Source organism: Macrotis lagotis, chromosome 2 (genome assembly GCF_037893015.1).
Source record: "Macrotis lagotis isolate mMagLag1 chromosome 2, bilby.v1.9.chrom.fasta, whole genome shotgun sequence".
In the NCBI taxonomy this organism is placed as follows: domain Eukaryota; kingdom Metazoa; phylum Chordata; class Mammalia; order Peramelemorphia; family Peramelidae; genus Macrotis; species Macrotis lagotis.
Window position 1 is genome coordinate 264,348,088 of NC_133659.1, and position 72,089 is coordinate 264,420,176.

The 72,089-nt window shown below is 35.6% G+C and overlaps 1 protein-coding gene across 6 annotated transcripts; it reads left to right on the plus strand.

The window, feature by feature from the left end:
• Window positions 1-2,004: 2,004 nt before the first annotated feature.
• On the plus strand, window positions 2,005-46,386 carry CPSF6 (cleavage and polyadenylation specific factor 6). 6 transcript variants are annotated; one of them, XM_074226108.1, is made up of 11 exons: window positions 2,005-2,143; window positions 10,685-10,894; window positions 16,151-16,254; window positions 21,801-21,946; window positions 23,136-23,309; window positions 23,438-23,548; window positions 23,974-24,478; window positions 26,210-26,325; window positions 26,569-26,722; window positions 30,233-30,428; window positions 30,513-46,386. In XM_074226108.1, the coding sequence occupies exons 1-10, from the start codon at window positions 2,084-2,086 to the stop codon at window positions 30,420-30,422; spliced, it is 1,770 nt and encodes a 589-aa protein (XP_074082209.1). In that variant the 5' UTR covers window positions 2,005-2,083; the 3' UTR covers window positions 30,423-30,428; window positions 30,513-46,386. The 6 variants fall into 6 exon arrangements, with proteins under 6 accessions (XP_074082209.1, XP_074082208.1, XP_074082212.1 ...); XM_074226107.1 differs by having other exon boundaries at window positions 2,006-2,143; window positions 37,942-46,386; XM_074226109.1 differs by having other exon boundaries at window positions 2,007-2,143; window positions 30,236-46,386.
• The last annotated feature ends 25,703 nt before the right edge of the window (window positions 46,387-72,089 follow it).

Here is a 72,089-nt window from a genome sequence, read left to right on the forward strand (position 1 = left end):
ATGTGTCACATAGAGAACATTAAACAGCACATGTCATGTGTAGAAAATTAAACAGCAATATGTCACATAGAGAACATTAAACAGCACATCATGTGTAGAAAATTAAACAGCACAGCACATAGAGAACATTAAACAGCACATGTCATGTGTAGAAAATTAAACAGCATGTGCCACATAGAGAATTAAACAGCACATATCACATATAGAAAATTAAGCAGCACATGTCACATAGAGAATAAACAGTACATGTCACATAGAGAACATTAAACAGCACGTATCATGTGTAGAAAGTTAAACAGCACATGTCACATAGAGAACATTAAACAGCACATGTCACGTGTAGAAAGTTAAAGAGCACATGTCACATAGAGAGCATTAAACAGCACATGTCATGTGTAGAAAATTAAACATCATGTCACATAAAGAACATTAAACAGCACATATCACATACAGAAAATCTAACAGCACATGCCACAGAGAATGAAACAGCACATATCACATACAGAAAATTAAACAGCACAGGTCACATGTAGAAGATCAAACAGCACATGTCACATAGAGAACATTAAACAGCATATGTCATGTGTATAAAATTAAACAGCACATGTCACATAGAGTGCATTAAACAGCACATGTCATGTGTAGAAAATCAAACAGCACATGTCATATAGAGTGCATTAAACAGCACATGTTACATACAGAAAATTAAACAGCATATGTCACATAAACACTAAACAGCACATATCACATAAAGAACATTAAACAGCACATATCACATAGAGAAAATCAAACAGCACATGCCACATAGAGAATGAAACAGCACATATCACATACAGAAAATTAAACAGCACAGGTCACATGTAGAAAATCAAACAGCCCACGCCACACAGAGAACATGAAGCAAACAAGTCTTTCCTCTGCAGGCTCCCTGTGGAGGACATACAGGTGATGGAGAAGGAGAAAGTCTCCCAAGGGGAGGGGACCGGGATGGGCTGCCCTGTGCGGGGAAGGAGAGCAGTGAGCCAGACTGAGCGAATTCTCTGTGCCCCAGTGAGGGATCCCCAGCCAGCACGACCGAAGTGGGACGGATTACGCGAGGCATTTGGAACTTCAATTTGGAAAAATTGGGGCTGCTGAAATTTAAATCAAACTCAGGCGCCTGCCTCGCGGGACTAAGACCATCTCGTCCATCCTTCCCTAGACCGTTTTTTGAAGATCTGGTGGATCTTAACCCATTCATACAGGTTGTTTTTTTTAATCATTCTTATTTTTTGCAAGAGAGAGAGAGAACACCATTTGGCCAGATTCATTTCTCCTTTTCGGAAACGGTCCCACGGGGGGCCCCCGCGGGGGGCGCAGCCCGTTTCCGTCCTTTCTCCTTCTCTCCATTTCTGGGCCGTATCGATGATCCTTTGGAAATCATCATTCACCCCCCCCCCCCCCCGCGGGGCTGGCGAGAGCAGCGGGTGGGGGTCCTGGGCCTGGGCACTCCTCTGAGCCCCGCCCCCGCTGCCCGCGCCGGGCACTAGCGGAGGCAGAAGAAAGGCGGCCCCTGGCCCGCGGGCGTGAGGAGATGCGGGCGCTGCTCGCGGACTCGCAGGCTTTTCTTTTCTTTTTTTTAACACTTTTACGTTTCCACCGACACTTTTTTCCTCTTTTCTCCCCGCCCCCCCCCCCCGAGGAAATGTCACAACAGCCCAGCTGTGCGTGGCGGGGGCCGCGGCGAGATTCCCCCAATATTTACGTCCACATGGGTGTTCTAATTGCGGACAATTAGGAGGCGCGGGCTGAGCCGCGTGCAGGGCGGCCGGCGGCTCGCGCCCGGGGGGGGGTTACCACGGACACGTCTCCCCCAGCTTAGGCCGGGGGCGGCCGCGGCCCGAGGCCCGCGCACGGCGCGCCTCCGCAGCCGCAGCTCCCGCCGCCCACGGCCGCCCCTCCCGCCTCGGAAGTGACGCAACGGGCCCCCTCCCCCTCCGCTAGATCCGCTGCTGGGGCCGCTGCTGCTGCTGCTGCTGCTGCTGCTGCGGACCGAGCTGCTGGAGGAGGCCGCGGCGGCGGCGGCAGCGGCAGCCCGAGGAAAATGGCGGACGGGGTGGATCACATAGACATTTACGCGGATGTGGGCGAAGAGTTCAACCAGGTAGGTGCGGCCCACCCCCTCCCGCGGAGGCCCGCGCGGCCGAGGCGGGCTGCGCGCAGGCCGGCGGGCCGGGCCGGGCCGGGGCTGCACCCTGGCCAGCTTCTCGGGCCGCCCGCTCCCGCTCTGCCCCCCCCACTTTCCCTTCACTTCTCCCCGCGTCGCCCTGTGGCTTGCTCGGCTCCGGCTCCGGCTCCTTCCCCGCCTTCCCATTGTGGGCGCCGCCCGGTCCCGGGGCTTCCCGCCTCTGCGTAGGCCCCGAGCGGCGGCGGCGGCGGCGGCGGCGGGCCTCGTGTGCGCCGGGGGCGGGGGCAGGGGCCGGCCGGCCGGGCCCGCCCTCTCCTCCGCCCTCGCCTCATGGAAGCCTCCGTTTCGCGGCCCTTTGTGCCCGGCTCGCGCCTCGCTCCCCCCGGAGCCCGCCTGCTCCTTGGGCCTCCCCAGGCCCGCCGCCGCCGCTCCGGGGCCTGGCCGGCGCGGGGATGCCTTCTTCCGCGCCCCCCGCCGGCAGCCCGGGCTCGGATCGTCTCCGGGCGCCGCGTCCATTGGCGCCGCCCGGCCCTGCCGGGCTTTGTAGTCGCACCCCCACGCCCACCTCCCCGCTCCGCACCCCGTCTCCTCCAGCTTGCGGTGCCCCCCGTGCGGGGAGCCCGGAATGTGCCGAAAAAGTCATTTCATTGTGTTTTATTTTCACGCATTTCCCCGGCGCTGCTCGGGATCCCGGGCTTTGTAGGCTCAGCGCCGGGAGGGGGGGAGGGGAGCGGGCAAGAGCTTCCCGGCCTCGAGGAGGCCCCCAATGCCCCCGGCCCGGAAGGAGCCGGGTTCTGGTTCTGAAGGATGGGCATTCGCTTCCAAAACGTCTGCCCTTGCTGTTGGAGCCCCCCGAGGGAGGGCCGCCCGGGGCTTTGCACGGGCTTTTTTGCCCGCCTAGGCCCAGGGCTCCCAGGAGGAGGCGGGGTCGGGCTGCGGCCTCCGGTGCCCGCTTCCTTTAGCAGCTTATTGAAGGGAATCCCCCCCAAAGGGGCCAGAAACCCAGCCCCTGCGCCCCCCACCCCCAGGAGTTACGGGCTAAACGGCAGAGAGCCTGCCGGGCAGCCTGTGCCCCAAGATAAAAGCGGGGGGGTGTAGGCGGGAAGCACCCAGAGAGGACGGGGCCTCCTGTACCTGGAAGGGCCGCTTTGGCACTGTGTTTTGCTCACCTACACATATTGGGTGAAAATTTTTTGTTTGTTTTTAAAAAGGGTTTCTTTTTATTTTGGTAGAGATGAGATTTTTATGGGAACTTGGAAGAAGCCAGGAGACGGTAGATTAAGAGGTATTGGGGGGGCCGGTGGTGAGGTTTTTATTTTATTTTTTTAAAGAAAGGCTTCTTTCTGAAGGTGGGATTTCATTAAAATCTTGAAGCTAGAGATAGATGTGATTTTTTTTTTTCACTAGTACATATGGGGAAAGATTGCTTTGGGAGTGGAAGGGGGGGGTGGGATTGAGTTTTTTTCCTTCTTTTTTGTACTTTTATAAAGGACTTCTTGTAGAAGGTAGGGTTTCAGTGGAAATTTGGAAGAAGCCAGGAGGTGGAAAATGTATATTATGCTCGAGATAACACATATTGGGGAGGTAGGTGGTGGTGGTGTTACTTGTTGTTTTTAATCCCAAACACCACAGAAATTTCGTGAGTTTTATTTTTTCCTGTCCCTGGGAACTTTAGAAATTTATACAAATAAATCCCTGTTTGATAAATTTTATCTGAATGAAGATTGTATTTGACACAAACCAGATTTGTTTTCCCCCTGAAAATTTCCTTAACTTTTCGTGTACCCTATAGGAGTGTTCTAGGGAAGACAAAATCACCATGGTTGTCAATATTGTTACGTTTTCAAAAATGTTTTAAAAATTAAGCTGTATGAATGGATAGAACATCTTAAGATGGAAAATATTTTAAATATTTGTGGTTTGTATTTCAAGCCCATCTTGCTTAAAAGTTTATACTAGTTACTGTGTCTTTAAATTATTAATACGAGTGCAATTAATACCACCAAAAAACGGAAAACAAAGCTTTTTTTGGGGTCCTCTAATAAGTATGCACACAATACATGTAATGATTTTTAGAATGCATGTAATGTTAATATGGCAAGTCCTCAAAGTTTATGCCAACTAAATGTCTTTAAGCTAATAATAAAAATGTAATATTTGAGTACAATTAAAAATTAGGATAGGAAACTTTTTTCAATACTGTAGGTCTTGGATTCTTAACCTTTTTTTGTGTCATGGACCCCACTAATATTTGTAGTGTTTCTATTGAAAGTTCATTGTAGGGGGCAGCTAGCTGGGGTAGTGGATAAAGCACCGGCCTTGGAGTCAGGAGTACCTGGGTTCAAATCCAGTCTCAGACACTTAATAATTACCTAGTTGTCTGGCCTTGGGCAAGCCACTTAACCCCGTTTGCCTTGGAAAAACCTAAAAAAAAAAGTTCATTGTACTCAAGGTTTTGCCACACAAGTGTTTTTAAACTTAGTGGGTTCACAACATTGGAGTACCAAATAAAAAAATAGAATTCCAAAGCTTATTTTTTTAGGATCTTCTAGTTCTTTTTACATGCATATTAAATACACGATCTCTTTTAAAAAAGTGCCACACAAAAATAATGTCAAATCTTTTCCTTTAGGATTTTAGATGCACAACCATTGTTAGTAAACAGTTCCTTCCAAAAGAGGGCAATGCCATGTATTTTCTGAGACTTGGATGCCTTAGGACTGGAGGCTAGTGAGAATATAATCCTTATTCACTTTTCCTTACAGGAGTTTCTATCCTTGGTTTTGAGCTCCCTCCCCACAGAGGAGGCATACTTGGGTCATCATTTTGTAGCCAAGTGTTTTTTCAATTTTCTTCACTTCTCAAATATTTCAAGGTTATTGCACACTTGATCGTGGAGGGATGTTTCCTTTGTTTGTAATGCCACTTGGTACTGTTCTTATATTTATTATCTTCCCGCAACCTGGTGAGAGATTTTTATGGGTTTCATTGACTACTACTTTTACAGTAAACTGTTTTGGGGATTCAGAATTTTTCTTTTCAAATGACTTTAGTAATGTCATCTTTAAATATTCAGGTTGATGAAATCGAATGGTACTAATTACTATTTGTGGATTGTTTAAATGATAGCTTTGATTTTATATTCTGGATATCACTGACTGATCTTTCCTATTTTTAATCCCCTCTCCCCCCCTTTCTCCTGTAATTCTTTTCATGAACCTATATTTTTAAAGTGTCTATTGAACTTTTACATATATTTAAAAAAATAAATGATCAAACATATGTTAGAAGTCATCACATGATTTCTTGAAATGGTATAAAGAGAATTCTTTCATTGACCTGATGAATATAAAAGTCGTGAGAATTCCAAAGCTTATTTTTTGGGGATCTTCTAGTTCTTTTTACATGCATATTAGTAAGAATACAAGGTCTCTTTTAAGTACCACACAAAAATAATGTCAAAGCTTTTTCTTTAGGATTTTAGATACACAGCCATTGTTAGTAAACAGTTAGCAAACCGGAAAAAAAAGGGCAAGGGACTTTGCTGTTTTGTGTGAGGGCATTCTTGGTATCTTTAATTGGAGGCCCTTGATTCCATCAAATTTGGAATAGTTACTCTTTTGAAGACAATCATTGGGGTTTTTATTTTTGCAATGCTGCTTGCCTCCTCTTCCTCCAGCCCCTCCACTGAACACTTGCTTTGTGTTTGTTTGGGAAGAGAATAGCCTTAGTAGAATCCTAGCTGCTAAAATGGTTTCAGTCCATTATGGAATTTTATTCATAGTTAATTTAAATTTTATAATTTAACATCTTGATTCCTTCAGCTACCTAAAAATCAACCCTGCTGGGTATGTCAAAAAATAGACAACTTAATGTTATATTATGAAGTATGTAGTCACAGAATCATAGACTTGGAGTTGAAAAAGACCATGGAGACCAGAGTCCATCTCCCTCATTTTACAGAATGAATATATACTGTGTTTGAAGTAGGATTTCAATCTGGAACTTCCTGACTTCAATAGACTGATGTGGAAATGAAACTTCTTTTTGTTTACATGGGACTATATGAGTTCTATGATTTTTAGGGACCCAGCTTATAGCTTTAAAAAGAAAATCACTATTTCACTAATGAATAGAGAAATTCTCTTCCTCACTTTTATTTCATAATCTGGGATTGCTTTGTATCTTTCATTTTCCCAACAGCATCATGTTATTTATTTGACTTAATGGAAGTTAAGCAAATTTTCCATTATATATTTAAACTATTATTGTTCTACAATTAAATCGCTTGTGTTCTTTTTTTTTTTTTGCATGAGATAGATTAGCTTATTTTTCCGAGATGACAAAATAAGGATTTCTGCTCAGTGTTACTTGGGCAAAGATCTATGTAATGAAAACTATTTGGGAGTTATTGTATACTGAAATTTTGTTGTTTACTTCTTATTTTCTTTCAAAGTATATCTCATAATATCATTGATTTGTCTAGATTTTTGTGGCAAGTTTTTACTTTTTGCCATTGAGTTGGTATTTTTACAAGAAATGAAAGTGAACTTTAGTCAGTATATAGTTGGGAATGTAAAAGTCATAAAGTGTTTCAAAGCTAAATACAAATGATTTCTTTTACTGGATATTTTTAAGTTATCATACTATCACATGTGTTTCATGGGATAAAGGACAGGTATACCATAGTGTAGGGGAAGAGCACTGTACTGTAAAGAAGACTCAGGTTCTAGTTGTCTGGCTTTATCCTTTATTAGAAGCTGTATGCCTTTGGACAAGTTACTGAATCTCTCTGAACCTGGTTTTCCCATGTCTAACCAAACTCAGAGGATTATTGTGATTAGATGAGAACTATGTAGAACTTGATTTTAATTATATAAAGTATCATACAAGTGAAAGATTTTCTTTTAAAAAAATTATTCTCTTAATCAAGTGACTACATTAAATTCTTTTAATTTAGAATTCCTTGATTTTTCTTTTCCTTATTAACTTAAAATTTTTTTTTAGCTGAAGGTCAATTGTATCAAACTGTTTGTATATCCTTGGGACAGTTGATCCTATTTTGCCTTTATGAGTGACTGAATGAATGCTCAGAGAATAATAGAAGGGTGAACATTAACCAGTGTCAAAACCACCATGAATAGTGTTGACTATTACAGAGAGCCCTTGAGAACTCTACCTTGGCTTTGTATGTATGTGATTATAAGTAAAATGATTTTTCTGTCTGTCATGGATGAAGTGTCCACAAAAACAATAGCTCATAGAAACTTGTCTGTGATATTTTGCGTTTTATTTTCTAAAGGCTTTTCCTGAACTGTGCCTTAGGTATAACCAATTCAAGAACAAATTTTCTTAGATCTTGTAGTGTATGCAAGTGTCTCGTCAGTGATTTGCACCAGTTTATTACATTTTCTAAGATCTGCACGTTAGATCAAGAATGAAAAAGTTAGAAAAATGGACTTGATTCTTGCTAGCAATGAAATAATAGCTTAAATTTAGTTTACTTTGATATCAGTTTCCATTTATACAAAAAGGCATTTAAGATGGGATAGCATTTCATTGTCTAAATGAACAGAACAGAAATGGTGATATTTGCTCATTTTTGAACGTCACAAAATATTCTTGAAGATAATTAGGAATAAGACCTTTTGAGTAGTAGAACTTGCCACTTGTTATTTGAAAAAATGTTTATAAAGTTTTAGGGCTCATTCTGTGTCCATGAATAAAGTTTACAATTTTTTTTTTTGAGTGTAAATGTAAACTTCTGAAACAACATTCAAGATGGTAATTGAAAGGTGGGATACCTCAGATCTTTGGGCAGGTGGTATGGGCTGGCCTTAAGAGTGACACTATAGTAGGTCATATGCTTTGAGTTTTTTTTCCTGTAATGGTGATAAATTTGTTCATATTCATCCATATTTTCTCACTGAATCCAAGTGGCATACATTTGTGAAATGGCTTGCCATGGCTAGGAGTACAATCTATGACTTTGGAACAAAATGAAGCTCTAGCTACATGGAGGTCAAACCCAGGACCATGGTCTCATTAGCATCATGCTTCAACCAATTGGAAGCAGTACAACTACCAGACAAAATGGCTGATCCTAGTATTGGTAGAACCATATCAATATGGAAGGATGGGTTGGTGTCATCATAGAATTCAAGGATGGACAAAAATAGTAAGTGGCTTGTAAAATACCAGGTTAGTGTAGAATGTGGTTTTGTTTACAAATTGCTGTTAACTCATTGTTACTATTTTCATAGACAATGATTATTTATGCAAAAGAAGTGGCTTGGCATGTTAATCTATTTTTTGTAAGTGAAAGTGTTAACATAAATACCTTTATTTTTACCCCTGCTATTAACCTTTGCATTCTTTTTTACTCTCCCTTAGACCCTATGTTGTGGTTATACTTTCTGCAGAGGAGGATGGGGACACAACTTCTTTTGAATAATAATAATTCTACTTGCTGTTAAGAGCCGGATTGCAAGAGAGTTTAAAGTTGCCCTCAACCCCTTATGATCTGAAAATGAAGGTTCGAACTTGTGACCCCCTTTCCTGTTCCATGTGTGGAACCCTTGTGCTGCAACTTCAAAACAGGAAGCTTCAGCTCATGCTGAAACTTCAAAATTCCCACAAATTTTGTTATTACTATAGATTAAAAAATATGAGCATGTTGTTCTGTTTATTTACATATATCAGCATAGCAGAAGTCTAGATTTTTAAGGGGGTTGTCTGCTTTTTGTTATATTACTGTACAAATAAAATTATGGCATCAATCCATGATTTGTGGTCTTAGTTCCTGCCATTATTCTCTGGATGCCATTGAGCTCAGAAGATCCATATTAGGGATTTATAGGTATGCCCCATAAATAAACTTTTTGTAAAATTCCCATTTATATAAGTTAACTGATTCAGTACATTTATATAAAGACTAACTTGAAATTTTGTTGTGCATATATATATATATATTTTTTTTTTTCCCATAGTTTCTATTAGAGAAAGTTCTTTTATGATGACCATACAATGACATTTCCGAATAACATTTCCATGTTTTGGGGGACCCATATTAGCAATGTTTTGTTGATCTGTTGAACCTAAAGTTTTTCTCTGGGCGTTTTTCATGTAGCTGCATAGTCTAGAAATTGTTACTATATCTTTATGTACTTTACTCAAGAGTAATTTTCAGTATAGGAGAGTAGTGAGAATGTTAGCTGTGTCTTCAGATTTTTTACAGTCCTCTTGTTCAGCATTTGTCTTGAATCTCTTCTAATTTCTTCTCATATCAGTTGCATCTGACTGCCACAAAACCAAAAACACATAGTCTCTAGCATCTTAGAGGAGGAAAAGGATGAGGAAAAATGTGTGTTTTTTATGGTACTTTGTTTTTCAGTGAGGTAGGCTTCTTATAGTGAGTGCTAGAGAGCCCCTAATGCAAGTCCCTTTCAAATGCAGAATTATAGGTGGCATTTTTCCCCTTTTATTTTCCCCCTTCATGAACATGCTCTCCCTTCCCCCATGATTTTTCAGTACTAAAAAAAATTTTTTTCTGTCTTCATTCACTTGAAAAAATGTGAAGGAACAAGACTATATGGTTTTTTTTCTAGTTCTGAATCTTTTTCTTTTTTCTGTTCTATGGTAGCTAAAACTACAAGTACTCTTTAAACAGTGGTCTTAATATCACTACTATAATTTATGTTCAAAACTCCTCTTTTGCCACTTCAGAGAGAGAGAGAGAGAGAGAGAGAGAGAGAGAGAGAGAGAGAGAGAGAGAGATGATTCCCTATTGACTGGGGAATGAAATTTATAGTAATTATAATGTTATATTGATACATAACCATTTGTTTAATCTGTGGCAGTTGGAACAGAATTTTACTTCTATTTTCATCTTTTGTTTATTTTTCTCATTTCTTTCATTTACTACTTACATTTTAAATCATTTCCTTTCCTATTTTTCCATATTTCTTCCCTTTGACCCAGATTGATATGTTCATTTATAAAAGCCAACAACTTTCATAAAGAGCTAAGAGACTGAATTTGTGTAGCTAAAAGAAATTATTTAGATTATTAGGGAGAGTAAAAAAAGCTGTGATTTCTTGGTCTTAGTACTGTATGAGGTTGTAATTTTGGGGTTTTCCTTTTCAATGTATTGTTTCAAATGTTAAGATAACTTAGCTGTTTTGTATTCATATGTTGCGACTTTTTAGACTATGACTGTATCAAAATTTTCTTTTTGTATTTTATTGTCTTCATGTTAAATTCTTCCATTGTAACTTATCTCCAATTTTATAATAGAAGTCAATGGGAAAATAAGTTTCAGTATACAGAACTTTGTTTTACAGGCATCTTTCATGAATGCATCTATTCCATAAAGTTGAGGTAACATTGGTATTGAGAAGTTTGGATCCTTGACTATCTTCTGTGAGATTAAAAAAAAATTCAATGACCTTTTATTTAAATCTTTTTTGGTAGTATGCTGAGTATTTTGTAATCTAGAACATTGTTTCTGTATCTCAGGAAGCTGAATATGGTGGGCATGATCAGATAGATTTGTATGATGATGTCATCTCTCCATCTGCAAATAATGGAGATGCCCCAGAGGATCGAGATTACATGGATGCTCTCCCACCATCTGTTGGCGATGATGTAGGTAAAGGATCAGCACCAAATGTTGTCTATACATATACTGGAAAGAGAATTGCCTTGTACATTGGAAATCTCACATGGGTAAGTGCCTTGATTTTGAATTTTGTCAAATTTTTTCGCAATTTCTTAATTGTTTAAAAATACAAATGTGAGTCCACTAATTGTGATAATTAAATCTGAGCCAGAGGAGACTTTAGCTAAGTGCAGGTCAAGGAGTTTTGAATATTGCGCTTTTTCCCCCCTTAAATTAAAAGAATTTAGTTTTTTTACTTTTTAACTACCTTCATATAACTACCTTCATATCTCCTTAATTTACCTCAAACACTTACTATTCTGAAAAATCCATGTCATTTTTAAACATGAATTTAGAAGGAAAAGAGTGATTTTTTTTTTACTTCTAATTTCAAAATATTTTTTGAATGGGAATATTGTAATTGCACACTGTAGTCTACCATAATTTTGCTGCTAAGTTTGGATGTTCTCGGGGATTCTAAAGCATTTAGAGGGAATGTGTTCAAGTAATAATCAACATATATTAATACAATTAATAATAAATATGTTACAATTGATTTTCTTAAGTGCAACTGTATTATAAAAGAACCTTAACTAAAGACAGTCTATTTAGGAAGTTTTAATTAGAAATCTTTTAGTGGGATGTGTTTCTATAAAACTGCATAGTCTTGTTAAAATATTCTTAGTTTTTATTTATTTTACTTAAAGGTAAAAAAGAGTTTCACAGTATAATTCATTTGCCTTTATAAGCTAAGTTGTTTGGTATGACTTTTAATGAGTTTTATAAATTTCATTTTGACATGTCTGAAAATGTATAATCATGGAACTTTTTAAGTCAATGGGAAAATAAGTCCCTTTTCATTATAATCTAGTCTAATCATCTTACTTAATTGATGATGAAACAAGTGCAGGCATGTTGGGGTGTTTTGTCCAAGGTTAATTAATAGAAGCATTGGAATTAGAATATAGGTCTGAATTTCCTGGTAGTTTTCTCTTTCCTCCCTCTCCCATTTCTTTTAAACCTTTATTTTAGAAATTCCATGTAGGCACAAATAAGCTATACCTCTAATTTTTTTTCCTTTTTGAAAGGAAAAAAAAAACATGTATCCTTCAGTGAATAGCTCTATTGATATCATTACTTTTTCTCCATTGGTGCAAATTGCAGCCCATTCTTGCTTTCTCATTTTCAGTAACTCCCATCGATGTCCTGTAAATTCCCCATAGAAGTCTGTCCAGTGCTCTGAACACTATTGTCTTGGTGCTTTATATTATATGGGTACAATTGCCTTTCTCAGATATTCAGTCTGTACTTTTCATTATATGACTGGCCTACATTTTTCCAGTTATTATTTTCTAATGACTTTTCTATTTTATTTATCACTGATTATTTGCTCTTGTGTCTCTCTTTACTCCTTTTGAATCTCTCAGTTGTGCTTTGGGTGATCGGCATCTTAGATTTGTCTGAAATTCATTATCCAATTTTCTTATTTTGTGTGGATGGTTAAGACTACGGATCTCATTTAGGAGTCTTTGAAATGTACTGATATATGTAATCTGTAAAATATCCAAATATTCTCCCTATCCAAAGGGAATTCTTCTTCCAAATAGATTCTTTGGTGGATGGGCTCCATGACATTACTAAATATCTGTGCTTTATATTTCTAATTAGATGATAACTCATCATTTTTTTAAGTCAGCAAAAAAAGAGGAATCTTAAGTTTTCCACTTTCACTCATTTGAATGTAAAGATGTGGTCTACTATGGAATATATTTTATAAAAGCCTTGTCTGTTCCCTTTCCTACTTTCTCTTGCCTTTTGATATATGCTTGGATTCTCAAAAAAAAAATGTTTAAGGCAAGGGGAATTGGTCGTTTTTAAGTCAGGAGTTAATGATGTTCCTCAGGGTTACCTTTTCTTGATGATAGTGGTAATGTCTTGGGGTTTTTTTCCCCCCTCAGCTGTTCAGCCTTCCAGTATTGAAGGTATTTTGAGATCATCCCTGTGTGTGATCATAATTGTGTCACTTGGTTTTGTACTTTCTCTGTGCATACTTCATCTGGTCCAGTTTCTTTTCTCATTTTTTAAAAATTTTCTTGAGTTTCATTTCCATTTCTCAAAGGATAATAATGCAATCCAAATATAGTATTGCCATTGTTATTCATATAATAAGAAATTTTTTTATAGAAATTGTGGTATATCACTTTTCATTTTTCATCACTTCCAGTTTTATCTTTAACTGCTTTTAGAATGATTGATTTGGCTTATTTGGGTCTCAAATCAAACTTTCTATAAATCCTTTTTCTTTCACCTCTTAGTGTTTTATGAAGTGTTACTGCTTATATTCTTGAATCATTTTCTTTCAAAACATTTGACAAGATGAGGTTGTTTTAAATTGATATTATCCTTGACTGCCATTCTCTCCTTGTCAAGGAGGTCATGTGTATGCTAAACTTTTATTGATGTCTTTTTATTCATTTTGAATATACTACATATCTTTTGAGTCTTGTAACAGAGATAAATGATTAAAATAAAAAAAAGTTCAATGAAACCAGTGGATAGTTCTGGTATATGACAATAGGTGCAGTGCTTTCTACCCATAGTTTTTTACTTTTCAGAAAGGGGGGGGAATATATTTAAGATCAACAATTAATGGACCAAATTACTTTGTAGGATTTGGGGTCTCATTGTTGGGGTTTTGATTTATCTTTGGTAGGAAATAGTGATAATCTGGGTCATTATCTGTTTCTTTATTTTTTAGTCTCAGCAGCTTAATTAAATATTAGTTTGGAATTTTTTTTTATTACTTGTCACATTCTCATTTTTATTTTAAGTTTTAATCTTAATAGTCTGCCTAGATCAGACAAGTGGCATAGTGGATACAGTCCTGGATCTGGAGTCAGGAATCTTCATCTTCCTGAGTTCAAGACTGGCCACTTGACACTTAATGGTTGTGTGCCTCAGTTTCCTCTTTTGTAAAATGATCTAGAAACGGAAATGACAAACCATTCTAGAGTCTCTTTCAAGAAAACATCAAATGTTGGCATGAAGAGTCTGACATGACTGAAACAACTGAACAACAAAATACCAGATAGTCAGTTTGGAATGACCTCCAGGTTGTTAATCATTTATTTCTTGTCTGTTAAGATAGAATCATTTATTTTTTGTGTTGTCACCATGTCATTCATTACCTCTTGACTATTGAAAGAGCACATATTAGTTTGCTATTGTTTGTTGTCCCTTGGTTCTATCTTTCACCATTTTTACCTTCTTTTCACTGTTTGCATTTGTATCAAAGTATGATTTTTTTACCCCCAGTTACACATAAAAATAATTTTAAACACATTTTTAAAAAAAGTTTTAAAGTTGTAAATTCTATCCCTCCTTTTTCTTCCTCCTCCCAGATGGTAGACAGTCTGATAAGGTTATTCATATAAAACCATTTCCTTATGAGTTATTTTGTTAAAGAAAACTCAAAAAGAAAGGAAGAAAGAAACAGGAAAATAGTATTCTTCATTTGTATTCTGATGCCATCAGTTCTTTCTCTGGAAGCAAATGGCATTTTTCATCATGAATCCTTTAGGATTGTGTTGGATTATTGTGTTGCTGAAAACAGCTAAGTCGTTCATGGTTATTCATCATACAGTATTGCTGTTTCTGGGTACAATATTCTACTGATTCTGCTCACTTCACTTTACATCAGTTCATCTAAGTCTTTCCTGGCTTTTCTAAGAGCTCATTATTTCTTATAGCACAATAGTATTCCATCACAATCATATACCACACCTTGTTCAGCCAAATCTCAACTGATATTCCTCCCCTCAATTTTTAGTTCTTAGCCACCAAAACAAAAGTTACTATAAATATTTATGTATATGGTCCTTTTTTTTTAAATCTCTGTGGAATACAGACCTAGTAGTGGTATGTTGTTGGATCAAAGGGTATGCACAGTTTTATATCCCTTTGGGCATAGTTCCAAATTGCTCTCTAGAATGATTTGATCACTCTACCAACAGAGCATTAGTTTCCTAATTTTCCCCCATCCCCTCCAACATTCATCATTTACCTTTATATTAGCCATTTTGATAGGTGTGAAGTGGTACCTCAGAATTATTTTAATTTTCATTTCTCAACAGTGATTTAAGTCATTTTTTCATGACTGTACAGCTTTGTTTTCTTTGTCTGAAAATTACCTGTTCATATCCTTTGACCTTTTATATTTGGAGAATGACTTGTATTATGAACTTGACTCAGTTCTCTATAAATTTGAAAAAGCATGTCTTTATCTGATACTAGCTGTAATTCCTTCTCCTGTCTCCTACCTCCTCTTTTCTGCTTTCTTTCCAATTTTGGTTGCATTTGTTTTGTTTGTGCAGATCCTTTTAAAAATGCTAAAATTATCCATTTTATATTTAATCATGCTTATATTCCATGTTTCTCTAATTTTCTTAGGGTAACACCTTTTATATCTAAATCATGAACCAATGTCAGTATAACTTCATAGTGGACTTTTTGCTTAGCACAGCAGCATGAAAAGATCTAGTATCTCATGAAATACACTTTGCCTAGAAGCTGTGAGCAGTGTCTTCATTCTATCTTTCGTGACTATTTTTAGCAATAATGTAAAAATTGATGTTCAGTTTTTCCAATTTTGCAGACATTTTTCTTATTTAGAGTCTTAATGTCAGTAGGCTGTTTGAAAACTAATTCTTTGCTTCTGCTTCCCTCTTTGCCACTTTCACTGCACAGGAATAAGGGACATTTTATATTTTTTTTTGTTTCATAGGTTGCTATGCACAAAGAATCTATTACTTGATTGCTTATTGGTTCAGAATCTCTGTTTTTAACTGAATGGTCCTTAGAATACAGATGGTGAATTTCTAGGATAGGATTCAGAAGTTTTGGGGCATGGGGAAATTTGTTTGATCTGTATTTTAATCAATGAGGGAGAAGGATTTTCATTATAGATTTAAAAATACTTGCAGTCATATCCTTCACGATTTGTACTACACACTTAATTTTATTTACATATATATATATATTTCTTTAAACAAACAACATTCTTAACAGTACCATTTTTGTCAGTCTTTAACATTGTAATCAAGAGCTTGTTATTCTACAAAATGATGTCCATAATTTCTAATTTTTTTCCTCTGGTCCCTAATTTTGTCGAATTTGGGAATATACGAAGAGAAACAATTTGTGGTAAAAGAATAGTGTTCGTGTAAATGTTTAGATTTTATTTTTACATAAAGTTTTAGAATACTTTTTACAATAAACTGTAAATATTAGGATATAGTTTTAGATTGAATTTTAATGTCTTTCAGTGGACAACTGATGAAGATTTAACTGAAGCAGTTCATTCTTTGGGAGTAAATGATATTTTGGAGATTAAGTTTTTTGAAAACCGTGCTAATGGCCAATCCAAGGGGTAAGAAGTTTTTTGTCTTAACTTTTTCCTACTTTAATATTAGTGATATTTCATTGAACTATTGATATCGGTAAAGAAGTGAAAGATTGTAAATCAGAAAACATCTTATTTTTTTCTTTTATCAGATAATCATTTAAAAGACACCACAAAAACCCTTATCCTCTTCTACTAATGCATTCATCATGGTAGGACAGTAGATCACACTCCTCCACTTTTATTTATTTTTAGATTTTTTTTTTATTCCAAGGCAATGGGGTTAAGTGGCTTGCCCAAGGTCACATGGCTAGGTAATTATTAAATGTCTGAGGTCGGATTTGAACCCAGGTACTCCTGACTCCAGGACCAGTGCTCTATTCACTGTGCCACCTAGCCACCCCACACTCCTCCACTTCAATAAGGTCCAAGATTTCTTGGTTGCCTTTGATTTGTTCCCCTTCAGGTAATTTGTATTTTGGCTTGTCAACACTTTAACATTTGTCATCTCTGGCAAGGATCTGAAATGGCTACTTTGGGAGCTTTTATGCTTTTGAGTGGCATTTTTAAAGCTGGGATGGGGAACTTGTGGCCCCCAGATTGCATTGGATTGACCAAGGCAACTTATGGTGGAGATTCAAAATTCATTAAATCTTGGAGGTTTTTTTTTTAGTTTTTTGCAAGGCAGTGGGTTAAGTGACTTGCCCAAGGCCACACAGCTAGGTCATTATTAAGTGACTGAGGCTGGATTTGAACTCAGGTACTCCTCACTCCAGGGTCGGTGCTCTATCCACTGTGCTACCTAGCTGCCCCTTGGAGGTTTTTTAAGGGTAGATTAATTAAATGTTAGACCAGATAAAACAGTGGAATGGTGTTATAAATATTCAAATGTCTCTTGACAGAAAAAAAAGGTTCTCCACACCCTGATCTAAGCAATCTCAAGGACTGTAATGTTAACAAGTTCTACTGTCCTTGAAGGAAGGAAAAACACCTTGTTGACATTTTTTTTTCTAGTCTATCTTGTGATATTTGAGTTATATGGGTTAAGTTTTTCTAGGAAATTATAAAACTATACCATTTTTGTGGAAACTCATGCATTTTCATTTTTATATTGGTGTATTCAATGTGAGTCATATGAAAAAAATTTCAAATATTGTGTCTGTCATATGCTTATGTAATCCTTTCATCATAGTATTTGTGGGCTTTCAATGAGCTGGTATCTTCCCCCCTCAGGTATCAGTCCCCTTCTCCCCATTTTATTCATTTATTAATTAATTTTTGATGTAGAATATTTTTTCCAAAATGCCCCTTCCACTATAAAAGTGTTAATTAGCCATTTGCTTAGCATGTATTAAACATTATGTACCTGGCATTCGGTGAAGAGTTGTAATATTTATATTTGACTTTAGCCAAAAAAATATAACAGCCCCTACTCTCAAGAAGCTTAATTTATTTTTTTTAATTTATTCCCTGAAAAAACTACATAGGCTTTTCCAAACAAGGTGTTCTTAATTAATTTTTTTTCCCCTTTTATTTGTTGGATTCTAACGGATGACTTGAACTTAAGAGTTGTATGGGATTTCAATCATTTATATTTAGATAATGATAACAAAAAAAGTCAAGACTTTGACTTGAAGCACTGGCCAATTTCAAAGATGCTAATACTGACACTGGAAGTTTAACAGTTGACTCTAGTTTCAGCTACTTAACAACACACTACTGCTTATATTATAACCTTCATATATATCTGGGGCTTGCTCTATTTGACTCTTGAGGATAGAAGTAAGCCTCATTGGATGAAAGTTGCCTAGAGACAGACTTAGACCTGTTTCATGATGTGGAATAATTTGTTAGCAGTTAATTTGGCCAAAAGTAAAATGGGCGACCTCCAGAGAATTTGCAGATGCCCATTCATTAGAACATTCCAAGCAAAGATGACTACTTATTGGGGCATTTTGAAGAAAGAATTCCTAAGAGAGATTGATTAGACTAAATTACCTCTGAGTTTGCTTCCAGCTCTTGAAATTTTGTAAAATTTTCTAATGTGATTTGTCATGTCAAAATAGCTTCCTGTAAGCCACATCAGGTGCTACCTTCTTAGCATCAGATCTTAATCTAGAGTAGACAGTTGAAGGACTATCTTTCTAATCTAACTTCCTGATTTTGCAAAAGAGGAAACTGTTGCTCATTATATGTTCATGGTCTTCTCTCAGACTTAACTATATTCCTCTTCCTGAGTATAAGCTTTCCTTGGAACTTTTACCGATAGCTTTTATGTCATCCCCACTCATAAAATCTTTAATCAGCTGCCTTCTCATCTCCTTTACTTATGTAGAGAAAGTTACATTCTTCCTACAGTTATTCCTTGTGCACATAGACACACACCTATACACATACACTATATATGTGTGTGTGTGTGTGTGTGTGTGTGTGTGTGTTTGTTTTATATATATATATATAAAATCTCATTTCTTGCATTTCTAATACTTTATAATCTGCTCTTTATAATGAACTGTGGGAAAGGAGAGATGATTTAAAACCAGCTTATTCAAAAACTTATTTGGTTAGCATATTCATTTTGCTCTTCAAGTACACTTTTTATCAAGATCAATTTTTAAAGTTTGTGTATGTTCATTTTCTGATTCAATCTTACCCAAAATGCTAAAGATTGGTACAAAATCTCCTTCACTGGGGAGCATCTGCAAGACTTTGAGGAAAAGAATGGCTGTCAATTAAATTCCTTCCAAATATTTATTGAGTATTAGGTTGTATAAAACCCAAGACTGTTCGTGAAGCTTATGTTGTAGTATAGGAGTGGGAAGATTGCGTATGTATGTGTGTGGTGTGTGTGTAACAAGAATACAAACTAGAACTTTGGTCCATAAGAGAAGACTTCCTTTTATTTTTCTAGCCCAGACAGCTACATTCCTATCTCTCCTTAACTTTTACAGTTCTCTGCTTTATCACTCCCTACTCTTAAACCCTTGTACTTTGACTTCTCTTCTAGTCTACTTTAATAAAAGTAGTTAACAATGACTTCATTGTCATGTCCTATGGTCTTTTTTAGTCCTTATCCTCCCTGACCTGTCTTGTACCTTTTGACACTGTTGACCATGTCTTGCTAGATGTTCTTTCCTTCTGACTATTGAGATAATATTCTCCTGTTCCTCCTCCTTTATTCAGACATTTGTTTCCTCTTCTTAACATTCTGTCCTTGTGTGTCTGTCTTCTCCCTCTCCATATTTCTTGACACTTTTGACACCTTTGATTTTTCCTCTTCACCTTTCTTATACAGTGAATCAAAACTACTTAAAATCTGTGTCACATCTATCTTCTCTCTTCTATTTGGTTATAGACTCTCATTGTCACCTGCCTTCTGACATCATGCCTCTATGATACCCTTCCCCTTTCCAATTCATCAAAAAAAAAACTCCATGAACCTTTATGAAACATCTACCATGTAACCAGTCACTGTAGTAGGTTTTAGGAACACAAATACAAAATCAAGAGCATTTGTATTAGTGCCTAATTTTCTCTTTCGATGTGCTTTTTGATATTTCATATAAAAATAATATAAGTAATAAAATTTTATTTTTAAGATCTCATTTCTATAAGGGAACATGTATGATGTATCTTCAGAAATCAAGAGAAATCAGGATTAATATATAAACTTTTACTTTATAGGCATCTTTTTTTTTGCAAAATGAGAATATAGCTTGATGGTAGTGGAAGAGAGCTGACTTTGCAACTGGGAAGACCTGGGTTTAAGTTCCTTCTCTTGATATATTGCTTCTATAAGCAACTTTCTAATAACATGAAGAGCAGGGGAGGTGGCTCATTGAGGTCTTCTGATCCTTATCACAAAGTACTAGAATTTCTTTTTTGCCATTAGAAAGTGAGTAATCTTATGTCTATGTTCTTGGCAACAGATTTTTGGCAACAGCCATTTACAATGAATGTAGCTAGAGAACTCTAATAAAAAGAGCATTTGATTTGGAGGTGGAAAACGTGGATTTGAATTTCAGACAGCTACTTTTGATTGATTATCTATTTAAATGGTGATGCCATCTGATAGAATGTATAGAACTTAGAAAACTATATAAATGGGCTACTGTTCTGTTGTGTGAGCAAACCTCAACTAAAGTTTTATTCAAATGTGTTATTGTGGTAGGGAGGTAAGCTTGGGTTCTTGAAGGTTATGTTAGAGAAGAATTTCCAGTAAGTTAAAAAGTATTATCCTTTAGAACCATTTAACTTCCTACTGAAGTAGGAGGAATAGTCTGGAAGTAAATACTATTTTTTTTTTAAATAAAGAGTCTCTAGAATAACAAATTCTTAAATGCTTAAATTCCTCTGTTTTATCTGAAAAATAGAATCTTGCTAGCATCTTTTAGTCCTTGTGTCTTCTGGGCAAATGTAGCTAAAAGACTATTCAAGTAATGCTTTAGAACAATCCCCCAAAATGAGATATACTATCTGCTTCCAGGAAAAGAACTGATATTGACTGCCTACAGCCTGAAGCATGTGATTTTTTTATTTTTTTTCCCTTTTGGTACAAAATGATTAATATGGAAATGTTTTACATAATTGCACACATATAACCTTTATCTGGTTGCTTACCATCTAAAGGAGGTAGTGGAAGGGATAGAATTTGGAACTCAAAACCTAAAAAGAGTAAGAGTAGAAATATCAAAGGTCATTCAATCTTAAACATAAAGCATGTATCCTTCATAAAAAAAAAAACAAAAGCAAATACTTAGAAAAATTGATACCTGGCAATTACAGGTAATGTCCACGCATTTCCATTCTTCACTAAAGAAGATTGATTTGTCTGACTTGTGAATGAATGGTTAAAATACACTTGAAGAGATGTTACTTATTCAAATAATTTCTGGGAAATCTAGAAATTAATAAAGAATCTTATTGATATTCTTTACTCTGTGGTAGATTGATCCCTAAAAAAGAGCAAAGAAATAGCCATTGATCTTGATAGCTCTCTTTCCTGCTTCATTGTTTGCGTTTGGAGCCCATAAGCATGCTATAATAGCCATAAGCCTATTTTTAGAAATATATTAGATATTAACCCTTTGTAAAGAATCATAGATCTAGAGCCAGAAGGGATCACCTGGGCCATCATCTTCATTTATACAGTGGAAGGTAAGGAACTTAACCAAGGGAATTATTATATATTATATAGGTAAAGAATAATGCTGCTAGTGATGATCAGAGGTTTTAGAACCCAGTATTCTTTCCATTACAGTGTGCTGGGAAGCAGGACCAGAGTCAGAGGACCTGGGTTGGGATCCCTACTTTGGGGAGCCTGCTTCACCTTTTTTTTTGGACTTTAGTTTTCTCATCTTGTAAATGGAGCATGTTGGACCAAATACATATTAAAATCCCATGTAGCTGTAACTCCATGAAACTGTCTAAGAAATATCTACAAGTGATCATTAAGTAATTAAAACATTCAAAAGAATTCTTCTAATGAATTCAAAGCTATTTTCTGATCCCATTCTCTGTTTTCTCTCTCTCCTTCCTGCTCCTGTTATTTTTATTTTTATTTTTTTTTTTAGGTTTGCCCTTGTTGGTGTTGGATCTGAAGCATCCTCAAAAAAATTAATGGATCTGTTGCCTAAAAGAGAACTACATGGTCAGAATCCTGTTGTGACTCCTTGTAATAAGCAGTTCCTGAGTCAATTTGAAATGCAATCCAGGAAAAGTAAGCACAACTGTCCCCCCCCTAATTCTTTCTCCCCCAATCCTTTTTTAAGAAAATGTATATTTTGTAAACCCTTAAGATTGTGTGATTATTAGTGGGAAATCTGAAAGCAAAGTTTATATATTCTTCAGGATGATTTTAGCCAATTAATGATCCCCTAATTCTTTCATAGTGCTGATAATTATTACCATGATCTTTTCTTTATTCTTCAGGTTGATTTTAGCCAATTAATGACACCCTAATTCTTTCTTAGTGCTAATAATTATTACCATGATCTTTTCTTCTTCAGGATGATTTTAGCCAATTAATGACCCCCCTAATTCTTTCTTAGTGCTGATAATTATTACCATGATCTTTTCTTTATTCTTCAGGATGATTTTAGCCAGTTAATGATCCCTTAATTCTTTCTTAGTGCCGATAATTACCATGATCTTTTCTTCTTGAAGTCTTGTTATTATTACCCCTTATCAGAGGAAGTGATGTTAACTGCACCTTTAGATAGACATTGTGCAGTTAGAAATTCTGTCATGCCCACTGTTTTTTAAAATGGTAGAAAAGAGTGTTTTTGTGTGCTTTATCTTTAGAAGGAGTTAACTTTGAAACAATCAAGTATTTGAAGCATTAACAACAGTATAGTCAGTTTAATACTTTAATCATTTAAGTTAAATTTTTTAGTCATTTATTGATCTTTCAATACAGCTGTTACACATAGTAAAATGATTTGGCATATTCTATACCCTCAATGTACCTGATCTAATTGGGGCGACATGACAGCTATATTTATAAAGAGCCAACAGAAATAGAAAAAATTTAAATGCCTTTCACTTTTGAGAAACTCTTATGTTGTAGAACTTTTATAAAATTGAGTGGTATGTACAACTGAAATTCTTGGCTGCCGCAGAATACTTGGTATTTTGAAAGTAGGTTTTGCATTTCCTCATTGGATGTCCCTTAAAACCTGGATTCTGAGACTTTAAGAAATCACATGGATATGAACACCTACTAAACCAACACTTCCACGCAATTTGCACAGGCCCAAGGCATCTACAAGTTTAAGTATATTATGAATGAAGTTGGGGAGGGGGAGAATTTACCCCTGATAACAGTGGTTTGTTTCCCCTGATAACAGTGGTTTGTTTCAGTGAATTGATTTAATAAATGCTATTTATGAGTATTTGGATGTTTGCAGCTACACAGTCAGGACAAATGTCTGGGGAAGGTAAAGCTGGCCCTCCAGGAGGCAGTTCACGTGCAGCATTTCCACAAGGTGGTAGAGGACGGGGCCGTTTTCCAGGGGCTGTTCCAGGTGGGGACAGGTTTCCTGGACCAGCTGGACCAGGAGGGCCACCCCCACCCTTCCCAGGTAAAAATCTTCTCAAATTACCATGGATAAACTTGACTTCCCAATACCTCTTTTCCTTTTCTCTCTTTTTCAAGTTATGCATTATTAATGTGACTTACTCTCCTTGTTATGCTATTTTTGGAATCCAGGAAATTTGATCAAGCATCTTGTTAAAGGAACTCGGCCTTTGTTCCTGGAAACTAGGATTCCATGGCATATGGGGCACAGCATAGAGGAAATACCCATTTTTGGCCTAAAAGGTCTTTATTTTTCTCCAAACTTGCTTGACTTTATATATAGAATATTTACATCCGTCTTATTTTCTTACCTCTTTAAAAAAATCCTTTCAAGACCATTTTTCCTCGTTTCACTTTCTAGCTTGGCATCAGAATAGAATTTAAGGTGGGTGATTTCACTGTAAGAAGTGTTTATACACTGAAAGGTAGACATTTAAAAAAACACTCTTGAGTATTGTAATCCTTTTTACTAAAGTTTTCGTATGTTTGAATAACATCTCTTGAGAACTAAATGTTTTAAAAAAATTAAGTTTATGCAAATATGCTTTGCCTTCATAGTTAATATAGGATTTAAGTTGTGGGTTATAAATTAAGAGGGTTAATCTTGGCATGGTAATGGGAAGTATCTTATTATTGAATTTTCTCTCTCTCTCTCCTTTATCCTGTAGCTGGACAAACTCCACCACGTCCACCCCTAGGTCCTCCAGGCCCTCCCGGCCCACCAGGTCCTCCACCTCCTGGTCAGGTTCTTCCTCCTCCATTAGCTGGGCCTCCTAATCGAGGTGATCGCCCTCCACCACCAGTTCTTTTTCCAGGACAGCCTTTTGGGCAGCCTCCATTGGGTCCACTTCCTCCTGGTCCTCCACCTCCAGTGCCAGGCTATGGCCCCCCTCCTGGTCCTCCACCTCCACAGCAGGGACCACCTCCGCCTCCAGGCCCTTTTCCACCTCGCCCACCTGGCCCACTTGGGCCTCCCCTCACACTTGCTCCTCCTCCACATCTTCCTGGACCACCTCCAGGTGCCCCCCCACCAGCTCCACACGTGAACCCAGCTTTCTTTCCCCCACCAACTAACAGCGGCATGCCAACATCAGACAGCCGGGGTCCACCACCCACCGACCCATATGGCCGACCTCCCCCTTATGATAGAGGTGACTATGGGCCCCCTGGAAGGTAAGTTAGAATGTGAGTGCGTAAAAGAACGACATGTTTTGTTCTGTGGGAGAAAAGAGATGTTAGTGGACATATTTGTGCCTTTTCATCTAATTTTAAGTAGAACCTACTTCATAAATCTTTTCTATAAAAACATCTTTAATAACCTTTTGCCTTAAATACTTCATTTCCTTCCATTTTTGTATTTCTGCTACCCCAACTGTTAGGAGGTAACAAAGCATGGGGAGTGGAGAGCACCTTAGCCAGGAATGTAGGGCTTGGTGCTAGCTGTCATTGACTGGTAGTGCAGTGTTAGACCAGATGGTCTTAAAAGAGGTACCTTTCTATCTTGAGACTGTGACCATATCACTTATTCCATTCAAAATTTTGAGAGTTGACTTCATTACTTTGATATTTCTAAATCTCTTGTTCATGCATTTATTTCCTTTTAAGTCAGCTGATGTTAAATTATCTTTTTAAGCACATTGATTTCTTTTCCTTGTTTCATACACTAGCAAAATATTCTGTATAACCTTCCAGTTAGCATATAGTCTTCACTTCAAATTAGCATCTATCTTTGGAGTGCTTCTATGTCTCTTCACAGCATGAAAAGTGACTTGGTTTGATAACTGCCTTAGACGACTTTATTTGCTTGTTATTTCTTTACTACTTCTGTAACATATTAGGCATCTTGAAATGTACAGATTACTTTGCTGGAGATTGTCATTATCATGTAGAAGCATGATTATATAACCAGATTATTGGAAAACATATCTATTTGTATTTTAAAAGCTTTAAGGAAAAGAATCCAGTGAGGCTCAGAAATCTGTAGGATCTTTGTTCAAGGTACACCTTTAACCTAATGTACTCTACATAGCCTTGAACAAGTTGTTGAAGCTCTCAACCCAGGGTTCTCTTAAGGACTAGGCAACAATCAGTCTTTATTAGGGTCTTTCCTTGCCAGCCTCCTCCTCTTCCCATTTGTTCATCTGGTTAGACTATGCTTTTTTAGTGTGGTTAAGGAATGCTGGCTATTCAATACTGGGACCTCTTAATAAATGGTACTATCACTAGTTTAATTCCCCCCCCCCCCCCCCCCCCATCATGTTTAATGACAGAACTAGAATGAGTTGTTTATGTTCCTTTCTGCCCATCTTCTGCTCCTCGCAGTCATGTCTGAGTAAATGCTACCTTCAGAACATTATACATTACTCATATGAAGAAAGCTGAATACCCTGGCAAGTTTCTGTCAGATTCCCAGGGCAAATTTTTTTTTAAACCTCTCTAAAGGTTTCCCAATCTCAATTTAATACTGTTGTTAGATTAGCTGACTTTGGAGGTCCCTTCCAGTTTTAAAAATCTATAAAATTGTCAAGTTATTTTGGGCTTTTATAATGTATTATATGGTTTCCTGTTTTGTAAATTTTTTAGGTCATAAAATACATCTAAGTGTCTATTTGAGCATAGCTGTGGTCATTTTGCTGTCTCAAAAAAATTGGAAGACAGCTAAGGTTTTCCTTATATTCAAAGTAGTGTTTCAATTGATGGAGGTAAAATCTAGGGAACTTAATTTGAGCTTTAAGGAAAAATAGAACTTTATGTTGCTGCCCTTCATAGAGTAGGTAAATCTCCATCCCTAAGATTGAAAAACAGTCGCTAAAGGTTATTTTTTGGGGAGGGGAGATTTTTTTAAAATGGAAAGGATTTCCCCAATTGAAAGGTGTAATTGAAGGTTTATTTTAATTACTGTAGAGAAATGGATGCTGCAAGAACGCCATTAAGTGAAGCAGAGTTTGAAGAAATCATGAATAGAAACAGAGCGATTTCGAGCAGTGCCATTTCAAGAGCTGTGTCTGATGCCAGTGCTGGTTAGTATTTCTTAGGATTTAGAATTATCCTGATGCTTAGCACTTAGATCATTCTGAAAAAATCAGAAAAATTAGGTCTAGTCAGCAAATTGTTTATCCAAAATGGTTTTTGCCATTTTGTGAATTTTTTTTATGTTGGTTGCTTTTGGAAAATAATATGCCATTCATACTCTTGCTATATGGATAAATGTTAATTAAAATTTTTTACTGAAATTTTATTGACTTCTAATGTGTTTGTTTTAGGTGATTATGGGAGTGCTATTGAGACATTGGTAACTGCTATTTCCTTAATTAAACAATCCAAAGTATCTGCTGATGATCGTTGCAAAGTGCTTATTAGTTCCTTGCAGGATTGCCTTCATGGAATTGAGTCCAAATCTTATGGTTCTGGATCAAGGTAAAACTTTCCTTTTTTATTTCTGTTTAAAACTGCTCATTTACAAATAGAAAATTACTGCAATCATTTTTAGGATTTAAAATAAAGCTTTTGATTTTACTTTAGATAAAGGAGTAGTGCATCTGAAGAAGTAGGGTCTGGTTGATCCTTTGGTGTAGCCCCAACCTTGGCTTCAGGGTCCTTGGTCCTGACTCACACTCTGTTCTTCACCCTCTGTGTGTGGGTAACCTCCTTTGAGTCTATGGAAGAGACTGGAGTCTTTAGATAAGTCAGTGCCCATTCATTGTCTGCACTGGGCCCCAGACTGGGCAGGCCCATTAACTTAGTTGTGTGCATAGCATCTGCTCTTGAAGAGCAGAATGGACGTTTTTGGTTGGTCTTTCTTTGGTTCCCACAGTGCACAATTCTGGCATGTAGCAGGCATCTAACAAATATATTTTTTAATTTTTAAGGAAAATAAGTTTTGTGACTAAAGTTTCTTACTCATCATGTAAACTAATAACAGATGAGGAGCGGTTATGCGTCCTACTTCACTTTTCATTTTCCAAGGAAGAATTTCTCTCTTGGTTAGAGTTCTTAAGAATTAAAAGTTTACTTACTGATAAACTTTGGTATCCTAGTATAGAAATGTTAGGGTTTTAGATATGCCTCTGGCATACAATGGTTCTTATTTTAGGTCAGCATTTTAACTGCAACTCACCTTAAGTTGATGGATTTTAATGAACAAGAGAATGTGCACTGCTAATTTGGTGTTCAATCCTTCAGATTGTCAGTCTGTTCTTGGTCACCAACTCTGATATTTATATAATAAATTTTGCCAGAGATAATTTTAATGTTATTTGATTTACAAATCTAGTGTAGAAGTATAGTATGTAGATTTAATTGTGAAATTGGTGGAAATTTTAATCCTTAATCTATAAAATATGTCTAGAAGTACTATTTACCTTACTATATTTGACAATGTAGTAGAAAAGCTCTAAACACTGTTAACTCTTGGAATAAGAAGTATTTTAATATTAAACTTGATTAATTACTAAATGGTACGTCCAGCATCCTTCAAAAGCTTTTAAATAGATCACATCCTGGATAACATGGAAACCACAAAGCTATAGCCACTGAGTTGCTCTCTCATCTTTTTAATAATTGTAGCATCTTGTTTAAGTTGGAGTCATGTTGTCCACTGTGTACAGGAATGACATAGTAGGAGGCAGTTTGACCTAATGACCCAAGTTTCATACTTGATTTGGAGTCTGAAACAGCTGGATTTAAATCTCTCACCTACTATTTATGGTGTGACCTTGGGCCAGTCACCTAAATGTTCAGATTCCTAATCTGTAAAGTGAGATTTAACCTTGGTCAAAGGAGAGTAATGAGGGTCCAGTGAGAGAACAAATGGAAAGCATTCTGTGCACCTACCTAGAATTTTAGGTCTGGAGTCAGAAAGACCCGAGTTTAAATTCAGCCTCAAACTCTTAAATAGTTATGTGATCCTAGACAACTAAACCTCTTCTGCCTCAGTTCTAAAACAAAGAGCGTAATAATAGCGCTACCTTAAAAGAGTTGTTGGGAGGATCAAATGAGATGGTCCTTGTAAAGTGCTTAGTATAATAGTGCCTGGCATGTAGAAGAAAGTGCTATGTAGTTTTTATTATTTTTTGTTTACTCAGACCAAAAATTTATTTTTTATTTTTCTGCCACTAACATTTTTACTACTATCCTTTGGTCTAGTGGGGTAAACTAATATCATTCACAGTAATGGGCAAAGAAAGAAAAAGGACTTCATATAAGCTCCTGAAATTGAGACTTTACAAAATCATGATAGCTGATCAATACTTTGAAAACTTTGCAGAATACTCTAGGATCTCACTTGCAACTACTTTGGGAAGTGGGACTAACAAGTATTAGCCCTTTAACAAGAGGGAACATTGAAGCTTGTTATAGGTTCATGGTCATCCCCAGGGTAAACTTGGATTGTTTCTTAAAAAATTCTGACTCCACAAGTCTAACATTTTATCTCTAGTAGTAGCATGTGGCATCTGCTGAAAATGGAAGAGGGACTAAATGGGAAAAAATAGTCACAGAGATGAAGGAAGGGGGAGATTAGAGATAACATTTTCAAAGATGTTTTCCTTTTATCTTTGGAACATAATTTAGCTTATAGTTATATGATCAGAAAACCATGGAATTTGAGAGATAGAAGGAATGGTCACTTTGGTTAGGGTTCTTAATTTATTGGAGGAAGAACATAATTTGGAGAATATGTTAGCAACCTAGTTTGTTATAACACTTGATGTAACTAAGCTCTTATATCTTAACATCCCTTCCTGCTGTAAGATTTTGTGCTGCTTTATCTAACTCTTGTAAGGGACAGCTAGATGGAACAGTAGATATTGGACTAAGAATCAAAAAGGTTCCTAAATTCCCATCTAGCCTCAGACACCTACTTGCAGTGTGACCCTGGGCTAGTCAGTTCACTCTGTTTGCCTCAGTTTCCTCATCTGTAAAATGAGTGGGAGAGGAACATGACAAACTCAAGTAATCTCTGTCAAGAAAACCCCAAATAGGGGTCACGAAGAGTCAGACATGACTGAAATGATTCCACCAGGACAATAGTAAAATCCAACTTGTATGAAAGATTATGCTGCTCTCTATTTTAGATCAATAAGAGAAAAGAAAAGACTGTCCCTTGGAAATCCTCTTCCCAGACTGCATACTTCATGACCCCCCCCATGATTGAGCATCCATTCATAAAATCTCTTGCAAGCAGTGCTAGAAGAAGAACAAGGAGAGAGGGAGGGAGGGAGAGAGGGGGGGAGAGAGAGAGAGAGAGAGAGAGAGAGAGAGAGAGAGAGAGAGAGAGAGAGAGAGAGAGAGAGAGAGAGCGCATGCATGCTGTTATGAACTGCTTTTGATTTCTTCCTGTATTATTCAATCTTGACTCAAAAAAGTCAACAACCAAAATATCATTTATAACTTCCCTTTTCTTCCATATCATTAATACACAAAAGGAATTTTGCTTGAAATTATAGTTAATTTTGGAATCTTTGGTTTGTTGTTTGCTTTTTCAAAGAAGGTTCAAATGGGATAAACCTAATTAATTGAATTCATTGTGGTCAGACTTTCATTATTGGGAATAGTTATCAGAAGAGCAAAATGCTCCAGTTTCTATCAGCTGCTGCTTATTCAAGTCATCTGTCTCTTTAAAATATAATCTGTACTTTGCTTCAGCCAAGTATAGTTTCTAATATTTGCTGAAATGATTTGTTAGTTTGTGTAACAGATTGTATAATGTTACTACCTTACTGTTTATATAGCTCAGTAGTTAGTAGTGTGACATTAATGAAAATATAAACTTAGGTTGCTCTTAATGACCCAGGACAAGTTCTACAGGGAAGGACAATGCAAAATAGAACTAAAAACTGTTAGAAAGGGTGCTTGCTCTGAGATTTATGAAATGTTGTTTTTTAGGGATTCAATTAAGAAGAGTATTAATCCAGTAATTTCTTTTAGAAGACGTGAACGATCAAGAGAGAGGGACCACAGTAGATCCAGAGAAAAGAGCAGACGTCACAAATCCCGTAGTAGAGATCGTCATGATGATTATTATAGAGAGAGAAGCAGAGAACGAGAAAGACATCGGGATCGTGACCGAGACCGTGATAGAGAGCGTGATAGGGAGCGAGAGTATCGTCACCGTTAAGAGAAGGTGGGTATTGCTGGTTCCTTCTGTATATCAGTGTCTGTAGTAGTATTAACATTAAATATAACTCCAAGGCTATTGTTTATACAGTAAATTCCTACATATTAAATGGTTCCCGCTACATGTGCAGGATTTGTTCTTCAGGAAACACACAAGACAATGTCAGGTAAGCAATTCCAGGTAAAAAAAAATATGTATTTCCTCTTCTCCCTCCTTTTAAATATTCTTAGTGAATGAATATGTTAATTTATATTATATGTGATTGATTCTTTTTTAGGGAAAAGAGGAAGATACCTTATTACTTTAATTTAATCAAGAGGGCTCATTCTCCACTACTAAAATATTGGAAATTTGTTTTTCCCCAATTATTTTCAATAAATTAAAAGAAATTGTTTGAAATTTTCCATAAGATATAAATACCTATATGCTAGACTTTCTTTAAAAAGGTTTAAAATTTCTTTTGAGTTTTGCCCCATAATTGTTATTGTTTATTGTGGGTAAGCATATCCTTTGGTATTATAATTGGTTTGAGGATCAGCAAATGGTTACCTTAAGATTAAATGCTTCTTGATAGAATATATGATTTCACAATACAAGCCTTGTTGGAATTATAAAAAATTACTTCCATAATGTAAAATAAATATAAAAATGACTCAATTCTGATTTGTTTAGGATGTCAGTAGATAATAAAACTTAAAAGTTGAAGGTCCTTATTTAGTAGTTTGAGAACAAAACTTTTGGCCAGAAATCAATTTGCTTCAATGTGTCATTCATAAGCCATAACCATTGCTTGTCTTATCTTTTTTTCTGTACTTTAAAACAATTTCTTCTGTATGTGTTAAGAATATTAATAGAAGAAATGTCTCTGTATAATTCATTTTCATGTATAATTTGATTTTATATTTGTAAATAGCTTTTATTCATAACATGAGAAGTGGGGGAAAGGGATTACATGGCTTATGCATGTGACATAAAGGTTACTTTTTTGTTATCAGTAGCACATTTGCCCTTATGTTGATGGTTGATCCATATTTAACTATGCTAAGCCCTTTCTTTTCTAGGGCTGCTCTCTAATAGTTTACTTTTAGTAGTGACTTGGTACACCTAGGAAACTTAATCACCATTGTCTTGATGCAGGTATCATTTTAAATGCTCAAGTTTCTAACTTGGTCTAGTATAGACAGCTAGAATAGATTTTTTTTCCCCCTAGTTCCTCAGATATGTTTTCACGTTGTGAAATAAGCAATGAATTAGACTACTGTAGAAAGTAATCCACTTAAAGTTGAATAGTGGTTACATATTTTTGTCAGCATATTAGTGGTTTTAAGGATTTTCCTTGACCTCTAATTTCATAATTACTGAACATTAGTTTTTTCTGAATTCATTATGTATGTTTAGATAATGGTCAAAAACAACCTCTTTAAGGGAAGGTAAAAACAAATTACCAAGGATTAAAAGAATTCCAAATCTCATATATGCATGTAGAAATTTTTAAAATCAATTTGCTTTTGGTGTGGATAGGAATTAAATGTTATCAACATCTTGTAAATCTATAACTTAAGGGGGAAGACATTTTTGCCCCAAATTTGAGAACTTGCCAGACTAACTGGGAAAAATTACTTTATTTACTGTGCCCATTAATTACTGAAGTAAATTGTGACCATCATATATGGCTTATTATCCTTAATAATTTGAGTTTTGTCAACCTCATTTCAAGAATCATATTAGTTAACCACATATTTCATTTATGTTAAGGTAGAGGTTCTGAATTTTAGTTTCTCACTTAGATTGGGTCAGTTAACATCAGCAAGCTTCTAGTTAATGAAAATATAGCAACAATAAAATTTGAATATCATTAGGATTTAATTCTTAAATTTGTTGATCCTCATATTAAAGGCCTTAGTGGCTGGTTATTTCTCTTTGTTAAAGATGTTTAATGACATTCTGAAAGGATACATTCTTTTGGGCAAAAATTCCTGGCATGTTAAGTCCATTGTAAATTTAATATTAAACTCCAACGTTAATCACCTAGGTATTTCATAATGAGTTAAATTACATTCAGTGATTTAATTATGAACTGGCAAGATGTTATTGAAATCTTTTCTTAAAATTATGATGTATCATACCAAAATTCCCTCATTTTATTTTTGTACATTAATCCAAACTGAGTTGTAATATGTGCCTTCATCTAAGGAAAAACTTGCTTATGAATTTCTGAAATATGTTGTGCTTTTTGCTGTACCAACATTATTGATTACGGTTGTAAAAGTCAATTAAAAGGTTGTGGAGCAGAATAAAATATTTCAGCCAAAAGGATCTTAAAAAGTAAAAATTTAAAGACCCCAAACCTTAGTGATAGAAAATATTACTAAGCCACTAAAATGAGGTCTGCTTTTGATCCACTTTGAAGCTTTTAAATTCATGAGGCCTCTTGAGTTTTCTTCTAAATCTTTAGATGTACTTAAAAGGGATCTATAGCAGCCTGAAAGCCAAATGAATGTCAGTGGAACTTATGTATGCAAATAAAATAGCAATGGGATTTTTATAAGTGGCACATTGATAGAAATCAGGCATGTTCTTTCTCAACTGTTAATTTGATGGATGTCAACAAGTTGTTATTTGTCTGTCCCATCTTAATTTTTTGTGTGTTCAAACTGTTGGAAACATGTTAAATACATTCACTCATTTCTCAAAATTGTGTAACTATTTTTATAAAACTTAATACTTTGAGGGGAAGACCTCTAATATTGTAAATTTTGGTATGTAACTGCATTGTGCTTCATTTTTTTTGTAACTTTCATCAATATTCTCAAACCACTCTAAGCAAAATATAAGTAGTATAGTGCTTGCTTTATATAGTTTTAAAAGAAATGAATTGTTATTAATCGTCTAAGCTTCCCTTTCTTTTCTGGATGTGAATTGCCTTTATCTTCATAAAAGAATGTATAATGGGTTGCTTAATTTTTTCTTTCATTCATTTCCCTGGAAATTTCAGAAGCAATTAGCTATCCCAGAGAGAGAGAGACTTTTGACATATATTTTCCTTTTGAAAGGTAATTAAAAACAGATTTGATGTGAAATCCTTGTTTTAAAAAGAGAATAAAACCTGAATGTTCTGTTATAGTGCAGTAATTAATTCACATTACATTAATTGGGAATCTGAGGTCATTTATTCTAAACTGGGCTGAAGTTTCTATATTTTATTTGTATTATCTATGAAAAACAAGCTAAAACAAGTTAAAAATATTTAACAAAATTATGGGGTGTTGCGTATTTCAGAGACACACTTCACAGGATTTAGCCATACTTTTTGCCTTTTAACAAAAATGTTGATGGCAAATTTCACTTAGTTTGGCAGAAACATTTTCTGGTAATAGCCCTGCTTTATAGAATATTAAATTTTAATTTGGGATTTATGTATTTGAGAGTAGTAAAAGTACAACTCTTCATTGACTTGTCAAATTCTAACTAATTTTTGCCCTTCCTCTCATTGCTTTGAATCAATCTGGTTTTATCTCCAGTCATCTCAGGAAGTTTTCACATAGTAAATATTACCTTACAAGCATGTTGTAGAGGACAGAGCATTGGATGTTGAGCCATGAAGGACCTACTAATGCAAGGCACTTTTAACTTTGTGGGAGTCTGTTTCCTTATCTGTAAAATGAGCATCATAGTCACTGATGTCTGAGGTGCCTTGTTCTAAATTTACAATCCTAAAGATTTTAGTTTTGGTTTCTAGTACTTAGACTAGATGATCTTTAAAGTTTCTCCCATTCTAATAATCTATACAGAGCAGGATTGTGCAAAATTGCCAAGAATAAAGCAGTATGGTAGAAAATATAATACTCAGAAAGCAGCTGCAGAACAAGAGTTTAAAAATAATTTTTTGAAAGATCTGGCTTATTGGGTGAGGAGAAAGAAGTAAACTTTTTGTATGCTTTGTCATAATTACATTGCAATTTAGATTGGACCTGACAAATCAGAAAGAGCTAGAAAAAGGGATCCCTCTTGCATGTTCTTATTTTGTATTTAAATATTGTTCTTATTTTGTATTTGAATATTTATTAAATATGTATTTAAATTTTATTCATTGAACAATTTTTAAGCATTTGCTGTTCATAGAGCATTTTGCTCAACAAGCTTTTTCAACTCTTAAAAGCATATTAATAGCTGCATAATTCTAGCCCTGTTTCTTTTGTCTTCCCAATGTTTTACTTTTTATTATATTTGCTTTTGGTTCCCCTGATAAAATAATGGATAAGAAGTATGTCTTTTTGTAATATTCCCTTAAATTTAAGGACTTTTATTGTCTTTGTACATTATATGTAAAATGATGGTTTGCATGAAATTGTTGTAAATATTTTGCTTATGGTGGTTTGAGAATAAGTATAATTTTATTTAAAAATTCATTAAGTTTCCTGTTTTTATACTATTTCTCAGTGACTGGGTTGCTACATCTCCTCACCTTCATTTCAATGTGAAACTAGCTTTCACTGTTTAGTTTGTAAACTAGACTGTAGTTTTGTTTGAATGAATGTTTCAAATTAATATATTGGATGGAAAATCGGTTAATACTATTCAGACAACCTAATATTCAGAACAAAAGTTTATGTTTTCATAATCTGAAAGCTTGCCTGAAGGGTAGCACATTTTAAATTTGCATAATACTTAAACTACTGGGTGAGGGAGATTACATTTCATGAGTTTTATTTGGGTTATTAGAACTCTGAATATGATTAGAATGCCAAATAATTAGCCTGTTGCCATTGTGAGACAATTTAGACTTATCACCTTGTAAATTTAAAGAAAAGGCTTTAGTTTAAAGGAGGTAAGTACTATTAAGGACCAAAAAGGAAACATCTTGAAATTTGTGTTTTAATATTGAGAATTTTTTTTATCTTATAATAAACAAAATTATTTGTATAATATTTTCTCATATATTACTACATCATCATGTAGGAATTTAGACCAACATTCCATTTTTATTTAGGGTGTTAATAACAAAATAGAAGTACTCATTGTTTGGTGCCTTTGTCCTTTTCTTCTGCTCCAGTACTTTTAAATTAGAGGGGAGAGGTTTAGTAATAAAGCGAGTTTTTGTTCCCCTGAGTTGAACAAAGTCCACTGCTAAAATGCTTTTCTTTTTGCCTTACCAAAATCTTATTAGCCATGTGAAATTGCCTTATTAGTTTAAAGAGATACTGAAATTGTTACATTGTTATGATTTTGCATTACCAAAAAATGTTAATGAATCTTGTTTCTTTGCACATGGACTTTATTACACTTATTCATTTCCATTTACAAATTTCTCTTCATTGATGAATTCCGAATTTTCCCCATAGTTTTTATATCATAACTGCTGTCATACTCCTAGTTTTTATAGGTCAGTGACACAGTTATTGTGCATGGCAGTGTCCTTATTCATAGGACAGAAACACATTCCTAAAAGCACAGACTTAGAAAACATTTGAAATTTCTGTGCTTTTTTTCTAATTCTTTGTTCATTTAGATGCCTACTTCTAAACTCTTTCTGAAAATGGTTAATGGAAAAATTGTATTTTGCCTTTAAATTTACTTATGAGTACTGTGAAATTTGTATAAATAAATGTGTGAAGTGTTTAGAAACAAGAATTAAAAAAATATTGGAATGTTCCCCTAATTTTTTATGTTCTGTATGATTTTTTTAAAGGGTTCAGGTTGTTTTTTTTCTTTTTATAAGATGATGAATCAGCCCTGTTTTACATATAGAAATTTGTACTACGCATTTAAAGACCATTCCAGAAAAGTTAGGAAATACATGTTTAAATAACAAATAATATAAAATGCCAATATATGTGGTAAAGTGTTGTGTGTGTGGAGGGGGTACTAAATCATTTCTCTTCCATGTTATATTCCCACTCCTCCCTAAATTATTTTTTGTTATATAACATGTTGTCATATCTAAACGTTTGCTTTACCTTTGTACTTTGCATTGCATCCCTCTAATTACTTGTTCTACTCAAGATTATGCAGTGTGAAGGATGAAAAAGTGTGAGATAAACTCAAACTTCAATTTTGGATTTAATTCATAGATTATAGTTTTCTCATGTTCCGTAAAGAAGCAATAAAATAAAATACTAGAAATGCTTTGATGTCTTTTTACAGAATGACTCTAGAACCTTCAAAAAGAACTGAGCACTTGGGAACTGTGTTTTAGAAAGGAAAGTAAAAACTAATTATCAAGTTCCAACCCCTCTACCCACAAACACATATAAACTTCCTTAGTCAAACTCATTATCATCATCATCATCATTATCATCAACTGTTTATTCAGTGATAGCTATAAGGAATTCACTCGGGAACCATAGATGAGCTAACAGTCCTTACTTGTAAAATCTTTCAAATTAATTGGGGAGACAAAAAAAAAACAACCCATTTATGAAACTTCTGAATGATTGGCAGGAATTCTTTGTCCATTTTGTGTATCCATAAACATAAATTTAAATTTTGACTTAGGGAAATCTATTAAAACAAAGACTGCCCTTTTACCATCAAATCCTTTCATTATTGAAGGAGTCCTTGCAAGAATTTTTGAATGGTCTTTTATGGCATTATTTCTTAAATATTTGGTGTTCAAACTACTACACATTGTGTTGTCATTTTAGTGCTTATGAAGTTGTTGAATGTTTATACTGTGGCTACCTGAAATATGCAAATTTATGTAATGGATTATTATTGACTTTTAAATTATCAAATTTATACCATTTACTTGTGAGCTTTTAAAGTCAATAATTTGAAGTCAACATTGTAGATTTTTTCAAAAAAATTAAATTATGTCTTATGCTTAGCCAATAAAGCTGGGTTAGAAATTTGTCTAGGTGGAATGGGGTGGGAATTTAAGTAAGTGTTTTCCATTTGTATTATGTCTAAAAATTTGTATTTAGATGTCATCATATTTAGTTATATTGCTCATTTTGATCTCAACTTATTTATATTTTTTGTAATATGGAGCAGCATATGATTTATAACGATTACAGATACTCTTTCTGTATGTTATTAAATAAATATAACTAATATGTAATGAATCACTTATTTTCAGCTCAGCTTTTTAATTGTTAAATGAATTAATTTAGAATTGGTATATAGGTGGATGAAAATACATAGTGAAATCATCTAAGCACGCATTCATTTCCTTTTGTAGTATGCCTTTAGGAAAAGACCTAAATGTTTCCATCATCACAAAGAGACAGTAGCTGCTTTGTTATTGGAGCATATGTGTTTTTTTAACTCACTAAAATTTTATTTTGGGGGGAAGGAGAAAGAATGTTGCGGGTGAAAAATAAAATTGATGAGACAATTTGTTGATTTGAGTTTCTCTGCCAATAGACAAACAGCTACTGTTTCCATATTGCTTATTTTGTGTTAGATTACATGATGGTGAAGTAGATGCACGACTTGTGTCTGTATAGTTAAGCCAACATTTTTTCTGTGTATTATGGGGAATAGCAAAATCTACATCACAAATTTTGACACATTACAGCTGAAGGAAGAGGAACACCTTGCAAGACAAGAAACATCTTCATGGGGGAAAATGACGCTTGTCCAGCAGTTTGCTTCTTGTGATTGAACTGAACCTGTAAGGATTCATGGATAAAATGAACAGGAATAGATCTGAATAAAGCAAATCTGCATAAATGGTAACCAGTAGCTCTACTTTTACTTTTTATGTTGCTTAACTGTTTTATTTGAAGGAAACCTGTGTGATTTAAAAGTTATAGCTTTTGCAACTTTATTACTGGTTATATACATTTGGCCACTATAATGTGCAAGCAATTGGAAAAAAAAAAGTCAAGCAAATGCTTGTTTTTATAGTAGTTTGTTCTTGTTAAAATGTTCATATGATAATGTCTGTAAACAGCACCACTTTGATTACAATAGATGTAGTGTTGTAATAAACTGTTTAATGGGGCTGATGTGTAAAGCTGTTCAAGTTATTTGATGTTTACACCTCAGGGAAAGTGTTGTGTTCAGCAATATTTGAAGATAATGTTACTTTGACACCATTTATACTGTCCTTTAAAAAAAAGCAGCGCAATAGTTTTTGGATATGCATCAACTTAATCTTGCGTTCAGTGGATTAAACATACTAATTAAGTGTCTCTTGCACTTGATTTTGATATTAGAATAGGTGATTACATGGAGTATTTAATATTTCTATATTCTGCTTTTCTAGCTATTTTTACCTAGATGGCTTGTGAATTTACTAAATGGTATGTAAAATTGTAAAAAACTGCAGTTTGACTAACATTGTGATCCGAGTAATCCAGTCAATGTTAGGGGTCAAAAATCTATGGGTTCAACATCTTAGTAAAAAGCTGTGTTATCTGCCATGGTATGCAACTTAATTATAACACGAATGTATAAAGGAACATATAATTGTAAACCATTAGCGTGGAAGAAACATTTTGGCAATTGAGGTGCTGCCATTGTTGGCAGATTTGTATCTGAAAAGGTGCTTTTGGTGTGTTTTGAAGCCATAGAGAGGTGTATTCACAATATAGCTGTGCACTAGATAATTTGAGTAAAGAGTCTTGGTTTTGATTTTTCAGATAATGTGGATTTTTCACAAGCATAATGTTTTCTTAAGATACTAGATTTTATTCTCACCTATTTCTGTTAATATGTACATCCTCCCTCCCGTTATAAGGGAATATATACATACATCTTTATATTCATGCAGCCTGTTGATTTATGCTTACAAAATTCAGCATCTGAGATTTTTTCAGGCCTACTTTAAAAGTTGTTAATAGGATTAACAAAGGTATGTTTCTAAAGCAACTGACTCACATGACCTATCAAATTTGGAAAAAAATGGCCAAAAAATGACCTTTGTTCTGCACCAGCAGAATGTTAACTTTAATTAGATTGTTTTTGTTTGTTTATGGAAGTCATTCACTAGAATATAGTATAAATCACTTAACAGTTAATCCAGAAGAGTGTCTTGTCTTTAAAAATCACCTAAAAGTGTTGACTTTTATCTTTAGCATAAATTTTTTTAAGGCCTCAGGGGCTTAATTTAAAGAGGGACCCTCTCCAATGACACAGATTCAAGTTAGTTTTTAACTGAGAATTTATGTAATGGGCAGCTGCAAACCACTGGCTTTGATCCTTTAACATCAGGTCATTTCCCTTTCAAATCTCTTTTTTATTTTGGGAATTGTCCATATATTCCTTCTCATTTTTATTTAAAACATTTTGTGACTGGAATGTTCATGCATGGGATCATTGATGTTTGTCAGAACTTTGCTATGAGAAGTAATTTTTATATGTTTTAATTTTGTTTAAAGTGATGCTTCCTTTTTAAAAAATGTAACTTGGAAGTTGTATTAAGGTTATGTGATTTTTATTTTCCTAGTTTGTGCATAGGGTTGTTTCTTATCTTTGTTAAAATATCAATCAAAATACACAATGGGAATCGATATTGAATATATACCTATTGCAAGGGAAGTAGTTGATATTAAAAGAACAACTGACAGGTAAGTTAAAGTGTCCATAAGAGTAGAATTTTGTCTTAATCTTAAAATGGAATCATAAAGATCAAAACATTTTGTGCAAGCATTTACATGGAAACTTTATCCATATTTTAGCTTTTATTACATATTCAGCAAGAGAACTTTGCTTAATACAGTTACAGTTTTCACCCCCACTTTTTCTTAATATGGCTTCTGTGTTGTGTGGGCAGAGTGTACCAAAATTGTTGGTTCAGAATGGCTAATTGATTATCTTAAGTAATTGTTGCTGGGAGGAAGTCCAGTTTGGTTTACTGTTGAACTGTGTCAAGTTGACCCTCATTTACTACCTAGTTTCTCATGAATGTATAGGATGAATTACACATCTTCTTTAATGTTCCCTTCATCTCTCTTAATTCTATTCATGAGCTAGTCAAATTATTTCATCAACTCTAATGTTATTAAAACTTGTTTTCTTTGTTTTTGCATATAAAAAGAATCCAAAGAGGTCAGCCCTTTTGTAAACACCAAAAAAGAAAAATTTTCCAGAGCCTTTCATTGTTTCTTAATTCATAATTGTAATGAATGTGGTTTCAAGCTTTAGTTTAATTCGAAAACAATAGTGCTTACTAGTATTAAACAATGCTATCTGCCAGTTTCATTACTATTGTAGCAACTGGATGATACCTTATTTGCTATTTGAGCATTATTTGATTAAGTGTGATATGATTTTTACAGTCCCTCCCCCCTTGTCATCAAATTGCAAATGCTTGTTGGCTTGTGGAATTTGGTTAGGTAAAATATGTGTCAAAGGGTAACATTTTTTATACTTGTATTCCATTCTACATCCCTTTACAGAGATGGTTCTTAATTAGTTCAGTTTCTGAGAACCATTCTAAAAAAAGGTATGTGTGAAATAGCTAAGATTATTATTTTTAATTAGTCTCCTGTGGAGAATGTTTTTTTAGTTGTCATTAAACATCAGTTATTTCTGAATAAATATGGAGGCTTTAATAGAAAGCTGTAGAATCTTTTATCATGAAGGGGTTTCAAAGAGGGAAGCTTCTTCCCTCTATCCCCCATGTATTTAAATGTGCCAATAACCTAAAATTACACATCATTTTACAAGAAGAGATGCTGCTGATAGGCCTTTCTGTTGAGAGAACTCCCAACGTTTTGGCTGTCATACCTGAATGATTATTACGTTTTCTGTGCTTTGTAAAGATAAAAGGTCTTTTTTTTCTGTTTAAGCTTCAGCTTAAGTTATTTAAAGAGGACATTTATGTTATGATTTCATTTTGAGAATACATTGTTGATGTTCTCACAGTTTAAAGAAGACTGTATTTTAAAAATTTGTTATGACTAGTTGCATCCCTACATTCTCTGTAAATGTTTTTCCCAGTTGTATGTGGATAACTACAGACTTATATGTTGTATATATTTGCCATTTATGGTAAAAGTATATGTAGTGTTTTTCAGAAAGAATTTCTGATTTCCTATTCCTATAATAATTAATGTATTTCCTTGTCACCTTTTCAAAAATAATGCCTTTAAAATTTTTTTTATACAAATTGACTCTTGGAAGCCTTAGACTAGTTTCTTATAATAGGAACATTATACAAAAGAATCATTTAAATAAAGATGTGGCCTTAAGTGTAGCATTTATGTTTCTGATATAAAATATTTGACATAGACCAATTGAAATGTTCATTATCAAAATTTCAAAATATCTTGAAGTGGTAGAAAGTATGGAAAAAAAAACTTTGTCTAGGCTTCTAGGAGGAAATTCTTAAACTTGTCTTTCCTAGCATTGGGAAGAAGCAACGTGGATTTTTATGAATATTCAAAATATTCAGGTAATTGTGTTATGCTTATCCTACTTGGATCGATTTAGTGTTTGTCTTAACCATTGTTTCTTAATTAGAACTTCGGGTGGTTGACATTGGTTTGCTATTTCAATATGCAGCAATTGAAACTGCTTATTTTTTCTATGTGGGAAATATATACTTGGTGTAGATAGAGATATAAAAAGTCTGTTGCTCTGATAATATTAGGAGAATTTCCTATTTCACTGAGTATTTGTGAATGGAAATCTTTAGACACTGACTTCAGATAGAACCAATTTGAATGAAGTCACAAAGTTCCAAAAAAAAAGCAATTTTAATGTATTAAGAAATATGACCAAGTTTTCTACATGGATACATCATACAATTTCACTTTGAATTAATGTCTTATTAAGTATTTTATAAATAGATAGATGCCTGCAGTTAGTGTAAAGGATGTCTTTGAACACTGGTTCTTATTGTCACACTCTTGCTGCTTAAAACTCCTTGGCGTTCCATGTTATTTGATTTGAAAATATAATGGTAATTTCATTTTGCTTGTTCTTGTGTTTCAAAGTAAAATTGTAGTACTCAGGTGGGAAATAAAGAAAGAGGATCCTTTGTAGAAAGTAATCATTTTAAGAGATACATCTAACATTGATGGACAGCCTTAAAGTTACCTATTTATCATATTGTCACCATGGCCCAGGTTGTATCACCAGCTGTTTGCAGTACTGTACAACCAAATCAAATTTTTGTGTGATTTCTGTTAGAAAGCCCCTAACAAAAAATTGTACCCCATGTAACCAGTGTCTATTTGAATTCCTGAGTAATAGTTTGTAAATAATAATAATACCAGCAGGCCAAAGAAAGTCATACATTTTTAGTTATTGAATATATGATGACTTCATAAGAAATATGTGCAAAGGTAAGGTGATCTTTGATCAAATGGACGCTATTTTAACATCCTGTCCAGGTGAACTAGACTTTCAGGTTAGCTTCTTTGAAATCTCATTCCATTTTTTAAAAGTGTTTGTAGTTGGAATTTTGTGTTAATGTCCACTTTCCATCTTTACTTTTCTTTCTTTTGCATTTAGGTGACTGTTGAGCAGTTTGCTATATGGCCTTTGTTGGCCTTAAACTGCAGTAGTAACAAGCATGGTATTTATCTTGTATTGAAAAAATAAAATACAGTTTTGATAAATACTTTGCAGTCTGTCCTTTTTAGTTTTTCTTGTAATATCATTTTATAAAGTCATAAATAATTCATACACTACTGGCATTACATAGTAAAACTAAGAAGTAAAATTAGTACTGTGTCAGAAATAAGATTATTTCATACTAGGAAGATGTAATTCTTTTGTGCTAGTATTGGAAGGTCATTTGATGAACTCACTGGATTAGAAATTGGGATACTTGGGGTGGCTAGGTGGCGCAGTGGATAAAGCACCAGCCCTGGAGTCAGGAGCACCTGGGTTCAAATACGGTCTCAGACACTTAATAATTACCTAGCTGTGTGGCTATGCATAAGCCACTTAACCCCATGTGCCTTGCAAAAAAAAAGCCTATTAAAAAAAAGAAATTGGGATACTTAAGTTTTAGTCCTTGATCTAGTACCAACCTAGTCTGTGACTGGGTAACTGTTCATAATACTCAAGTTTACTCACCTGTAAAGTTTTAGAGTAACTAAATTCACCAATAAGTTTCCTTCTAGCCTAGCTAGATTTTTCAAGAGTCACCTAAAAACATATTAAACATATTTGGAAGAAAGGAACGAACATGAAACATCAAAACACTATGTAGCATTAATTTGAACAAATTTTAGTTGCTTGAACTTTTACAGTAATATTGCATTAGTGAGCATTGCAAAATAGCGTTTGTTCCATGTTCACTGACTAGCCTAGCTGTGGTCACTGGGCAAGAAGATGTAGGTAATATTTAGGGACGTTTTAAGCTGCTATTTGTTGGCATGAGAAAAACCTTAAATAGTATGAGAGTTCTGATATCCATGCCCTAGCTGTCTTTCTATGTGCCTTGGTTTTTTTTTTAAGATAGTGAAAAGGACTAAATATTAGGCATAATGTACTTAGTACTACCAAGGCATCATTTTTTTTCCATATCTTAAAATTAGTATATAACAGTGAAGTTTTGAAGATCATAATACTCTGTACCATCTCAGGCTCCTAATAACATTTTGATGAAAGTAATTATTTGGGAGAGAAATTGTAAACTCAGTTATATTCTGCTTTAAGTAAATACTGCATTTTTAAAGAGGATATCTTTGGAAATCGATAAACAATTCAAATCATGGATTTGTGGTTTTCAGTGAAATTTTTGTCTTTGGGTAAATTTGCTATGAAAACTGGAATTAGATTCCCAAGACCTGAATCCTTAATAGCCCAGATTTATTTTCAATTGATCCTTTGTATATAATTTAAAATCCATAATGAATCCAGATGAATTTTTGTAAAGTCTTTTGGACCAAAGAATTAAAAATAATCTCCTGAACAAATAGCCATGTGTCGGACTTTGTGGCAAACCTTGCTGTTCCTTGGGTCCTTTAGTACTTTCTTTCCTTCCATTAACTCAATCTGCTTTTGTATTCTTTGTCCAGGTTCAAAGATAGTTAAGGGGTTTGTTTTTAATAAATCAGTTCAAACCCCTACCCCAGGAATACCGGGGAAATCTTTTGAGAACCTATCCCCACAAAGCCCAGTCCACAGATATAGACAAACATTGTAGCTGTTCATTTAACATTAACACTAATATTGACTCTGGATAAGAGCAAAGTCTGAATCGCTTCTATGACTTTCAAAAGTTAAGAAAGGGAAGTTGGCCCACTCATTATTCTCATCCAACAAATGCCACTTCTTCAAGACTTCAGAATCACAAATCCACCAATTCTGTTCTCAATGTTGACTAATGTCTCAATTCCTCTCAAAAATTCTCCAAAGACTTAGGTCTTTATTAGGAATAAATTTAGGTAAGCTTGCTCACAGTTTTTCCTTAGAAGGACAATATAAACTTGGTTCTGATGAACTGTTTCTCCAGAGATGACTCTTAATTTCTCTTGGAACCAGATAATTTGTCTTCAAAACCTCTTTTAATCATGCTGGCTAATTCTTATTCTCTCAGTGCTTATCTCAGTTACTTATCACTTCCCAAGATTATTTACTCTTAAAGTTGCAGTGACTATTCAAAGTTATTATGAGAGAATATTTAAACTAGCGTTATATTTGTGTGGTAGTGCTTTACAAACTTTAAAGTATTCTGTAATGTCAATCATTGTTATTCTGTTTTTATAGTGGACTCATTATTGATTATACAGTGCAGTAGATATTACGTGATGGGTACTAGCTGATTGGTTGCAAGTTATTGAAAGGAAGTGGTAAAATTTCTTGCTACTATATGTGCACAGGTATAGAAAGGAGAAAATTTGAAGATGGAAGCTAAATTTATGAACTTAAATTTTTGAAATATTTGAAAATAGCATCAAATGTTATAGCATAGGCGCTAGATTAGTCAAATTTTGCAGGCCTTATTTTGAAAGAATTTGGTGTTTATGATGTGATTCTTTAGTAAGTATAGTTGAACATAACTGAAGATAATTTTGAAGATCAGTTGTCTGTAGACATGTTGGGCTGAATTTGTATGGAAACTCATAGCCTTTTTAAAAAATCAGTTCTTAATAGTTTGTTTTCTTGATTTTAAGGCTGAATAAAGGATAAGAAAATTGACAACTAAGGATTCTAATTGGGTTCTCATTAAAATTTTATTGTGTGATATTTCAAATGATTAAAGTATCTTGAGTATTTGGAAGTAGTGTAGTGAGGGGAAAAAAGAAAATGGATTTGGGAGTCTTAGGTTAAAATTCCTATTTTCTTATTGTTTGTTCAACCTTGTGCAGTCAAAAGTTTGGAAAACATAATTTAAGATATTAAAAGGAGGTCTTTTTTCCTCACCAGTAAAATAAAGATGGTTATAGATTCAGTGATTTAAGATCTCTTTAAGGTACTATAGTAGTAATTTCAATATAGTACTTGTTATTAGGAGCAATTTTTGTTACTTAAAGATATATGGAATTTTTTAGTAATAGGAAAGGAGTGATGATGCTATCTTTGTATGTTTTCACTCCAGTAGCTTCTGCTCTAGGTAGTGGAACCAGGGAATATTATTTAAGCTATTGTTACAAAAGTATTTCTTCAAAACCTAAATTGTAAAATAAGTAAAATTATTTTTTTTTAAAAAAATTATTTTTTTAAAAAGAAATTTATTTTAAACATTGAAAATGAAAATAAAGTATTTAAATTTTTTTGCTTCTTCATATTTTCCCATCATATTTTGTATAATTGCCTGTTTTTTATTTGAGTTTTTTCTCTTACTGTGGCTTAATCCTCCTTGAATGAAGTTAGGTATTTATATCTCACTTTTCAAAAGGGAGTTTTTTCTTTCTAAAAACACAAGGGGGATTTTTTTTTTTTTACAACATAGAGCATATAGATTGGCTGCTGTCTTTATAGTGGTCAGCATTTTATTATTATAAGCAAAAATGCTTCAGTTTTATGTTGCATTGATTCCTAAATGTCTTTTAAATATATTTTAATAGGTTTTGCTCACTCAGTGCATCTAAAACCAAACAGTTTTCTTCCTAAATCTGAATCTTAAAATAAATATATATATATATATATATATATATATATATATATATATATATTATATTAAAATATATTTAAAAGACTTTTACAGGATTAAGAGGTTTCGAATCTTTACTCAATGTTAAACAACTACAACCTCTAATGTAGTATTTCTTTTCTAACCTCATTATTGTACAGATAGCTGATTTATGGTCATTTTAAATTGGAATTTTTGGTCAAGGGGACATTTTACCACAATCCTTGGAACTCCCATAAAAATAAGACCATAAATTAAGTTCCCAGAAGAAGAAATGGATTTTTAAATGACTTATTTAGTCTTTAATCTCTTTCTGGACCATCTAAATGAACATTTATATCTTTTAGCTCTTGGACTGCCAAATCATTGATCTTTAAACCTTGATGTTCCTGGTCTCCTCATTTTACTTAGGTTGGAAGTACAAGGGACACTCGGGCCTAATCATAATAATGGTTTTCTTGGGATCCTTGACCTGTTAAGTTTCTGACCAGGGCCAGTTAAGGCAGAAAAAGATAGAAAGATAGTACTCTGGGTATGAGAAAAGTAGGTTGTAAAAAGAAGACTGTAAAAATTGGTGCAGAGGATGATTAGAGAAAGGAATACTTAAAGTCAGTAGTCCATTGTGACCCTGGAGTACTGTGAGAATGAGGCTGGTTTTAGATTATTGGGTAGCAAAGAAGGCTGAATTTAGGAGACAAAACTGACAACTTTTGAATAATTTGAATAAAGTTATGATGTGAGATTTATGTGGGCTTTTGTTCTAGGAGTGGTTAAAAAGTTGATTTGGAAGAAAGAGTAGTGGAGGAAGACCTGTTAGGCTTTTGCATTAATGCATTTTTAAGAGGTGGGATTAAACTGGAAGGGATTTGAGTACAATATAAGAGAGACAGGATTTGTTATTTGACTAGGAAGGATCAAAGGTAAGATTACAAAAAAATAATGAATAGTGAGTGGCATCACAAGACAATTGAAGTAAGAATCATGTTTAGGTGGAAAGATATTTAGTTTTAGATGTGCTGAGTTAGCAAAATCTATTACAATTTATTTAAAAGACTTAAGTAATTACCAGTTTGTCATAGCATTGAAACATTCCTGGAGAAATGTTTCAATGCTATGACAATTATAAGCATAAGAGAAAAAATCAAGATATTGATAGACAAGGAAAATGTTTTGAAGCAATGTAATACTCCTATATGAAAGCCTTTCCATAAGCAAGTAAACTCTACAAGAGATTGGGGGAGATCAAGTTAGGTTAGCATCTACAATGAATTATTTACTACCTGCTAAAATTGCTAGATTCCTTTAATAAAATTAGAATTTATCCAAAGAAGATAAACATCGTTAATTTAATATAGTTTTTGAAATGTTAAAAAGCAGTAAGCCAGAAAGAACTTGAGAGAATAATCTTTTGCATTTGTGTTTTAAAAAAGTGAAGGAAAAGATTATTCAAAAAATTAAATTTAACAAAAGAGAACACAGCTTCCCCTTCCCAAAATAAATCAGTCGGCAGGAAGAGACGGGAAAAAAAGCTCATTCATACAACTTTAAAAGCAAAAATAAAGGCATGTGAAAAATTGTTGATGATTGAAGTGATAATATAATGAATAACAGTACTTACCTAAATGGCTTTACAAGTTAATGTACCAAATAGACAAGGTAAATTTATAGTTAGACAAAGTTCATCATAATGGGGGGAATGGAACCTAGCAAAACTACTAGGTAGTGGTTCAGACATAGGAAAATAAAACCGTTTGTTTACAGAATCCAGAAGCAACTGAATGTTTTGTGGTGTTTAATAAACCCAAATATACCTAAATATTGGATAAAAACTATTGGGAAAAATGACAAATTAGATTGACCAACCACTTACATCATATTTCAAACAAAGTTCCAATAACTTCATGACCTAGGTATAAAAGAATATCAAAGAGGAGATGACTCACAACTAGAAAGTAATTTTTGACCTTTAAGGTAGAGATGATTATTTTAAAAATATTATGAGGGCGGCTAGGTGGTACAGAGCACTGGCCTTGGAGTCAGGAGGACCTGAGTTCAAATGTGAACTCAAGACACTTAATTTCCTAGGTGTGTGAACTTGGGCAAGTCACTTAACACCATTGTCTTGCATAAACCTAAAAAAAGTGAACATTTTGATTATAGAACATGAAAATTAATGAGGATTAGAAAGGATAATTTGCTGGAGGAAACAACTTTTGCATAAGCCTCTGATAGGATCTGATGTCCAAACTACAGAAGGAAATGATTCAAGGATCTAATAACAAGAGGTAATTCTTAATAGCTTAATTGACTAAAAGATGTAAAAACAATTCTTGTCACATGGTTCCAAAGCAACACATACTCTGAACTATTCAAAAGCAAAATTGCCCCAAATTACTTAGAGCCACAAATGAAGGCAATTCTGAGATTCTATTTCACATCCATCTGATTGGTATAGAAAAGGAAGGTGTCAATTGTTGGACCTGTGTGAAGAAAAATACTGTAAGCTCATTATGCTAAGCTCAGTATATGAAGAAAACATCAAAGATGGTCTCTGCCCTCTGGGAGTTCACAGTCTAATGGGTAAAGCTGACAGGCAAGTGACTACAAATTGAATTAGAGGTACTTCAGAACTAGGATGAGAAGTTGGGAAAGGATATAATTGTAGAGGTGAGACTTAAAGGATGAGGGTTGACTGAGATGAGGAAACTTATTGAAGTGATAGGGAGGTAATGGAGTTGATGGAATGGGGCGGGGAGGAATGTAGATAAAAGGATTGGGGGTGGGGATGGGAGAGAGATGATTAGAGCTATGTGTGTTATAGAAAAGTTAATTTGAAAACTTGTATAATGGACTGGAAATGGGGAGAGCTGCACCAGGGATGGTGGCGGTGGCAGAGAGGGAGAAAAAAGGACTCAGGATGGAGTTCTGGTAGATACTTACAGATATAGCAGGTATGACTCGTATGGAGAGCTAGTGGATGCACCCATACAATCACTGAGGCAGGAGAATCAGGAGAGAATAGTGTTCAGGAAACCTAGAAGTATCAAGTAGAGGAAAGACTGCACAGAGAGGTCACATAGATTAGGGCTGAGGAAAGGCCATTAATTTTGACAATCAAAGGAGTATTAGTAACTTTGGAGAACAATTTGAGTTAAATGATAAGGTTAGAAGTGGAGAGTTTATACACAATTGTCAAGGAATTTAGTCATGAAAGAGAACTGTAGGACAATAGCAGGGAAGGATAGATGGAACAAAGGACTGATGAGGAGAGAGGCTTGTTTGTAGGTGGTAGGGCAAGATTGAGAATAAGAATAGTGATGAGATGAAAGAAGATAGGATGAAATTTGGGATCATTCAGCCAGAAGAGAAGGGTCATGTGAGATGGATGAAGGGGAGAGTGGTAGAAGGTGTCTGGATGGATGTTAGAAAGGGTGAAGATACTGTGCTCAGTGGAGTGAAGTGAGGCATGATTCTTGGATGAGAAACTGGGCAAATTAAAGGAATGGGAGCTTTTAAAAGATTTGGAAGAACTGTTGTCACATTGATGTGGTACAAAAGAATTTACTTTCAGTTTAATGATGGTTATGTAATCTGAGATAACCCCAGCCAGTGCATAGTTAGGATTTCCCCTAGCTCTGCTCAGCCATGTGGGTAGAAATGAAAACAGTAGATGGTGAGAGTTGCCAGACATAGGCCTGGCAGGGCAAGATTGGTAATATAATCTCAGGCAAAGCACTTAAAGATGTAGAGTTGAGCTGATTCATCGGAGTTAGCATGAGGGAATAATGTGGAAGTAATAGCCTTGAAAGGAAGAGGGTTGGGAGTTGAGGGCTTGAAGGTCAGTTTAGGGTTAGGAAGGCAAAGGGAACTGCAGAATAGATTATAAGTGGTGCGTTTGTGGAGGACAGCCCGATCATGAGTGTGCCATTAATGTTCTGTTGGTGAAGGTGTTCAGCCATCCTGTAAAGCCATTTTGAACTGTTCTTTAAAACCACCAGCCTGTACATTTTAAACCAAGGGATGCTTCTGATATATAGTGTGACATGCAGGAACACATTGATTGTAGACTTTGGAAGTTTTAACTTTCTTGTAAAATAGATTAGTCAAAATAAGACATTCAGATTTACAAATAAGATGGTAATCAAACCCCTGAATTTGAATGAGATTTCCAAGGGAAGAACCAGGCCTTGAAGAATGTCCTCAAAATGAAGATAAGCAGAGGAGCCACTGAAAAGGTAAGAAAATTTAGAAAAATATATGTAACTAAAGCCAAGGGAGGACATAGTATGATGATACAATATCAAATGCTACAGAGAGATTAAGGGAGAATGAGGTCTGAAATCTTGATTTGTCAGCTGAAAGGTTATTTGTAACATCATAGATCCATTTCAATAGAGTGATGGGGGCAGAAGGCAGGATGCAGCATTAAATGTGAATTGCTCAATAAAGGGTAGGATGGTGGGTGGGAGAAAAAAAGATTATTCGGGATTACGAGTATTTTTCTTGTTAAATGGGAAAGATCCAATAGGAGAGAAATGAAAGATGAAATAGGGATGAATGGAAGAGATGGAGGAAATAAAAATAATAATATAAAATTAGTCTCATGAATAACTTCCATTGCCAGTTAAGTAAATGGTTAATTATGCAGAGTTTTAATGGAGAGATTGAGATTGAACCAATCATTTTCAGTAAGGGTCAGAGATATAGAGGGTAAGGTTTGGAACAGAAACTGAATAATGAGAGGAGAATTCAAAAAAACAGTGGGGGCTTTGTGATTATAGTTCTCCATCCAACTATGTGGTGCAAACTTAATTTTGAAGATTGTAAAACCCAAGAGGCAGTGAGGTTGTGACTTGTTCAGAGTCTCATGCAGCAAAGCGCTAGAGTCCAAAATCCTGGGTCCAGTGATTCTGGGAGCCAGTGCAGTGTACTTCCCATTGTATCATGCTTCCTCTCCATAATCCTAGGAACTCTGAGAAGAAAAATAGCCAAGCATCTGCAGGTTAGGCAGAAGAACTCTAGGTTTGAATATTGTTTGCTTTCATTTTAAAATATCTCTTCCTTCTCTAATCATTCCTTGTAACAAAAGATAAAAATACAAAAGCAGTTTAAGATAAACTAACAGGTTGTTAATATGTTAATTCAGGCAAAATTTACTACCTGAAGTCCCTCTCCCACACAATCTCTTGAGTCTTTAAATTGTGGTGTATCAATAAATTATAGTTCCACTTGGCTGAAAAATTCTATAATTATAATCTTTGCGGTAGAAGCACTTTACTAGGAAAGTGATCAATTACAGAACCAGGAGTGTAGCTTATGAAGGGACCTTAAAGTCTTCTAATCAGTCCTTTGAGTTACAATCACTTTCTCAAAGTCACGTAAGTGCCAAGTAGAGCCAGAATTCAGCAAAATTACTTTCTGATTCTGGTAAATTCTGACTTAAAATCTCTGAAATCTTAAGAAACTTGCTGAACTTTTTATTTTTTAAAGTTTTTGAGAAGAGATAATAGGTAATTGGAGAAATGATTATAAATAGTAGGTGATAGGGTAATAAAGATAATAAACCAACATTCTATAGCCATCATTTCTCCATGATTTTCTGATAATAGGAAGTCCCTTTCAGGAATATTCAAAGTCACTATGATGATGCCAAAAGACTGTCTTCCAAAAACCTCAGGTTTCTCCTCAGCCTATATATAACTAAATTCAGCAAATATTTATTAAATGTGACTTTCCTTAAGGAGCTTCTACTTTAGTTGAAGACAACAATAATCTACTGGAATATACTTAGGGAATGACTATAAAAAATGGAGTGATCTGAGGAAGGAAGGAAATCATTTCTGAAGAGTTGAAAGATGGAAAGAGCAACAACTGAACTGAGTCCTAATGGAAAGGAAAGTTCAACAAGTAAACTGGGAACAGCTGGTAATGGTATCCACTTGAAGGCATGAGGTGTAAGATGCAGAATGAGAAAAGCACAGGTGTAAATGAAGTTAAGACAGGATTGAAGAAAAAAGTGTAGCATGGAAAGATGAATATGAGAGAATTCTAGGTCTGACTTGTTTTGAGTATAGGGACCTTGAATTTAAAGCAAATTAAATTTGTAGTGAATTAAAAGCAATGGCCACTTAAGTTTCTGAACAGGGATGTGATGAGATCAAAGCAGTATTTGGGCAGTGGTGAAGGTTGGATTGGATTGAGAAGATATTAGATATTGCAAGCATATTCAGGTTATATTTAAATCATGAGAGTTGATGAAAAGAACAAGTAGAATGGTATGCCATTCAAGGAAGAGAAGAGGAAGAAAGAGAAGATACAAGTGAGAGAAATTAAGTAAGTGCATACTTTGATTCAAATCATTTGGCAGATAATGAGATGACGTTTTTGTCCTTATTTCTTGAAGACCATGACATCAGGATGGTGATAACCATGACAAACACTTGAATTGAATCTGAGTGAGGGGGGTGCTGTGCTAAGTCACCAGAATCACTTTTTCCTCTGGAGTCAACTGGGTCCAGTGGCTAGGCAAGAATCAGGACCACTGGAGATAACTCCTGGATGTGAGGCTATCAAGGAGAGATAAGAAAAGTTAAAGAGAATTTAAGTTTTCATTCAGGGTATGATGGTAACCCATAAAAAATAAGGAGACCTGATTTTGCTAAAGACAAGTACAGGCTTGAAATTTAGAGCAGAAATATAGAGAGAGACAGAGAGATTTGATAAGGATGGAGGAAAAGAAGAAGATTCCTTGAGAAAAAGCAGAAATGGAAGAGATGAAATTGGGGAAGGTTAAGGCCATGTTAATAAAGGGAGTACTAAATCATGAGATAGATTAAAGGTTATGGATGGAACAAGATCCCAAAAAACAGGGGAACAAAGTAATCAATAAGAAAATCTTTGAAGTCAGAGGGAAGGAGGAAGAAACTAGTTGGGTTAGGTAGAGCAGAAGTATAGAATTAAAGAGGTGGGCATCAGGATCACTGTGTGTGTGTGTGTGTGTGTGTGTGTGATATATTTATATACGTGGATTGGTTTTTGCAAGCCAGTGAGGTTAAGTGACTTGTCTAATGTCACACAGCCAGCTGCCTGAGATCAGATTTGAATCCAGGTCCTTTTGACTCCAAGACCTGTGCTCTATCCACTGTGCCACCTAGCTGTCCCATGTACATATGCTTTTAAGAAGTTTCATTAAGAATTTGACAAATGTTAGCATAAACATTTCCATGTTTAAAAAACATTCCATATTGTTTGGATTTTGTTAAAGAATACATTAAATTTAGTACATTTTCAACACAACTTGTCTGTGTCCACTTCTAAACCCAAGCTATTCTTTATATTTAAATTTTTATTTTTTAATGTTTTTTTTAGGCTTTTTGCAAGGCAAATGGGGTTAAGTGGCTTGCCCAAGGTCACACAGCTAGGTAATTACTAAGTGTCTGAGACCGGATTTGAACCCAGGTATTCCTGACTCCAAAGCCAGTGCTTTATCCACTACGCCACCTAGCCACCCTTTTTAATGTTTCTTTTTGTCATCACCAGCACTGTACTAACTGCTTTGTAATTCCATGGGTAGAACAGCAGACCTGGTGTCAAAAAGACAAGTTCAAATCTGGCCTCAGGCACTTAATATCTGTATGACCCTGACCAAATCACGGAATCCCATTTCCCTCAGTTTTGATCTGTAAAATGAGCTCTACAAGGAAATGTCAAACCACTTTAATATTTTCCAGGAAAATCCCAAATGGAGTCACAAAGTCAGACACGACTGAAACAATTGAACAAAAATCACTATCCTCTTGTCCTCAACATGCACAAAGACCTCTTTAATAACAAAAATATTTAAGCAAATTGACTGATATACCAATGATGTTTTATTGCTTTATGTGATATTCCTTACAAATTAGTTCACCTCTGTTTTGGGAGAGGAAAATGTGCTCCATCATCTATCTCTGGAACTAAGATGAATTGTATTTATTATGGGCTAAGCTACCTTTTAGTAGTATATTCATTTTCATTATTTTCATGGTATATCTCTTTTCCTAATTTTACTTCCCTCACTACATCATCAGTTCTCACACGACTTTTCATATTTCTTCAAATTTTCTCATTTGTGATTTCATAATGGTTTGCTGATATTTCATTATAACCATTATACCTCAGTATTTTTTTGGTCTTTCTCAGTGGGTACACATTGGTTTTTTTTGTGGTTACTCTAGAAAGTATGCCACCACTATTTTGGAAACTACAAAATATATGATGTATTTGAGAGAACCTATCAAGATATATTCAGGACTTGCATAAATATGCCTTCAAAAATCTTTACAGAAATAAATGATTTGCGACCTCAGACACATAATAATTCGGCCTCAGACACTTAATAATTACCTAGCAGTGTGGCTTTGGGGAAGCCACTTAGCCCCATTGCCTTGCAAAAACAAAAAAAAAAAAGAAAAGAAAAAAATGATTTTGAGAAATTCATTTTTCACAATTGGGCTACACCAATATAATTAAAATGATATTGGGTTAATTTCATTACCATATCTCTTAGATGAGTAAAGCTGGAATTTATTAAAAAGAAAAGTATCAGTGGAACTGGTTTAGAAAAAGCAAGGCCCAAAAAGCAAACCAGAACCCAAACCAAAAAAAAGTGTTTTTTGATAAACTTCAGAACAGAAACAACATGGGGAAAGAATTTTTCTTCCACAAGTCCATAACTGCAAAACGGCTAGCAAACTAGCAATTTAGAAATTAGATTAGGGAAAGGAGTACCCTTCAGATCTGTGTTTTGAAAGAAAAATTTATGAACAAGGGATACAGATGTCACACAAGAGCTTTGGTTTACGAATAACCTGGTTTACATATGATTCACTTGAATGGGGAAAAAGTTTTTGCAAAATGTGTCTTGCAGGAAGAACATCCCTTGCAGTATGAACATCATGTCAAGTTAGATTAAGGTTTATTAGATATGGGGAACAGTGCAAAATTTTGTTGAAAAACATGAACCAAATAATACTCGAAGTGACAGCCATTAATATTTTTAATGATGTCACATTTCTGTGACATTCTGAAAAAAATGTCAAAAACAAGTGTAGTTATAAAATGATTCTAAAAAATGGATAATAAGTGAAAGCAGTAGGGGTTAGTCTTATGTTTAGGGAAAGTAGCTCAGGAGAATACTCCCAACATTGAAGTTCTTGATGTTACCATGGTAGAAGATTCTTCTAAGCAATAACCCATCCTCCTCCCTCTCATCTCCCTTATGCCAGCCACGACTCTTCTCAAAGGTAAAGTCCAAGTTAATTTGTTTTATTTTTTGTTTATATTATGCTAATCATTGCTAATGCTATTTTTTTAGGGACAAAAAATTACTTAAAATTATAAATAATTATTTTGGGGATGTGGAACTGATTATTTGACTTTATTTCCTGAGGGAAAATTCACTTTGCAGTATGAACAAATTGCATGAAAAACAGAATCTCAGAATGAACTTAATTTGTAAACTGATGTTCTGCTGTACATATATGTGTGTGTGTGTGTGTGTGTGTGTGTGTGTGTGTGTGTATGCACATATATACAAAAATATGGAATTCAATGCAACCAAAATAAGAACAATTTTGGTGGGGTTGGACAGAAATCTTCCATCTAAAATCTGATAAATCCTTGATATCCAAGATAGCTGTTCTTACAATAGATAGTCCAGGGATGTAAGCAAATTTTTAGTGAAGAATTCTGAAATTATGCTCCAATCAGTGCCTTTATAGGAGAGGAAGATAGGATTAATATCTTAGGAGAACAGGGGAGGATAGAAGGACCACAGGTCTCAGTAAAAAGCCAACAGAGAAGTTGAGACATGCATGGAAGATTGTAAACACTGAAATGAACTTTCAAGAAAGGATAAAATACTGGAAGAAAAAATTTTCCCCCTCTTATTTACACCAGTTAGATGGAAAAATAGATTATACGTGTGTAGTCATGCAAAATATTTCCATAACAGTCATGTTGCAAAAGAAAATACGGACCAAAAAACCCCCTCAAGAAAAATAAAGTTTAAAAAATCATGTTTCCATTGTATTCTGATATTATCAACAGTTCTTTCTCTGGAGATGGACAGCCTTTTCATTGTAAGTTCTTCAGAGTTGTCTTGGATCATTGCTGAGGAAATAGGTATATCATTCAAGTTGATCGTATAATATTGTTAATTTGTTACATAATACTATTTACCTTGATTTAGTTCATGCAAATTCAGGTTTTTTCTGAGTGTCTTGCTTAATTGTTTTTTTCCAAGGCAATGTGGTTAAATGTCTCGTCCAAGGCCACACAGCTAAGTAATTATTAAGTGTCTGAGTCTGGATTTGAACTCAGATTCTCCTGACTCCAGGGCTGGTGCTCTATCCACTGCTCCACCTAGCTTCCCCATGCTCATCATTTTTTAGAACAGAAACGTATTCCAATGTAATTGCATACTTCAGTTTACTGAGTTTATGGAGGTCTCAATTTCCAATTCTTTGCCACCAGAACAGAGCTGCTATAAATAGCAATAATAATAATAATAATAAGAGGTTGGGGATAGGGGAGAAGTTGAGGAAATTTTTCCAAAGTGCTGTGGAAAATCTTAATGAGGTTAAATGAGCAGGAGGAGGTAGGGAAGGGGAAGGAAATAAGCATATTGAAAGCTTCTACTATGTCTCAGGAACAACTGTTTTCTTCACAGAAACCTAAAAGATAGTTGCTCTTATCCCCAATTTATAGATGAAGTGGAAATAAATTGATTTGCACAGGGTCAACAACTGGTAAGTGCCTGGGGTGGGAATTGACCTCAGGTTTTTTTGACTCCATACTGACTGCTCTATCCACTGTGTGCTGAGAGGACAGGGTCTGATGGAGGGATAGGGCTCAGCTTAATAAGGACAGTCTTGGAGAAAGACCAGCATGACATCATGGTGTCTGGCTCAAGATACACTGTGCCAAATTGAGCTATCAACCACAGAAGGCTTTACCACAAGTCAGGCACAAATAGTCCAATCTGTAGGAGTATTTGGAGTAAATTTGTACACTACCAAGTTTCTTATGAGTAGTTACAAATCTGCTTGCATCTTCTATGATGCAAGAAATAGCACATTTAAGGAATGACTGGCATGTGGGAATCAGAAGTACGATGTTAAGATGGAGAACCACACCAGCCATAAAATAAATTTCTACTGGAAAATGCTAGTTAAGTTAATGGAAGAGGTTGTAGAATTAATCCAACCCCAAAGATCCAATTAGTTTTAATAGCTGACATTTATATAGGGTCAAAGAATCGAGGGACAGTGGCTCTTAATGAGGATCTGTGAATGTCTTTTAATTCAATAATTTTTTTTCATTTATATTATTACAATAATCTTGTGAGAGTACTCATAAATCCCCTCCCCCCCAAAAAAAGATGAAAAATCTCAAGAATAGTGAGAGAAAAAAATACTTCAGACTGTGTTTAGATTCCAAAGACTCTGTCTCTGGGATGAGTTGCCTTCTTTATCATAAATCCCCCAGAGAAGTTGCTTCAATATTTTTCCCACAGTATTTCCTACACTCTATTCCTTCCCACTCTCATTTATTCCATTCTCTCTCCTTTCAGACTGTCCCTGTTCAGAAGTGTGTTGTATCTGAGTGCCCTCTCCAATAATCTTCCCTCTCTTCTATCACCTACTTCCCCTTCCCTCCCCCTCCCCCCCCATTTCCCCTTTCCTCTCATTTTTCTCTAGGGTAAGATAGATTTCTATATTCTATTAAGTGTATATGTTATTTCCATTCTGAGCCATTTTTGATGAGAATGAAGGCTCACTCATTCCCCCTTGCCTTCCCCATTCCACTCCATTGTAAAAGCTTTTTCTTGACTCTTATGTGAAATATCTTAGCCTCTTCCTCCCTTTCTCTTCCAGTACTTTTCTTTATTACCCATTGACTCCATCTTTTTACTCTATACCATTATATTCTGCTCCTTCCTGTGCATTGCCCATATATGCTTCTTCCAACTGCTCTTATAAATGAGAAAGTTCATATAAGTTATCAGTATCTTCTTCCCATGCAGGAATACAAACAATTCAGCATCATTAATTTTCTCATAGTCTTCCTTGTCTACCCCGGTTCACCAGAGCCCTCTACTTGGAGATCAAACTTTCTGTTCAGCTCTAATTGTTTCAATAGGAAAGTTTGAAAGTTCCCTGTTTCATTGCAAGTTCATCTTTTCCCCTGAAAGAGGATGTTCAGTTTTTCTGGGTCATTGATTTTTGGTTGTAAACCAAGATATTTTGCCTTCCAGAATGCCATATTCCAAGCCCTATGAGCCTTCAAAGTAGATGATGCCAGATCCTGTGTAATCCTGACTATGGAGCCTCAGTAGTTGAACTGCTTGTTTCTGGCAGCTTTTAGTATTTTCTCTTTGACTTAGGAGTTCTGGAGTTTGACTATAATATTCCTGGGAGCTTTTCTTTTGGGATCTCTTTTCAGGAGGTCATCAGTGATTTCCCTCAATTTCTATTTTATCCTCTGTTTCTAGGATCTCAGGGTAATTTTGCTATATTATTTCTTGAAAACTGAAGCCTAGGCTCTTTTTTCCTGGTTGTGACTTTCAGGGAGCCCAATAATTTTTTTAAGAAAAATTTTATTTTTTGAGTTTTACAATTTTTACCCTAATCTTGCTTCCTTCCCCCCACCCTCCATAGATAGCAGTCTGTTAGCCTTTACATTTTTCCATAGTATACATTGATCTAAGTTGAATGTGATAAGAGAGAAATCATATTGTTTAAGGAAGAAAAATAAAGTATAAGATAGCAAAATTACATTATAAGATTTTCCCCCCCAATTGATCTTTTGTCGTTCAAACTCCACAAATCTTTCTTTGAATACAGATGATATTCTCCATCACAGATAGCCCAAAATTGTCCCTGATTGTTACATTGATGGAATGAGCAAGTCCATCAAGGTTGATTATCACCCCCATGTTATTGTTAGGGTCTACAACGTTTTTCTGGTTTGCTCATCTTGCTCAGCAGCAATAATTTTTAAATTTTCTCTTCTGGATCTGTTTTCAAGGTCAGTTATTTTTCTTGTTTGTTTTTTTTGTAATAGTTTTATTTCATCCTGAATTCTTGCAAAGAGGCTTCCTTTAGTTCCATTCTGCATTTGAAGGAGCTGTTTTCTTCAGAGAGCTTTGTTATCTCCTTTTCCAGGTGGCCAATTCTACTTTTTTAAGGCATTCTCATTTGCCTTTTATGTTGCATTTTCCATTTGGCCTAAACTGATTTTAAATGTATTTTCTTCAGGTTTTTTTTTTTTTGCATTTCTTTCACCAAGCTGCCAAATAAGTTTTCATGATTTATCTGCATCACTCATTTCTCCTACTAATTTTTCCTCTACCTCCCTTAATTAATTTTCAAAGTGTTTTTTGAGCTCATCCCTAGCCTGAGCCCATTTTATATTTCTCTTGGAGGTTTTGGACACAGAAGCTTCAATTTTGTCATCATCTGAGTATGTATTTTGATCCTCCATGGGACCAGAGCAATTTTCTATGGTCAGATTCTTCTTTTTCTTTTGTTTGCTCATTTCCTCAGCTTGATTTGCCACAGTTACAAGACTTTGGGGATAACCCACAGGGATCTTAATTCCTCCAAGGTCTTATGAGAGGCTCTGACTGCTCTCTTGCCTGTGTTCAGGCCCTCTCCTCTGTCCTGGACCTGTAAGGAGGGTCCTTGCTTGGCTATAGTGGTTGGGACCCCAAACTGCAACCCTGAATCTGAGTGTGGGCAAACAGCTGAATCCTGTCCCAGGGAGAGCAGAGAGACCTCTGCAGTCTCCTCTGCTCCCCCCACCCCTTTACTGGTTGTTGGCCAAGAGCTCTGGAAGTGCTGGGTGGCTCTGCCAACTCCTGCTACAGGTTCTCACAGTAGGGCTGTTCTGAGACTGGAGCTCCACTCTACACTCTGGTTTGGCAGAGTTCTTTTACCACCTCTTACATCTGTCCCCGATGATCTCTGGGCCAAGAGGTTTGAAAAGCGCTCCCTCTGCCATGGAGCCTGGTGCCTGGCCCAGTTGTGTTGCCCTAAGACTGCAGCTGCACTGCGACTTTTTCCAACCCCCAGTCATGGTGGAACAGACCTTTCCTGTGGAACTTCTAAGTTGCCTTGAACTGGGAAATTGTTTCACTCAGTCTTTCTGTGGATTCTGCCCCTCTAGAGTCATAATTTGACGGCTTTTGTAGTTTTGTGGGGAACAAGTTTCCGGGAATTCTTGTCTTCATGCTGCCATCCTGGCTCTGCCCCAATAACTTTCAATATAATTTATTCTTTCATAATCTTATCTATTTTATTTTATGCAATTAATAGCACTGCTTTTTAGAGGAATTGAGAGGCTTCATGAACTACCAGAGAGCACCATGACACAAGGTTGAGAACCAATAGTGAGTGTACCAGTGACTAAAGGTCTTGTTTTGGATTTTGGGAGTCTTGAGTTCCAGTCAAATCTCTGACATACAAACTGTGTGGACAGAGAGATATATATGTTAATTTATTCCTAGACAACTCTAAGACTCTTTAAGTTATTGATGAGTTGCTGCTCTGTGTTGGTGGAGGGAATTTAACAATTAGAATGTGCTGTTATGGGGGTGCCTAGGTGGTGCAGTGGATAGAGCTCTTGCAGTGTCTGGATTCAGAAAGACTCATCTTCCTGAGTTCAAATTAGCCTCAGATCCTTCTTGTGACTCTGTGCAAGGGTCACTTAATCGTATTTTCCTTATTTTTCTTATCTGTAAAGTGAGCCAAAGAGGAAAATGTTAGGCCATACCAGTATCTTTGCTAAGAAAACCCTAGAATGGGGCATGGGGGGGTAGGACAGCTGAAATGACTAAAGTAATAACAAGGTTGAAATTACCTAGAATAGGTTTTATTTAAAGAAATGTTTGGAAGGTGAATATTTATAGTCTTCTCAATTTATTGATTGAACTGAAAACATTGATTGAAAAATTTGTTTGAAAACATTCAATCATCCATTGGCACTTTGAATGAAGTGAAGTCTTTTTTTTCTAGAATGAGTTATCTTGCATATCCTGAACTTTCATTGACTTCTTATTGCTCACCAAATAAAGTACAACTCTCCCTCATGGCATTTAAGATGTTTAAAATGTTTGACCCCAAGCTACTTTGATTGCCTTATTTCCTTCCAAATTCATTTATCCAGACTATGCTCCAGCCAGTCCTTAGTCTCATTTTGCTCTCTCAGCTCATGATTTTTCAATATCTAAAAAAAAAAAAAAGATTCCACAAAGGAATCTAAACAAACAAAAGTCATTTGGTTACAAATCAACTGAATAATATAACTTGGGTTCCAAAATGAGGTGCAACTCAAATTTGACTAGAAATAGAAGGAACATTAAGAACTATCTAGGTCATCTCTCATTTATAAGACAGTTTCCTTATCTAGAAAAGAGAGGAGCAACTCAATAGATTAGAAAAGAGCAAAGAATTTGGAGCGAGAGGGGTGAGGTTGGAACTTTTTAAAAGTAAGAAGTACTCCTTTGAATTGACAAGTCACCTCTCTGGTTCTTAGTTTTCCCTATCAAAATGAAAATGTTGGAATGAGATGTTGTCTTAATTCTCTTCTATCTGTGCATGCCATCATTTGGGTCTCAATTGACTCTAAATGTAACTTATCCACAATGCTAACAACCCCTTAGAAAGAGTTCTAAAAAAATAAAAGGGTCTGAGGCTAATTTGAACTCAGGAAGATGTGTCTTTCTGAATCCAGACACTGCAAAAGTGTTTGACTATTCTAGTTGAAGGACACCTGCATGGATTTCAAACTGGGAGGAAGGGACTTTAGAAATCATTTGGTCTAATTTTGCAGATGTGGAAATTGAGATCTAATAAGTGAATAATAAATGTTGATGGATTGAGCATGACTCATCAAAGGTTATCTAGGTAGTGACTGGCAGGGGAAGAGTTTAAAAGCCAGGTTCTCACACTCCAAACTAGTTCTCTCTCTTAATGGTCTGCACAGGCTAACACTACATTAGTTCTTCTATTTCACTCCTTGGTATTTGCTCAAACAGATTTGAAGCTTCCATCTCATAATATAAAATATTCACTAGGTGTTGTGAGAGTTGTAAAGATAACAGTCAGTTCACCTCTGCCTTTAGAAAGTTTACAACTTAGCCTAGGAATGATGAAATATACCAAAACCCTGGAGGACAGAATTCAGAGAGTAAAAACTTGGAAGAGAAAGTAGCAAATCTTAACCAAGAAATGGATTCCTTTATCACTCCAAAGAGGAAAGCAATGATTCTATGAGATAGCAAGAAATAAAAAAAGTGAAATAGGAAAGACAGAGAGATTGGTTCTCCTCCAAGGATTTTAAGAGGAGAAAAGAGAAAGGAGGATAAAAGGAAGAATATATTAGTAAGAGAAAAGAGAATGGATAGAACTTGATATTTCTCCTATTTGACTTCATGAGACTATGGAGGAAGGTATAGGAAAAGTGATCACCAAATGATCCTCATTTTTACCTGAAATGAACAAAGGTTGAGGTGGGCACAAGCCATGACATACATGCTTGCTCACATGCACATACAGAGTTTGTTGCAGATATACATCAAACCCAATGAAGGGAAAAAAATGGGAAAAGAGGGTTAAAGGAAGTAACTGGGGAGGAAATAGCTGTAAAACCAATTTTATGATTTTGAAGTGGGGATTAAAAAGGGAGAGGTAAGCAACTAGAATCTAAAAGATTTTAATAGATTTCTTAGTTGGGAAATGACTAAATCAACTGTGATGAATGTTATGTAAGAAATTATGAGATTATTAAAATACAGAGTAGCATAATTGATAATGAAGTGAAAACAAGAAAATATAAAAGAGCAACATTATGAAGAAAAATTCCTTTGAAAGACTTAAGAACTCTGATCACAATACAAAGATGATTCACATCTTCAGAGGTCCTATGAAGAAGCATGTTAACCTACATCCTGATGGAAAGATAATGAACTCTGTGAGAAAGTGTCATACATTGTTGAAAATGACCACTGTGTAGATTGATTTGTTTGACTATGATTATTATTACATTTATTTGTTACAAGGGTTTGTTTTAGGTTTTGTTTTCCTCTTTGTGTTTTTAATGGCAGGAGAGATAAGGTTAGAAGTAAAGCTAAAGGGGGCAGCTAGGTGGCACAAAGGATAGAGCACTGAACCTGGAGTCAGCAGGACCCTGAGTTCATATGAGGCCTCAAACACTTAATCCTTACCTAGCTGTGTGAACTTGGGCAAGTCACTTAACCCCATTGCCTTACAAAAAACAAATTGAAAAAAATCTTAAGTAAAGGTAAAAACAAAAAGAGGGCCATGGTTTTAAAATGCATAGAGAAGGGGCAGCTAGATGGCACCGTGTATAGAGCACCAGCTCTGGAATCTGGAAGTACCCGACTTCAAATCTGGCCTCAGATGCTTAATAATGACCTAGCTGTGTGGCCTTGGTCAAGCCACTTAACCCCATTGCCTTGCAAAAAAAAAAACAACACCAAAACCCTAAAATGTACAGAGAAGAGGACATTTGGAAGGAAGAGACAAGATGGTTTTGAAAATAGAAGTTAAAATTTTTTAAAAAAGCAAATGATATGAAACATAATTTTCATCAATGTATATGAGCCTCCCCTGTGGTACAAAATCATGTATGCTAAAAATTGTCTCCTGCATACAGAGCATTGTACTAGCTGCTGTTCTTGTTTTCCTTTCATTTTCAGAGGACCAATTATATACACGATGACATCAAAGTGTAATGTGTTCAGCTTTGACTGATCAGTCCCAGAAGTTTTTAACAGACCAAGCACAAGTAGTCTATTAGAGCATTTGCCCTTCCACATTTGCTTTGTGCTACTGTGATTCTGCTTTGCTTTTCAAGAACAGTACCTTCTTTGCCCTTCTGACTGCTAAGAGAAATGCAAATATTAAGTAACAAGTATTCTCATCAAACTAGGCTATTTATTGCCCAGAATCTGATAGAAACATTGCACAAATTAATATTTTAAAATATCAAAATGACAGGTTCAAAGTGCTTTATGAGATCATAAGGGAGAAAAATTAACACTTAAAAGGTCTTATGGGAATCTTCATGGAAGACTTAGCATTTGAGTCTGACTTTTAAATGATGGATGGAATTTCAGCCATGAAGGGATTGGAGGTGAGTGGGTAAGAGATTTGAGTGTTTTGTTGTATATGGACTCCTATCTCATCAAGGCTAGCTCTGTTTCTGTTGTAAAAGTTAATTATTTGTAAATAATTTATAAATAAATTTTTATTGTTTCTCAATTGCATGTAATAACAATTTTAAATACTTTTAAAATAATTTTTGATATCCAAACTCCCTCTCCCCTCCTTGAGAAGGCCAGTACTTTGAAGTATATTATACATGTGTAATTAGATGAAACATTTCCATATGAGTCATGTTTTGAAAGAAAATAGACCCCAAAAAAAGAAAATTAAAGTTTAAAAAAATGTTTTGAATTGTATTCAGATTCTACTAGTTCTTTCTCTGGAAGTAAATAGTGTCTTTTCTTAAAATTGTAAGTCCTTTGGAATTGTATTGGCATATCGTTTTCCTGAAAATAGCTAAGTCATTCATAATTGCTCATTGTAAAATATTGCTCTTACTGTGTAGTGTTCTGGTTCTACTCATTTCAGTTTTATCAGTTCATGTAAATCTTTCCATATTTTTCTGAATGCATACTGCTCTTCATTTCTTTTTAGGTTTTTGCAAGGCAAACGGGGTTAAGTGGCTTGCCCAAGGCCACACAGCTAGGTCATTATTAAGTGTCTGAGACCGAATTTGAATCCAGGTACTCCTGACTCCAGGGCTGGTGCTTTATCCACTACGCCACCTAGCTGCTGCTGCTCCTGCTCTTCATTTCTTATAGCACAATAGTATTCCATAACAATCTAAACATTCCTCAACTCTTCAATTTCCATTTCTTTGCTACTACAAAAGACCTGCTATAAGCAATTTTGTACATATAAGACCTTGTCATTTTCTTTAATAGCTTTGAATTGCACATCTAGTGGTGGTATTGCTGAGTTAAAGGGTATGCACAGATTAAAATTTATAAACTTCAGAAAAATTTGTAAATGAATGAGATGAGTACATGCATACAAGTATGACTGAGATACTGAGGGTTTTAAGTTATTAGGACTGCTATGGATGTGCTAAATAAAATTTCAAACTGTAGAGAGGCACTTTGGCATAATAGATAGAGGGTCATCAGATTTGATTTCAAGACCAGCTTCTGATCCATACTTGCATTGTGACCATAAGTCAGCCTCTTAGACTATGTAACGTAAAGCAACTCTCTAAAACTCAACCCTTGCTAAAGCCCAACTCTGAATTACTACCACTCTTATATTGCTACAGTGAGCTGGGAGTAGTTATATAAAATATATTAACTTGCATACATTGCAGATTCAAATTATCTTGTTCTACTTGGGTCCTTGATGTAACTAAAATATATTTATTCATCTCTAATGAATTTCTTATCTTCATGTTCAGAAGATACTTTATTTTTTCTCCTCAATCTTCTCACACCTCCCCTTCTAAGAATATTTTACTAAGAAAATTGAGACCATGTGTCAAGACCATGGCTTCTCATCATCTCAACTCTTGATATTTTCTCATTTTCTCCTCCTTTCCCTTAGTCACCAATGATGAAGTAGATCACCTCTTTGGCAAAAGCAATCCCACTACAAATATCCTTGATCACATCCCCTTCTATTTTCTTGAGCAAATTATGCCCCTTAAATCATTTCTTTCTCTGATTTTCCCCTCTGTCTACTGATTCCTTTTGTAGTTTTTTTAAACATGCCTTAGTAGCCTCCATTCTTTATAAAACTTCATTACATCCTGCTGTCCATTCATGCTATTGTCCTCTATCTCTCCTTTTCTCAGCCAAACTCCAAAGGTGGGAACAACTGTTTATACTTGTTGCCTCTGCTTCCTTTCTCATTCATCATCCTTTTAGAATTTGGCTTCTTGAGTTCATTATTTGACTGAGATTGAATTGTTCAAAGTGTGATTTCTTAAATTGCCAAATCTGATCATTTTTGAGGTCCTCATCTTTATTGACTTTCGCAGTTTTTCTCTTTGTTGACCATTCTCTCTACCTGGATTACCTTTCCTCTTTGCATTTTTATCACACTCTTATCCCCTGTTTCTTATACCTGTCTGGCCACACCTCCTCAGTGTTTTTTGCTGGCTCATCATACATATCATGTCTTTTAATTTGGGGGGATCTTTCCCAAGGCTTTGACCTTGATTTCTCTCACTTCTCTATTCTCCAAAATTCCTTTTGCACCAATTATCCTTTTGAGATTATTCATTGATCTATATATCTAATCCCTGATTTTCTATTTACTATCATAGGACCATGGGTCATAGAACTATTGATTTAAACTTGAATGGAACCTTAAAAGCATCTAGTCTGACTTTTATGTACAGATGAAGAAATTGAGGTGATAAGCAACAAAGTTAGCATTTGAGCCTAGGACTCTTTCCATTGTATTGTATCACTTCCCCATTCCCATATCACAATCTACCATTGGCTATTTCAAATTATTTGTCCTACAGATATCTCCAACTCAACATATGTAAATAGAACATAGTGTCTTTCTCCCCACAAACTGGAACTTAGTGTCTTTCTCATCATGTCCATTTCTTTTTCAAACTTTCATTTTTTTTCTGTTAAATCGCTACCATCTTCTGGTCTTCCAATATCATAATTTTGCTATTATTCTTGACTCTTCATTCCACCTTACCTGACATCTTAGTTGCTAATTATTACTAAGTTACTACTTATATAGTATCTTACATCTCACTCTTTATCTCTATCCATACAGCCCCCTTCCCAGTTGTGCCCTCATTTAGACTATTACAATGGCCTTTGGTCCCCTTGCTGCAAGTCTGGTCTATCTTCCTTAAAACTGCCAAAGTAAATTTCCTTAAATGTAGATTTGACCATATTACTCTCTCATTCAGTAAATCCCAGTAGTTCTATTTTTGCCTTCAGCATCAAATATAAGTAAAATGTAATATAAAATATATATAAAATATTTTTGAGACCTTCTGTCCCTATCTGCTTCAAATATTAATCTTCTTTCTTTGCTCTATATTCCAGTAAAATTGGACTTCCCTCTTCCTCATACCTGGTGTCCCGTTTCCTTATCTTTATGCTGGTTGTTCCCCATGTCTGAAATGTATTCCCTTCTCTCTGCCTCATAGAATTCATTTCTTCAAGAGGCAACTCAGGGACATTTTTCCACTTGAAGCCTTTTCTGATCCTTCCAGCTGTTTGGCTCCTCTTTCCTTTAACAAACTTAACACTGTCTCCTCCCATTCCACCCCGCCCCCACCCCCAGTCTCTCACATTGCATTCTAATTTAGTATAAATCAGAAAGTACTATGTTGACCACACTTATTTTTCAATACTAATTGAACAGAAATATAAACTGAGATTATCTCGTTTATTTATCTATTTTTTATTGTATATTATGGTTTGAAAAATGTTACCTCCTCCATTGAATGCTTTTGTTTTTTTGTTTTTTTGTGTATGAATCTTTATCTGAGGCTGGGGAGAGTGGAGATACCAGTTCTAAATGGAATTTTAGTAATGGCTAGTCTACAAAGAAATGCCTCTTGTTCTTGTTCTCCTTTCTCCTTTCCTTTCTCCTTTCCCAGCCTTGGTGGGCAGAGGAAGTAGGGTCTGCTCTAATGTCATCATTGATGCCCATGTCCAGTCCTGCTCGGACTTTTTCTCAAAACTCCCATGCAGAGTATCTAAGCTCAGCCCTGGAACCACACAACTCTCACCTATGATGAGACTTCTCTAGCACATGTGGGAAAAAAAGGGAACACTGTATCTTGAGTGAATATTCCCTCTGGCCATTGGACTGGAAAACAACAAAACCAGGACTGACAATTTCCAACCCACTCAGAGGGCTTCATACCACCTGCACTGAATCCTTGGGTAGATGGAGTTTGATATTCCTCAAAAATTGTTCAGTCCCTGCAAAAGCCAGTTGTCATTTCTTTGACTTCTGTGCTCATGCAATGTAACATCAAAGCAATGTTAGAACTTAACTGAGTGAGGATGAGTGCAACATCACATGAAACTGTATAAAACACGACAGGTTGCTTCAGTGGAAAACCACCTAAATTATATGTAGAATGTATGTGTATGTATCACATCAGTACGTGCAAAATACATATTGCTAGGCACTATGATACATTCTGGGGATGCAGAGAAGCAGAACCATGGTCCTTGCTTTCAAGATGCTCAGTAGTCTCTCAAAATATCAAATCATGCCAAATGTCTACAGCAAAACTATATAGTTATCAAAAATACCTCTTAATACCAAATCATAATACAAGGGAATAAAAATAGACAGCAAAATGATAAAAAGAGGCATCCTTAAAAATATTTTAATTACTACATGTATTAAGAAAAATGTACTTGCATTCAAGGCACACAATCCCTTCATAAACTTCAGCATTGTCATCTGGCTATGAGTTACCTTTTTTCTATTTTTTCCAGTAATATCACAGATTACCCTGGTCTCAATGTACATTTGGTTTAGCTCTCTTGTGATCCATTGATCCACTGCCTAAGGTATTTGATGATGTGGACTGACTATCTTCATTAGAACTATAACCATATCTTCTTAAACTTGTCATACTGACAGTGTCATTAACCATGCTGGGGCAATTCTATGTCCTGGGAGTCATTTTTTTAAAAAAAATTTAATTTTTTAAATTTTATTTATTTATTTACACATTACTAAAATAGTCTTGTTGTAAGAGTAAACATAATCCCCCTCCCCCCCACAGAAAACCTCATGGAAAAACTTCATGAAAAATAAGGAGAAAAAAATTGTATTTAAATTTACTTGGATTCCATCGGCTCTGTCTCTGCGATGGTTTGCATTGTTTATCATAAGTCCATCAGAGAAGTTGTTTTCATATTTTTTTCCACAGTTGCTAGTGCTAATAATTGAATGTCCCTCCATCCATTCCACCCCACTTCCATTTTTTCCATTCTCTCCATTCTCTCTCCTTTCACTTTGTCCCTCCTCAAAACTGTTGTGGAGTAGCCAAGTGGTCCAGCAGATAGAGCATATCCAAATACCCAACCATCACCTAGCAGACCACCCAACTCCACCACTTTGCAAGAAACAAAAAAGTATCTTGTATCTGATTACCCTCTCCCATGATCTTCTCTCTCCTCTATCACCTATACCCCCTCCTGCTCATCCCTTTCCTCTTCTTTTACCTTTGTTTTCAAAAATTTATTTAAGGCAATGGGGTTAAGTGACTTGCCCAAGGCCACACAGCTAGGTAACTATTAAGTGTCAGAGGTCAGATTTGAACTCGGGTCCTCCTGACTCCAGGGCCAGTGCTCTATCCATTGTGCCACCTAGCTGCCCTGATATACTCTTGCTCTATTTCATTCATGTAAGCATTTAGAGACATATCATATTCCTCAGAGAGGAGCAACATACACATTGAGGTGGCCAGGTGGTACCATGGGTAGAGCACTGGCATAGAGCACTGGCCCTGGAGTCAGGAGGACCTGAGTTCAAATCTGGCCTCAGACACTTAAAAATTACCTAGCTGTGTGAACTTGGGCAAATCACTAAACCCCATTGCCTTAAATAAAATTTAAAAAAGAAAGAAAATGGAGAGGAAAGGGATGGGTAGGAGGAGGGGAGAGGTAGTGGGGTATAGGTGATAGAGGAGAGGGAAGATCATAGAAGATAATTAGATACAAGACACTATTTTTTTGCAAAGTGGTGGAGTTGGGTGGCTTGTTACAGGGTGATGTTTTGGTATTTGGGCGCGTAGGCTCTGTCTGCTCACTCCATGCCCTCCCCCTGTTTCCCTCTTATCTCATCCCTGAATAAGATAGATTTCTATACCTTATTAAGTGTGTAAGCTGTTTCCTCTTTGAGTCATTTCTGATGAGTAGGAAGGCTCACTTATTCCCCCTCACCTTCCCCCCCCCCACTCTGTCGCAAAAACTTTTTCTTGACTATTTTATGTGAAATATTTTAACCCATTCTACCTCTCCTTCCCCTTTCTCCCAGTCTATTCCTTTTTCACCCATTGACTCCATTTTTATAATATGATACACCTTCATACTCAGCTCCCTCCTGTGCCTTGTCTATATATGCTTTTTCTAACTGCTCTAATAGATGGGAAGGTTCATAGGAGTATTATCAGTATCGTTTACCCATGCAGGAATACAACACACTTCAGCATCATTCAATCCCTCATCATTTGCCCTCCCCTTCCACCTCTCTGCTTCGCCTGAGTCCTGTACTTGGAGATCAAACTTTCTCTTCACCTCTGGAACAGGAAAGTTTGAAATTCCCATTTCATTAAATGTCCATCTTTTCCCCTGGAAAAAAAAATGTTCAGTTTTGCTGGGTAGTTGATTGCATTCTAAGCTCTTTTGCCTTCCAGAATATCATATTCCAAGCCCTGTGAGCCCTTAATGTGGATGCTACTAAATCCTGTATAATCCTGACTGTGGTGCCATGATATTGGAATTGTTCCTTTCTGGCTGCTTGTAATATTCCCTCTGACTTGGGAGTTCTGGAATTTGACTAATATTCATGGGAGGGTTTTTTTTTTGACATCTCAGGAGAAGATTGGATTCCCCCAATTTCTATTTTACCCTCTGCTTCTAGAATATCAAAGCAAATTTTCTGTAGATAGTCTTTAAAAATGAAATCAAAGCTTTTTTCCTGATCATGACTTTCAGGTAACCTAATAATTTTTAAATGTCTTTTTTGGATCAGTTTTCCAGGCCAGTTGTTTTTCCATTGAGATAGTTCACATTTTCTTCAAGCTTTTCATTCTTTGGGTTTTGTTTTTATTGTTTAATAATTCTTCACAAAATCACCAGTTTCCATTAGCTCCCTTCTACATTTGAAGTTGTTTTCTTCAGAGAATTTCCTTACCTCCTTTGCCACATGACCAGTTCTGCTTTTGAAGTCATTCTCATTAACTTTTTGGACTACTTTTTCCATTTGACCTAAACTGATTTTTAGCATGTTATTTTCTTCATTTTTTGTTTTTGATTTGTTTTTGAATTTTTTTGAATTTGGTTTTCATGATTTTCCTGCATCACTCATTTCTTTTCTCAATTTTTCCTCTACCTCCCTTACTTGATTTTCCAAATCTTTGAGCTCTTCTATAGCCTGAGCCCAATTCCTATTTTTCTTGATGGCTTTGGATGCAGAAGTTTGGACTTTATCATCTTCTGAGTGTGTGTTGATCCTCCATGGAACCAAAGAAATTATCTAAGACCAGATTTTTTTTTTTCTGTTTACTCATTTCTTCAGCCTGTGCCTTGGTTTTGAGGTGCTTCCCAAGCTTTTGAGTGTTTTGAGGGGCACCCCCTCGAGGACCTCAGTTCCTTCAAGGTCTTATGAGAAGCTCTGATAGTTCTTCTGGCCTGTGCTCTGTTCTGTAGATGAACACAAACCCACCCTTCTGCCCTACTTTATGGCAATGGGGGGGGCCCAGACTGCAACCAGGGTCTGCATATGATCAAAGCACAAGAGTACACCCTGCTGGGTGGCTTCACATTTCTATCATTTCATGTCTGCATGGTTGAA

Bases quoted from the DNA above. Each gene is read 5' to 3' on its own strand.
- CPSF6 (XM_074226108.1), top strand. From the start codon at position 2,084: ATGGCGGACGGGGTGGATCACATAGACATTTACGCGGATGTGGGCGAA. The intron at 10,895-16,150 runs GTAAGTGCCTTG...AATGTCTTTCAG, and splicing joins ACATTGGAAATCTCACATGG to TGGACAACTGATGAAGATTT. The intron at 23,310-23,437 runs GTAAAAATCTTC...TTTGGAATCCAG, and splicing joins GCCACCCCCACCCTTCCCAG to GAAATTTGATCAAGCATCTT.